General features: G+C 42.7%; 2 protein-coding genes across 2 annotated transcripts; both read right to left on the bottom strand.

The window, feature by feature from the left end:
* Positions 1–12,598: 12,598 nt before the first annotated feature.
* On the bottom strand, positions 12,599–54,993 carry LOC135485724 (sacsin-like). The gene is made up of 8 exons (XM_064768118.1): positions 54,834–54,993; positions 52,685–52,778; positions 29,056–29,163; positions 28,624–28,771; positions 27,096–28,374; positions 26,635–26,897; positions 15,038–26,145; positions 12,599–14,144 (listed from the first exon to the last, which is right to left on the bottom strand). Exons 1-8 carry the CDS (start codon positions 54,854–54,856, stop codon positions 13,869–13,871), a joined length of 13,299 nt encoding a protein of 4,432 aa, XP_064624188.1. The 5' UTR covers positions 54,857–54,993; the 3' UTR covers positions 12,599–13,868.
* An 8,103-nt stretch (positions 54,994–63,096) lies between these two features.
* LOC135485006 (uncharacterized) lies at positions 63,097–68,325 on the bottom strand. The gene is made up of 4 exons (XM_064766734.1): positions 68,248–68,325; positions 65,980–66,060; positions 65,468–65,643; positions 63,097–65,212 (listed from the first exon to the last, which is right to left on the bottom strand). The coding sequence occupies exons 2-4, from the start codon at positions 66,051–66,053 to the stop codon at positions 65,055–65,057; spliced, it is 408 nt and encodes a 135-aa protein (XP_064622804.1). The 5' UTR covers positions 66,054–66,060; positions 68,248–68,325; the 3' UTR covers positions 63,097–65,054.
* Between the last annotated feature and the right edge of the window lie 3,764 nt (positions 68,326–72,089).

The raw sequence follows: 72,089 nt of genomic DNA, 5'->3' as shown, positions 1-72,089 counted from the left end.
TGATGCAATGCTGAGAAATCCCTTTCTTCAAAGAAGGTTTCAATATCACTTAAAAGTATGGAAAATAAGATAGGAGACAAATTTTCTCCCTGTCTAACACCAATGTTACTCACAAAAAAGTCTGAAACTTTACCATTACAGCTTATACAGGATTTGATATCTTGGTACATTGCTTTGATGACCTCAAACATTTTGCCCTTTACACCACTCTTGAAAAGCTTTTGCCACAAACCAACTCTCCAAACAGTGTCAAATGCTTTCTGATAGTCTATGAAGGCCACATACAATTTCCTATGGTAAGCGAGGTAAATATCCGTGAGGTTTTTCAGGGTGAAGATGTAGTCAATCGTTGAAAAATATTTTCTAAAACCTGCTTGTGCCACTGAAATTGTATTCATTTTATCGAAAAAAAACAGTTAAACGCTCATTTATTAAGGTGGTAAAACGTTTCCCTACACAGCTCAGCAGAGTGATTCCTCTATAATTATTTGGATCTTTTTTTATCTCCCTTGTTTTTAAATATAGGTAAAATCAAACCCTTAGACCATACTTCTGGGATCAGCGAATACTTCATAACCAGATTAAACAGCTTTGTAAAGGTTGGCACCATTATAACTTCAGAGCATTTCAGGAATTCATTTGAGACCTGATCTACACCACAAGCTTTGTTGTTCTTCAAAAGTTTAATACACTTTCTTACTTCCTCCTCAGTGCAGACTCTGTTAAGAGTATCCAAGTGGGGTTCTACGTCCAAGTTTTTAAACAAAACATTGTCTTCATCATCCTCATTATACACCTCATCATTTCCTTCACCTTGGTTCAGCTCTTTAAAATGCTGGAAAAGATCAGTTATATCTGCAGTTACAAAGTCTTTTTTCTTGTCTACATTACCAAGTATTTTCCAAAATTCACTCGTATCGCTATTGTTTTCAACTATTGTTTACTAACACAAGCTTCTCTCTCCTCACACAGGCTTTAACATGCTTTTTGTAATGTTTCAGACTTGTATACATCATATTTCTATTTCTGTTGCTCTTGTCTCTACGAAAAACATTTTGACTTGCAGTAAAATCTCTCTTGAGTCCGACACAAACAGCACAGCCAGTTCGTCTCTTTCTAACCTGATGTGGTTTACTCAAGTTCTTCTTTCCTGTTTGCGGTGGGGGATTTGTAATCTTTGCAGCAGTTAACAAAATATTATTTACATTATTTGTAATTTCATTAACAGAACCAACGTCTACCTCGGTGTTACCTATTAACAACCCATCAAGTTTTTCATTCATTGACTTGTAAAATGTGCAAAGCATCAAGATTATCGACATAAACTTGTGAATTTTCAGGTTTCCACTTTCCATAAACCCTCTCAGAGCTGAACGCTACACCAGCATCTTGTTCTAAATTCTCCCTCATATTTTCGGCTTTAAAAGAAAATTCAATGCTACAATGACCGTCAGAAAATAGAGGGTTAAGCTCACTAATTTCAAATTTTGTAAACAATGGAAGCATCTCGCTATTTTCTAGGACGTAATCATCAAGAGCTACATCTTTCCATGTACACTTCCCAGTTTCAAAATCAGACCCTATCCTACCGTTTGCAATTATCAAACAAATTTAGGTTCTTACACATTTCGATGAACCTATAGCCGAAATTGTTTACACGCTGTTGACACGAGTTATAACGTTGCAAATCAATACCTAAATCTCTCAAGTTGTCATAAGAGAAAAGTATATCATTCAATATTTCAATGCCTTCTACATCATACTTGTCCCTTTCTATCAAGTCACTCAATAACCCTGTATGGGCGTTGAAGTCTCCAGCCAGTATCAAGAGAGCGTCCTCTTTTGCACTTATATTTATCCAGTCATTTTCAATGTCCAAAAAGTTTTCTAAATCTGCATATCTGGAGCCCTTTGGCGGTAAGTACACATTTCCAACATAGAAATTTTTGTCCACATTTAGAACATCTTTGTCAATTTTGATCCACATAACATGCTGGTTTTCCGTTTCTAACACCACAGCAGATTTATTGTTCCACAGATTGTCTTTTATCAAAGCAGAGAGTCCACCACCCTGACCAGTTTTCCTGATCTTATGAAAAGCTTTGAAACCTGGGAAATCGCTAATAGTAATGTCACATCTGCTCAGTTTGGATTCTTGTATAACACAGATATCGAATTTATTTATATAATCATGAAACTCATCGAATTGGGCTTTTGCATTTAACCCACACACATTTAAGCAACACAGCCGTAAACCTTTATTGTTGTCACGCGCATAACAATGTTCAAGTACATCAGTTGTGGCAACTGGTAAACTCTCATTTCCTACATTTCCCTCAGTAGAAGTTTGGCCTCCTACGTTTCCCTATTCCCGGTTTGTAATGTTCATTCCGAAATCCTCGTACTTGACATTTGTGACCCCTAGTTTGAAGAGGTCGTCACAGTTTTCAATGAAAACCTTGGACTCAACTTTCTGCCCATTTATTGTCTTCTCTCGAATACACATAATTTTACCGTCCATGGAGTAAACGTATTTGGCTAGTTTCTTTTCTTTCACGAACCGCATGAGGGATGTCCTCAGTGGCGTCAGGTCCTCAACAATCAACACGTTCTTGTAATTTTCCTTTGCTTTGAGATTTTTCTTGTTGAACATAAACGCCTGCTTCACACTCCTTCGCACGAATTTGCATATGACTGGACGAGGGGTTCTCCCTTTCTTACCAAGGCGATGGGTGACTGAGATGTCGCTTTCCACCACCAGAACATCCATGGCCAGGCCAATCTCCACGATCTTCTTACGTAGGTATTCTTCCTTTTCGCCCTCAGTCTCCTGAAGATGAAATACCCGAATGCTTTCCTTGCGTGTATATTGTTCTAGTTTGTCGTTTCCGTACTTTCCAACACGAATTGCTGCCAAGAGTTTATCACATTTCCTGTCAACAGCCTCCGCTACTGATTCCCAAATGACCGGCTTCAGCTTCTCCTCGAGCATTTTGTCAAGTGATTCGGAAATCATCTGACTCAAGGCTGGCTTCAACTCTGCCACCACTTGATTGGCGATCAACCGTGTCCCGTTTACTTCATCACCTCTGCTGCCTGATGCACTGAGCACACCACCCAATGCATCACCATGCACTGTCAGGCCTATGTCCATTTTGACATCAGGGACAGGGGCGGGGCGGGGCGATCAAAGATCAGTTCTTTTTCAGCTTTACCTTTGTCCTGTCGCTTGGGCGTACTAAATAGAAAGCTGCTACCTATACCTCTCTTCTGGTCATTCTTATTGTTATAGTTACTTCTTCCCATTTTGAACGTTTTTTCGTCAAAATTTACGAGCCAAATTATTACAGCATGCACTGTATTTTCGCGCCATTAAAATATACACAATCTAGATTCTGCACCCTAGCGGACAGAGAACAAACTACTTTCGGCCGTCTGCTTCAGTGGCGTCCGCACACGAATGAAGACACGATTTCGATTCTTCCTTTCAAATTTCCCAAATTTCTTGCAATATTTAGTAATTTTAACAGCAGTAAACCAATTCAATTGATCATTATTACCATTCAGAACATACATAGAGACTTTTTCCATAACAAAACCTTTCGCAATAGTTATTTTTGGCATTTTGTGGCACTGGCACTTGACTTGGCAGTCACAACCAAGTCCAAAGACAATTTAAACCAATTTATTTTGATGTCATAATGGCAGGCCTATAGGCTCAAAAACACACAGTGAGTGGGTACACGGAAGGGTTAATTGACTGTCAAATGGCAATGGGGGGTTTGGGGGGCTTCCCCCATTGCACTGGATAATATCAATTTCAGATTCAAATTCTTTATTTGCACAACTATCACAAGTACAGATGACATCCGTCGCCCCCCAGCCGTAAATGACACAGAAGGGCTAGTTGACTGTCCACCGGGGGGTTTGGGGGGTTTGGGGGGGCTTCCCCCCAACGCACTGGTTAAAATCTATGTCGACGGAGGGGGGTTTTGGGGTGTCCCCCCCCCCTATTGTAACAGCTGTAGTTGTTAGAGCTTGCACTTAACATATGCTCGTAGGGGGGTTCGGGGAGCTCCCCCGACATAAAGGGGGGTGCACTAAGTCTGTGACTTTACATATTATTTCTTGAAAACGGAACTATGTAACGATGTACATGATGTACAGGCGTCCACAATGCTAAACCAATTCTCGGAAAACCAAGATGGTGCAGACTGGTGATGTACTCGATATCAGCCAGCGATTAGCGCCAGAATGGTTTAAGTTACCGGTGTGTGCGTAAATCTTGTCTTCCGTTGGGTACATTGTGTCCTAAGATGAGCTATTTGTGAATAAATGGCTGTCTCGAGGTGGAAAAGCAGCATTTTTCCTTCAGATATGGGCGCCGCCATCTTGCATGCTGTCGTCAGTGACGTCGATTTTGATTGGTGGATGATGCGTGCATGGAAGGAACCATTTGAACAGGACATCTGATTGGTTGATAGCGGAGGTGGGAGGTGGCTCGGCAATTTTCGTGACGGTAATAATGCAGAGAGATTACTGATGGACTTCTCGGCGAAGAGATTACTTGGAGCTCTCCAGTTGACGTCATCTCCACAATGTTGTTATTTATTCCAAAACCACCAAGATATTCGACGTATGACACCCTCAGTGACACTTTTACTTATTATCCACACCTATGAAGCCAAAAGTTGCTAGAATTCGACGCATTTCCAAGGCTCAATTTTGAAACAAAAATCGCCTCCTATTTAGCGGCCACAACGCGCATTATAGTATAGATATCATTTGTGATACCTGTGTAGCACATTTTGTTTATCTGTAAATCCAAATATTCATATATTCAAGATGGCGCACCAAGGTGTCTCGGGGGTGGAGGTAGGGGGGTGGAGGGGTTCATATTGGCACTATCCTAGCATTTTTCCTAGGTTTTAGTCAATGGGTGGTAACTAGAGGGTTAATAGCTTTGAGATATACTGCAAACCAGCCAGGAACTTCATGTAAGCAAGATCCGTCGCAGTTTCATTGATGTCCTTTCCAAGCATGCACCGCACACATGTTTAACTGGTACAGTAGAACCTCCCTTAGTGGAGCACCTCTGCCAGGCGGACACCTCTACATTACGGACACGTCCGGCCAGTCCCGATTTTTTCTAAATCATTTCCAATAACAAAAACCTCTGTACGGCGGACACCTCTCTACTCCGAATTGCGGACAGGGCGATGGCCAATTTTTGGTCCAATTCCCTCCCAATTACGGACAGTAGGCAAATACAATTTATACAGAAAAGCATTGTTTTATGTATTGAACCGAGTGCAAGAACAGTCTTTAGATCTTGATATAGCACTACAGTTATTTGACGCTATGGTAGCTACTATACTGACCTTTGGTAGCGAGATTTGGGGCTTTGAGAACCTCAATGTGATAGAAAGATTGCACCTGTTATTCTGTAAATACATGTATATACTAAAGTTAAAGCGCTCAACACCAAACGCAATGGTATATGGAGAATTAGGTAGATTTCCATTGTATATCAATGTTAAAGTCAAGATGGTAAAATTCTGGGGGAAACTGGTCCTACAGGAACAAACTATAGCCGGGAAAATGTATAAAATTGCATACCATAGACACCAAAACGGTCAAAATATCAAATGGGTCGCGTTTGTCAAAAATATTTTGGAACTTTGTGGGCTCGGGGACATCTGGCTGACACAGATGTTCCCCAACGTTAATTATCTCGGTGAAATTGTCAGAAGACGACTGCAGGACCAGTATCTCCAAGAATGGCGCAATACTCTGATAAACTCTCCAAAATGTTTGATCTACAGAGAAATCAAGTTTGCATGGGGTTTTGAGAATTATTTGCTTTGTCTATCTCAAGCCCAGCGTATATTACTCTGTAAATTTAGATGTACCAACCATAAACTCCCTATAGAATTAGGCCGATATAATAATACCCCCCGACTAGAACGTACATGTATTAATGTAACCTCGGAGTAGTTGGAGATGAATTTCACCACGCCCTCGTATGCCCCTTCTTGTAATTCGAGTAAATTACATTCCAGCCGACTTTCACAGATATCCCGATTTATTTAAATATGTAAAACTTTGGAACTCGCCAAAGAATACATTAATAAAACTAACTAATTTTTTGTCAAAGTCTCTCCAACTACTCTAATCATATTGTAAGCAAATTCATATTCTTTTTTTGATGTTAAAAAACCTTCGCATGTATATTCGTATTTCTATTGTATATAGGTAGTTTTGTGCTCTATGCAATGTAATTTTGTTGAGCAATAAACCTTATTCTATTCTATTCTAATGGTTTCCCGCGTGCGCTAGGAGAATCAAGTAGGCCTGACAGGTGTGATATTTGCGTAATTAATCAACGTAATTACCCCATGGCATTGTGTTTTTGTATCCTAATTAAGCCGCGGCATTTGTTTACTCATCTTTTCAACTAATCACATAGGCCTATTTTGTCAACGGACACTCATAAATCCACGCGGTTTTGTCAGTGTTGCGGCGAATATGCGTGAGTAGAAAAATTTGAAAAAAATAATCATCCACAAAGGTGGCTGATGGACAGAAATTGTAGTGTTTTTTCACACATTATGACATGTCGTGGAGATTTTGCAATAAAAGGGGCACCTTTTACTAGAGAGATCATTCACTCTCTGAGTTCCAAAGTAGCTCACGTCATTCAACGCAACATCACAAGCAAATACCGATCGGTGATCCCTCTGGCCTTTAGGATTTAAAAATCCTAAAGGCTAGAGGGAGGTCGACCCGATGACTTCATTACCGGAATTCCGGGTGGGAAATACCCCAAGTATTAACATCACAATGGCGGCAACTTCAGTTCTGTTTGACCATTTCATAACAAGCAATTTCGGCATTGTGAAGTCAGACAGGAGGGCCCTGGAAGTAATCGATGAGCTAGAAGTTGCCACCCGGAATTCCGGTAATGACGTCATCGGGTCGGGCGGTGGAGATCATAATTACCTCCCTCTTATGGCAAGCGGAGTGTCCAGTAATTAAAAAAACCTAGATTTATTCAAAAAAACTTGGTTTTTTACCTAATTAACTAAGTTTATTTGGTAAAAATATAGGTTTTTTTAAAACAACCTTGTTTATTAGCTAATAAACCGAGTTTCTTTAATAAAACCAAGTTTTTTTACTTTCTTTCCTAATAAAGTAGGTTTTTTAACAGAAACTAACATTTTATGCTAAAAAACCTGGTTTATTACCTAAAAAACTTGGTTTTTTACCACATAATCGTATAAAATATAAGTTTCTGTACAGAAATGTCCATTTATTCAATAAAACAAGGTTTATTACCAAAACAACCTAGTTTATTCAAAAAAACTAAGCTTATTACTAATAAACCTAGTTTTTTTTTAAAAACCTGGTTTATTAGAAAACTTACATTTTTAAACCTCGATCCTACCTACATTGAGTTATCTGGGATGAGGTTAGAGTCTCACTAACTAGCTTACAGAGTGCAGTGCAGTGCAGCATTAGTACCACGTGGTGCCGAGGTTGCCCATTCTCGTCCCGATAACATCGCGGATTTGTGTACATGGGGCGAGGTAGAAAATACAAGTTTCTCGATAGAAAGTAGGTTTTTGCACGCCGTTTGTCCAGTTATTCAAAACAACCTACATTTTTACAATAAAACCAGGTTTTATTGCAAAAAACTAAGTTGTTTTGTATAAAACCAAGTTTTTTACGTAAAAAGGTAGGTTTATTAGCCATTTGTCCAGTTATTGTTAATAAACCAAGATTCTTTGCTATAAAACTAAGTTTATTATCACTGGATGAAAAACTTACATTTTAGGGAATAAAACCAAGTTTATTTGTTAAACTTGACATTTGTGGATAGAAACAAGGTTTATTAGGTAAAAAACTTGGTTTTATTAAAGAAACTCGGTTTATTAGCTAATAAACAAGGTTGTTTTAAAAAAACTTATATTTTTTCCAAATAAACTTAGTTTATTAGGTAAAAAACCAGGTTTTTTTGAATAAAACTAGGTTTTTTTAATTACTGGACACTCCGCTTGCCATACCCTCTAGCCTTTAGGATTTAGTGATCACCATACCGATCAGCCAACAGGTTTAAAGTTTCTACGCTAGATGTCGACACAGAGAAAACCAAGACCTGCAAGGCGGGAACTTCAAATCCACCTATTGGACGATTTGGCATAAGCTCTTTATTGCAGACACCTCTCTATTGCGGACACCTGGGCCCAGTCCAATGGGTGTCCGCAATAGAGAGGTTGTACTGCTTACTCTCACCGAATCGTAACGAATCATGATCTCTCATCTTGAGGAAATCAGGGGTTAATGTTCGCTTTTCCAGCCCAACCCCTGATTTCCTCAGGATGAGATCACTCGGAGAGCTGCCTATACCATGTCACCTTGGACGTGCAAGACCAAGGTCAGCGGAATTGTAGCTGGAAAAGATGAGGATAAGACCTTAGTGGCTCACGACATATTTCGCCAGTATCGTAAAGGTCAGATTTAGGGATCGCTCATGAACATGAATGTGTAAACGATTCTGACAGTGTTGAGGGAGGGAAGGAGCGGGAGGGCTTGTTAGGGTTTCCTTTTCAGTCGAGGTATAACATTTGTCAGATATAGTTCCTGTTTATTAGGCGGTTGTCAATGTTTAAATTAGGACTCGTGGACGGAGGATGTAGTCTAACGAAATCCTACATTGTTATGATTGTAAAACACATATCGATGTATCAGGCAATAATTTAAAGAAGATGAAAAGAAATAGTGGCGACTCAGTCTTTCTACCTTTCATGGAGCCTTTTAAATCCAAATCTCTCGCCACTCATCGCGCCATGGCCCGCCATGGTCCGCTGCAGTGACAAAGCTTGCAATCTCGTTAGGATGGGCCACGTGTCGAATCAGGTGGAACTCTGCTGCTTGTTTCTTTACCTCTGCGGTCTTATCCGGGGGCATCGCCCCGACAGTCTATACAGAAGAACGAAAACTGTTAAAAGCATTTATCATTTCCTGGGACTTTGCGACTACTCGATTCGTTAAGAAATGAAAATCGCGAATATAAACTCATTGGAAAAATCCTAAATAATTTGTCATCCGCCAAAACCTTAATAAAAAACTGGAATATATACCACTACCGAACCCATCTACATATTATTACTGCTGACGTCTGGAGAGTAATCTCCTCTGAAACCACTGAGGAAATATGACATGTTGAGGGTTATTTGGGGGGTATTTGGACGTCCCGAAGACGATCTGCTATATTTCGAAACCAAGTACATTTATTCATCGGAATATGCTGTTTTTCGTGATTTATGCAGATATTGAAAGAACCAGATGTTATAGGCCTACAATGCAGAGATAAAGCTTATTCAACCTCTATTCAACCTCTATTCCCCGGGGTCAATGCGCTCCGCCACTTCCGGAATCTACCCGGATGAAGAGGTTGAAGCTGATTGACAGATTTTACCTTTCCAGTCAAAGTATGCAGCATTGTTAACAAGATGGTGGACGACGCTGCCATTTTGCGCCGCTACCGCATGTACCTCTTCAATGCATCTTGTCTTATCCGACACGTCGACTACGTGGAATGTCACTCTACAACCAGCTCCACAAAGATGCGTAGCCAACTCAGATCCTGCGTGTGCATCCAAATAAAAAATAGACACATGTTTTTCCCCATCATTGACAAATCGTTCAACCACTGTCCCGCGACCGATTCCGGATGCGCCACCAGTCACGATGACAACTCGGTTCTTGAAGCGTGATCCTTTTGTGACTTCATCATCAAGGATGGAACATCGACACTCATTGCTTGATATATAGAGAGTCTTTCATATAAAGAGTCAGGTCACGGCAATTTTCCTCTGATCCAACAGCAGCTCTCTCGGGCAGTTAACTGGAATCCATGATGAAGCCCATTTTAATTCAGCTAAAAACTGAGCCGAGGTGCAAAACAATAATGGAACGACCAATATTCAACGAAAGATATTTACTCTGCACATGAGGTACACACATGATTCATCGGGTTACAAATACATACAATATAAATTATATTAATAAGAACGATCTAAGAATTCAGGCGGATGTGTTGATTAGCTGCTAAATGCCAAACAAACAATAATCAAACCACAATTAATTATAAGCGGCATGCACTCTCATCTGTTTGCAATTTGTTATAAAAAATCCATAATTATGTTGTAATCAATGGCAACATATACTATAAATTATTTCTTATGAGGTTACTCAAAGATTGATGTACACATCATGAACATTTGTAAGGTTTAAGTCAAATTGCGATTTCAACTTCTTGGAACGGTATACCTCACACCACTTTGCCCTTGTATTTGTGCCAAAAAAAGCTCATCGATGGGAATGAAATGAACATTTTTCTAATGTAAATAAACTAGAAACTGGGCTTCAAAATCACAGAACTGTCAAACATCCCATTAAAAAACAGTTACATTAAATTAGAAAAAAAATTATAGACATGATATGGGATTTCTAAACATGTGAACATCTAACCACAAAAAACGAGACGTTTTGCATTTTTTCATGTGTTTTTCGTTTTTACCGTGAACGCGAAATCAAACCTGCTATAAAACTAGTTTATAGTCGGTCAAAATTAATATGATATGAATATCCCATTAGATGACAACAAATGGAACCATGTGATACCCTTAGATGGTCAATTAGGCACCAACAACATATTAAACTGCTAAACCATAAAAATATGTGATGATGTGGAGTAGAAAAAAACCTTCTCGAAAATTTGCCATCACTTCTTCTCAAAACTGTCGAAAAGCAAAATGCGAAACATATCGCTTTTCATATAAATGTTATCTTAAACATTATGGCCCAAATTCATAAAAGGCGTTTAGACATGTACAACTTCTCTCTTATCAGTTTCAGGGCCTATTCATATTCTGTGAAGATTTGCATGAAGGGCCAGAATCTGTCTATTCAGTAGTTAAACGCTGTTTTAAGCTAAACGCCCTTTATGAAATTGGCCCTATATCTAAATAGTTTTATAGAGATCAGTGACTTGGAAGCAGGCGTTTGCTTTAAAACCGAGTGTTTGTAACGGCGATGTTCAGCTGATCGAAAATTGTTCCAAGTCCAGTTGTGCGGAATTGGCTTGGGTGTACCACGTGACCCAAGAGAGCTCTGTCCCAACGTGCGTCTTCCGAAACGGGCGGCGGCTTTGATGTTGAAGCCTACGTTCCCTATGTACATGTACACAAAGTCCCTGGATACGGGGTATCCAGAAACCCTGCTGCCGTAGACCGGCTGAACTTGCAAAGAGACTAACTACTGGTAGAAGAGGAAGCCGGAAGACAAGAATATTAATTAGAATACATGTAGTTTATTCGCACTTACAATCACAATCAGTTTGTAATCCTTAACGGCAGAGCACGCTCAAAGTCCTAGTTCAGAGGTGGTTGGCAACAGAGAGGAAAGAGAGAGAGAGCTGACGTGCCCAGTGCTTACCCAGACGCCAAGTCACGAGCTCAGAGTCCAGGATTACGGAAGACGAATACTGCTGTCGCCGCAATCCCCCGACTTGGAACCGCGTGACTCGGACACCTGGACTCACTGCTTATAATGTGTAATAATATTAATCAAGGCTAAGAACAATGGCGAACAGCTTGATAAGGCACGTTCGGTATACTTCAAACGAGTTGAGTTAACCCTATGAACACCGTGAAGCCTACCTTTTAAGGGCTTCACGGTACACCTAGTTGCCACACTCTTTATATGAAAGACTCTGATATATACTATAGTATTGGAATGGTGTTCAGCAGTCATGCAGCAGTCAATCAGAACCTTGTCAAGTTTGCATACTTCGTTTATCGTAGCAAGAGATTAAGTGCTGATCACTAATAACGATTTCCGCAAGTGTTTTGAGGTAGTTTTGGACATGTCTAGAATATTCTACAGTTACATTCAGGTTTGGTGAGAATTTCGTTGCAGTCTGAAATCTGTGTGTGTTCTTCAGTTTGTAAAGTTCGGGTCCAAATTAAGGGCCAACATGTCCTGCTCATTCAAGAAAAGGCCCGATCAGAAGGATGCCTCAATCAAAAACGGTGCAAATACTTACAGACATCTGGTTGACATGATGAAGCCCATGTAAAGCCATTGTGGTGCTCCCGTAGAGCCAGTGCAGGTCAACTGGAGACCCCAACCGATCACCCTACAAGCCTGTGATAACGAAACCACGTGGATGCCCGAGGTCACCTGGAACTTCTACTTAAATATCATATTGTTTCCGCTGGGAATAATTGCAGCTGTTGCCAGTGTTTTAAAGATACAGAACTGGAGGTAGTCAGTTGTCTCACTAAACCCCACGACGGTGGAGCTGAGAGTAAAGCGTAGGCAGCCAAAACAGGCGGCTATTAAATCTTTGGAAGTGGCGGCTACATCGAGCGATGTTTGACGATACAACCTCGCCAAAACTGACAGTGAGGAATCAATTTCTATTCGTTCTAATCCTAAAAGTAGACACTGAAGATGAATACTGACGGATATCTTTCCGACATCCCCCAATGATACTACGCTGTTAACACTCACAAAAACGGACGCAAACTACGGCGAAATCTTATTTCATTACATGTATTTGCATTAATATCAACCTTACACCATCAAAATTATAAATTATAACCGTTCATATGAACAAAATCAAAAACACAATACCATGCCTACATAATTCCGGTAGTGGCTAGAGGATTGGACCTCATTCGCCCAAATTTAGTTGTCAATCAGGTTATCAAGAATGGATAATGATTTAAGTGCCGTCCTGTGAACGTCGGAAATATACTAACTTATGCGGTGATGTCACATATTTATAATATTTGTGATTTGATTAGTAGTATATGAGATGACAACTACGCATATTACCAGGTATTCATAAATACTGATTACTTGATATATTACATTCATTTTCTACAAGTTCAGTGGTTACATGAGTCACACTAATCCCGTTTTTTTATCTCTATTTCTGAATTCGATACGGTCCAAATAAGCATGCTCATTATGGCTTATCAAACCTTTTGTGACATCTAAAACAGCTATTGTTTGTCCTCATGATTTTCCAGCATCTTACTAATAAAAACAGATTCAAGAAGAGAACATAACTTTTGAACCAATTATAATTTTTAAACGAAATAAAAAATATATGCATCATTCCAATAGTAATTTTAGGTTGGCAAAATCATGCCCTCTGGTCACACGATACGAGGCATGATCAAAGCATTAACACTGCGTTATGAAAAATACCTTATAGCATACCGCTAACTGGTCCATTATAACCGGCGTCAGATATAGTAAAGCCATATCCAACTTTTATCATTGTAAAAGGCTTAGTGAGTCTCTGGATCCCGCAGGTCAATTGTTCTCTAAATCTGAATTTCATGGTTTACAGTTTTTCAAGTCCTTCATGTCCACACAAACACCTTTAAAGGAGCTTATTTTAAAGGTTGTGTATATAAAAAAATCGTCATTTCATCAGTATTCTAGTATTTCTTGATATTGATAACAATGTTTTAAAAAGGGACCTAAATCAAGACATTCTGCTGGTTCTTGTGGTTTCTACAACACTGACACCAATTTCTATTTCTAGTTAGATATTCTACCAAAAGGGGTCACTTGTGTAAACTGGTGATGCTGGTGTTTGTACTGACACAGAGACCAGCAGTAAGACATACCGTCACTAGTTTATTCTTTGTATTCCACCTTACTCTATGGTTCCAGAGGATATCAGTGTAAGTGTCACATTTTACCATTAGCTTAAAAATCACCCAGTGCAACTGCCGGAAATTAGAACCTGTGAGTAAAACCAGAACATCCCATTATCATGACTATAACGCAAAGAACCGGTCGTGAATTGTCCTCAGGAGACGTTTTGTCAGCCGGTGTGCCGCTGTGTAAGTGTCCTCGCTAAGACGGACGTGAGGTATCTGGCCCTGTCTGGGATACTGCAGGTCGGTGCCGTCACCAGTGATGTCTGCTATCTGCCTGGCAAGAGATGACAGTTCAGAATCCCCAACCCGACTGGCGAGACGCTTCAAGTCGTGGCTGGCGGAATTATCACCGCCTTTGGTCAGGTAAGCTGCCTTTAAGGCTTTCTCTGCCGCCTGGAATGCAATAGAGTGGAGTTCTCAGTATCTCACAGCAGGTCTACATAATAAATGAATGTACACATTTGTATGACGATTATAAATATCGTTGAATTAAAGACAGCCCATGCTCCTAATGGCGAATACTATAGCCACCTAAAGTCTACCAATTTGATCCCCATCGCTACTGCCTATAGTACCCTTCACCGATCGAGTCATCATGAAAATGTAACAGCAATGAGAACAATATTGTTATCAATCACCCACTACCAGGTAGATCTGTGATGAACTTTGTGATGACGACGCCGAACCATAATGAATCAAACGCCACACTAGCCTAATACCATTAGGCCCCGCGTGATGGCGCTGAGGCGGCCGCTGCCGGGGAAATGTAATCAAGAGTCGCTTTGCGCCAAAATTGACACATGGGGCGTACACGAATCCCATCAATCGAGTAACACGCGAGTACCATTCTCGCGTCTGGTGTCAGTATTGAAAGACTCTGGAAGTATCGAACGGAAAAGTTTACAGACGAGTTTTTGCGGGTTCAGACATCAAAATGGCGGCGTCTGTGGAAGTGTATTTCGATTTCAACCTGAATTTATTTCGACTGAAGCCAGCGCATTACATACATGTAAGCTCTCCAGAGTGCATTACTATTGTTTACTATCAAAAAGTTGCTTTTTCTATACTTGCCGACATCTAGATTTGGGTCGTTCCTGGTCCAACTGGTCAAAAGGCGGGGAGGGAAAACCTGCCAGCGAAGGATGGCACACCCAGTGATCTTTTGCGCGTCGGTTTTTGTCGTTCGAAACTTATTTTCTCGTTGGTTTCAACATGAGAATAGGGATTCGAATACGCCCCTGGTGGAATTAAACCTAAAAGTGTATGTACGTTGTACCGGTACTTACCCTATGACATTTGAAGACGGCCCATTCGTACGCTTTATCTACAGGGGTCGAATCATTCCTTGAAGCATTCAAGTCTGCCTCAGCCTGCTGGAACCACTGCCTGGCCTCTTCTGGTCTTGGGTTTCGCAATAGTCTTGGCTGTATCGGAGATGTGTTACTGGAATAAGTAATGTGTCGTCTGCTGAACTGCTTGAAGGCGCGGTCATAGAACTCTTGGCCACCACTTCCTGACGTCTTCCCTACATCGCCAGCCTCACCTAGGAACCGAAAGAAATCGTAGTTCACAGGATCTTTCAACGATTTTGACATTTTTGAGTTGGATTCCAACCACTTTCTCTGCTGCTGAATATGCTCCTTGTGTTCCCTTGCTCGCTCGGCTGTGTATTCAAACACCTTCTTCATGTTGCTAGCCGATTTCTTGGTCTCCGTTTCATCATCGCTATCCTCTTCGTCTGAACGCTTGCTTTCTTCTTCCGCGATTCTACCCTCGACGAACTTTAGAATTTGTCGACAGATTTGTTCCTGACTCGGGTTATTATCTGGCTGCCACTTTGAGATTGTACGTATCACCCAAGCAGCTCTTTCCTTAACAGACAGGTTCTGGTAAGCGAACGCAATGTCCGTCGCCAACTGCTGTCTGACCTTGTCAAAGTCAACCTCATCCTCCTCCGCCTCCATACAGGAAGTCAGCTTCTCTCTATGGAATTTGTAGATGTCGGACGCAAAGACCACGACCTGCATCACACCGATGTCGACCTTGTACTTCTGGAAGTCGTCCCCATATCCCCCTTCACAGGAAATTACCTTGGCGTACACAAACTCTTCTGAGAATGGACCTGCTGTCTTGAAACCAACAATATCACCTTCTTTGAAGATTCCGATGTCTTGTTTCAGGATTCCATGCAGTGTCCTTTGGATCACCTCACCCGGGTTGGGAATGAGTGTCTCTTCATACCAGCTTAATGGTCGGATGTTCTCTTGATCGAGCCTGTCTGAAATATCTGGGGTGTCCCACTTGATTAACCGCCCGAGTAAATTCTTCACTACCTCACTTACTCTAGGGAAGGTGCTGCTCACTATGTCTATGAATAACGCTACAAAATGATCTTCTTTTGTGAAGTTTGCTTTCCCTCTTTCAATGTAAACTCTAGCTCCTCTATGATCGGGCAATGTCTTGATGAATATACCAAGCTTGTTTTCTACAGAGCTGTTTTTTATTGTATCACCGTCCTTCATCTTCAGAACAGTGCGCAGCCCAACAACTGAGTGAAATGAAATACTGGTCAAACCATCCAGTAGTCTGTCCCAATATTCTTCAAAGCTACCTCCTGTCTCGGCCCCTAATTCTTGGCGCAAAATTCGGTTAAGACCATCCCTGAACTCCTCACTGTTGACATGAGCAGAATGATCTAATGTGTCCTCTTCGTCGATATTCTCCACGCTCGCAAGGCAGCTCTCATCAATATCTTCCTCCACCAGGTCAGATAGCAACTTTGGTTGCAACACTTCAGGAAGTTTAGACAAGTTTGCGTACGCATCATGCAGACGGGTAGTAACTTTGAGGATGGACAGTGGCCATTGCGCTCGAGCCATACGGTTGTTTATATCCCAGCTCAATTTGTCCACTTGAACAAGCTTGGTGGATAGCTCTAGAGTATGGTTCTTGCTAAGAAGATACAGCTGAGTGTGTTTAGCCAGTCTTGTTTTACCGCCATCGGTCGACCCAAGGCGGCTGAAGAACCGTATGATGGCCTTTTCGGTTGCTTCCAGCTGCTTGGGATCCAGTTGTGTCACATTCTCTACTCCACTCGTACATTCCTCTCTTATAAGTTGGAGGACGTTCATAAAATGTTTGCAGTCCACTTCCATCTTCACGCCAATCTTAGAAAAGAACTGTGCATATTTCAGCAGTTCCTGTTCTGGAAGAACGTACAGGTACGGTTCAATGGCATCGTCGGCGAGAAGTTTCACAACAACTTGGTTTGGACGAACTAGACGCTTTCCATTATCTACCGTTATCAATGGAACCTTGGCTAGTTTGTCCAGATCGCCCTGAGCGATTTCGTTTTGTCTGTCATCAAGGTTTTTATACAGAGCCTCCATGACTATTTTAGTCATTCTCGTACTTCTATTGGAGTTACCAGCAAGGCAACTGCTCAGTTCAATAACATGTGCGACGACATCTGTTGGAGGAACTGGACACTGCATCTGAAGAGCTGAAACTGTTGCTTGGTCCAACAGTATTGGTCTCTGTCGTACTGCTGCTATGTTTAATTGTTTTTGAAACTCGCTATATGTCAGATCAGACTGCAGCCACTGCGGAAGTACCTTCCTGACAGTCCAGCAGTACTTATAATCAGTGTAGAACACACTCTTCTCAAAGGAGACGTACTCAGACTGGTCTGGTTTGTATTGATGGTGGAGGTCAGAGAATGGTATACCAATCTTCCCAATCGGGAGGAACTTGATATCTTTTACTTGAAACAAGACTTTTTTCTCGTGAGCAAGTTCTGGGAGTTTCGCACAAATCATCATCGCCTTCGTTTCTGTCTGTTCTGTAGGACGCTTTCCTTCCTCTTCAACTTGTCTCGCATATCGCACCAAGTCCTCTCCAGTAACCCGGTGGCGTAGACCGCATTCACCAAGGAACTCGATCCAGTCATCGTGATGAAATGCCTTTGGTGGAAACGATTTCTCCATCACTTGAAACAAGGAATCGAAGGGGCTGAAGAACTCTTTCGCCTGTCTAAACACTTCATCCTTGTCCTTAAGGAATGGGAGGCTTTGTAATGCTGCAAGGAGAACCTGTTTCTCTTTCTTTCCTTTTTTGTCTGGCTTGATAAATGGAAGTAGCCAGTCCTTGATATAGCGTAGGTGCTCCAGCTTTTCTTCATCATTAAGGAAGTGTTGGAAATTGACACTGACCAGTATCAACTCTGCATAAAGGTCTACCTTCGTCTTTTCAATACTCCCGATGTTCTTGTACATCGCATGAATGTCGTCATCATCTGTGAAAATGAATTGCTCTGGTCTATGGTTATCTTCACTATACCAGTTATCAAGACCCGCTTTTGGTAGGCCTTTTGGAACAAGGTATACGAAGCAGTTTCGCAGTGAGACAACATTACCACTGGCAATCGCATGAATTGGTAACGATAAGAACTGTTCAGCCTCTTCCTCTGTACAGTTGTCTTTCAACGAATGAGACAAGTACTTAACGATCGCCGATGCATTTTTCCGATCTCGCATGATGGCCGTGAGTTGATTGGCACTATTTGCATGAAGTGTCAAGCCACTTAGAGCCTTCAGAATGCCTCTTGCATCTCTGACATTAGACACAAGATTCCGTGGCATTTCCTCAGTCTTCCTATCTTTTGGGCAAGCAGACAGGTCAAGTATTGGTACACCAGCGCAACGCACAATTTCCTGCACAGTTTGATCGAAGTAAACTGCAGGAGTGGATAGGTCAACAACACTCCCAACGTCCTTCAATGGGTATAGATATGATTCAACCCTTCCACCGTTTGTCACCTGCGTTGGTATGATGCAGAACTCCTTCAGGAGTTCCAGTCTAACACCATCCATGTCACCAACATCTTCCTGGATAAACCTCCACAGGGTCTGGATCCATCTCAGTTGCTTCTGCCCAGTATTTGAGTTGGGATCCCAATTCCAGCGGTAGTTATCGAGAAGCTTGCTGTAGCCTGTTGTTAGGAAAGGTACAATGGTTTCTATGGTTAAATGCTTGACACAACAGGGGCTTGCCTGAACTCTTGCTAGCAGGATAGAACGGTAAACTGAGGCTTCAAGAAACTTGGCTGGATGCTGCGGCACCAGGGAGGAGAACCGAGGACTGAATATACCAGGCTCGGCCTGAAACTCATGCATGAATCCATCTTTAGTAGCACAAAGAGGAAGACCTTGCAGAGATCTGGACTCATCCTTTGTATGGCTGCAGCAATATCCAGTTAGCTTCACCAAGTCATCGAGTCCTTTGAAAGGAGTGTTCTTCACTTTCACTGGTAGTTTTTTCAGCTTGCAAGACTTGTCATCTTTGTACCTATACAGAAAGTTGAGGACATGCACTGGCTCTACCTCAAGAACATTTGCACCCAACAATAGCAATGCGTTATGAATGAACCGTGGAACTTCCATTGCTAGCAGGTTGAAGCCTATCCTACAGAGAATATCTCCAGTCGAAGTAGCATGTTGATGCTCAGATGAAAGTAGTTTGTCTAAAAGACGTGATGGCTTTTCGGTATTGTCAAAGAAGGCTTGACCTTGCGTGCACTGTTTTACTGAAAACCACCTTGGTTCTATTCTTTCTGATGTTGGGATCTGTACGGCGAGAAACCTCAAGTCATTTGTCTTCAGTATGGTATAGAATGCTTCACACAAGGTCTGAATGTACTTGCTGTGTGACTTATCTGGCTCAGGGAACATTCTGTAGAATGATATCAGTTGGGTAGATTCTACCATTTCTCGAGATGAAAGGAGGTTGCATACCCGAGTCACAAGTGAAATGTACGCGTGTGGTATCACCTGTTCCATCAGCATGGTATTCCAGGCTTGCTTAAACCCAATGGCTTTCCCCTCAACGTCATCCAAAAGGGCCCGTCTTTCTTGGTCGAGGGCGAAGTGTCCATTCAAATGAACAGGAAGTGGAGTATCAACTGGCATAGGCAGGAAACAGAAGAGGCGGTGATGCGAAGTTTGGTAGTTTTTGCGCCGATGAGCTGCTCCTCCCCTTGGTAACAATGCTATATCTCCAGTGGTTACTGCATCCGCGACAACTTGTGGAACGCAATCCCCTTTGAAGCCTATGCATTGACAGACAGACCATGTCTCTTTCCTACCGTTGGAGTCACTGATATGTAGAGCGTAAATGACTTCTTTATAATCGAAATCCTTTAGTTCGATTTCTTTCTTTTTCAACTGACTTGCTATCTGTTTTACATGCGAGTTGAAATGTGACAATCTCCCTTCGTCCTCACCGGACAATGAAACATTTACAGTGTAAATGTGACCTGTCTGACCTATCCTCTCCAATGAAACACATCGGACAGAATTGACAAACAGGAGGCTGTAGAATAACTCATCTTTGAATGTATTCATTAGACCTTCCATCATGTCAATCGTTATGACTTTCGTGCTTATATCTGATGATTCTGCGACTTCGGTTGTGCGGAGTGGCAAACGGAACATTGTCGATCCTTGAGGGTTGTGAAATTTATCTTCAAAGTATCCCTGGCACATGTCAGGGAAAATTTCCTTCATTTTAACAAATTTTTCACCTTGAATTTTTTTTCCAGGGTTTGTTTCGGTGGCACCTTTTACATGGCCACAGTTTGGATCAAAGAAACAAAGGGCCTTGACCATGGGCTTGTCAACTCTCTCTACGTCAGTCAGGAAGGAAGGCACATCAGTAAGATGATACACACAGTTGAAGCCGACACCGTACTGTCCTGTCTTTGTTGTGTCTCTGGACTTCGACCCCTGGCCTAATCTGCTAATACCGATCAAATCATCCTCAGTAAAAGGTCGATTGTTGAAGATACACAAAGCAGGTCCTTGCATTTCTTTCCATTTCTCATGAAAGATCTTCTTCCCATCTAGTGTACGAGTGTCCAGGATGAATCTTAGTTCAGATGCACCAGCGTCGTCCGCATTCTGAAGCAGTTCTTTCAGTATCCCCTCATCACAAGGGTAACCGTCTAAAATGTTCTTGATCCTTGTTGTCAGTTTTTCTCTTTGTCCAAACGGGTCCCCGAATCCACAACCCAGTGTCTCGAATATGTTTTCTCCGTCTGTTTTCACACCCAAAGCTTTGGCAACCTCAGGTGTGATGGCTGTATGAACATACTTCAGCTTGTGGTCCACAACTGGCTTCTCTAACCATGGGCATAGGTTCAAGCAGAGGGAACCAACAGGACGCAGCTCACACGAGGAGGGTGTTTCGCCAAAAGCCGATGGAAGCAACACTTGGCTGTCAAAATCCTCTACCACCTCTTCAATTGAGGCGCCCCGTTCTTTCATCAGATTGTGAAGACATTCTGCAATCTCTCTGACTGTGGTTACACCAGCACCAATTGAATCAATCCTGTGCAACGCTTTAACAAAGTCTATCGGTTCGAACGAGTCTCTTACATTAAGTGCAGCTAGAAAATATTTGTACGAAATCAGAAGATAAGGCACTTTGCTGAGGAACGGTGGAATCTCTGACAGGAAGTTGATGGCACAGTGTTCAGGATACATGAAATAGTCATCGACCAAGATGCACTTCGACTTTCCTAACTCCCTGGCAACCAGCGTTCTTGCATCATTTGTTTCAGCTGAGCAGCATGAGTTGATGTAACTGTATACATGCATAGTGTTATCTTTAATCCAGGTGCAAATGTTGTCTGTTTGTGATACCTCCTGAAGTTGTGTGATGACATCACACACCATTGGCTTTTTCTCCTTTAGGCCAAGTACTTCCTCAAGAAAAAGTCTAGATTTTGTGGTTTGCTGCAGCAATCCTACTCGTTGTTCATCTATGACCGGGCAAGTACTGCCAAGCAAGCTCTGGTGCTTTGGTAGGTACAGATCGACTGCAGCCACAAGACTCTGGCCAAAGTTGTCCCCTTTCCATTTTAGCCTCAGAGGGTAATTATCCGGCCGTCTGAGGACCGGTAAGAACTTGACTTGCCTGAGCGGCTTCAACTTTTCTAAGTCGTCAGCGCTTCTAGTCCCCTGTCCGTGCTTCCATGATATGTAGGCCAGTATATGATTTGTTCTCTCTACTGACCTATCGATTGGCAAGCTCTGAACGGAGTTAGCTCTTTTTATCACCCATTCCCAGGACAGATGGTCCGATTTCATCCCCATACTTTCAAGAATACCAATGTATTCCTTGTTACAGAAGTTTTCAGTGGGATACACATCGTCACCTGTGTCAAATAGGGAAGAACAACGGCCATTGGGGGAGACAAGATCACCTGGCTTTGAGTATGTCATGCCTTTTGGTTGCACAGGGATGCAACTACTCCTCTGAAACAGTTCCTTGAGGTCTGAATCTTTCTTCGTGCATTTTAAGCCCATAAGCAACATAGCATCTCGTTCATGTTGATCAAGGTCAGTGACGGATGGAAGAACTGCTTTCTCAAAGAATCCTGTGAGTGAATATGTCTTTGTTGTAAGGTCACCCAATTCCTTTCTGATATCCATGGGAAGGTCAATAGCAACCCGACCACCAGGCTGGTTATTCAGGTAAACCTGTAGCCTGTGCAATGCAACATGTTTCAGATCTGAAGAGATAAGACGTTCATCGAGGAAAACTGCATGTTGGAAGTCCACCCATGTCTTCCCATTAGTGAAGATCTTTGGGGACCATCTCCCCGTTTTTATCCTGAGACACGTGTAGAAGCTTTGGTGGAATGTCTCAAACTGTTTCTCAATGAGACTGCTTCTTGGCCAGAGGCTGTAGGGGTCAGCTTGGGTGTGTGCTTCCCTTGTCATTAGTTCGAGGGCACCAAGGTAGGCCTCTGTGATGACATCCTCCTGAAGGTGTTCATTCCACTCGTTCATTGCACTTTGTTTGTCATCATCTGTCAGTTCAACAAGATGGCGTCGGTCTGCCTTTACAGCAAAGCACCCATTGACAATGACCGGCAAACCGCTCTTGACTGATGAGGGCAGCGGGAGATGACAATAAACTGGTGCAGAATCCAGCGTCATAGGATGGAAACTGTCTCTATGAGGACAATGCTTCACCACTACACCAGCAACAGGTATTTCCGACTTACTTTTCAAAGCAAGGGTGAGGGATTGTCCGAGACCAAAACATCCGTATCGGAACCAGTGGACTGTTCGGGACTCATTCTTTAGACCAAGTGTAGAAGATGCACTCTTGAATTCAAGCTTGGTTTGCATAGTGTCTGCTAAATGCAAACCATTTGGGTACTCTTGGGGCATGCGTGGATTCATGCAGTGCGACAGCATCAACAGGTTAGAGCCCAAACCTTTCTGTGGCATCGGCAAACTCTTGAGAGTTTCAATCAGAGGAGATGGTAACGATTTCAGTGTTTTCACCATGTTCCTCTCAGCTGTGTACAGTTTAACTGCACTTTGTGGATCGTCCATGTTCTTCGGGAGATGGTGTACTTCAATCAGCTGGACATTCTGTGTGAATAGGAGCAATTCATCAGCCTTGTTAAGAAGCAACTGGAGCAGTTCCACTATGTCTTTCCGGCTGTAGGGCACATTCTTTATCTCACTTACTGTTCCAGGTTTCCGGAGTGGAAGCCTGAAAAGCGTCCCTGGATAGGTTTTCTGGTCACCGACTTTGGCCATCTGACAGCCAAATACACCATTATAGGTCACAAACTGATTGAACAGCTGTTTTCTGATCTCTGCTACTCGCTTGCTTCCAGTGCAGAGATTCACCTTCAGACCAGTGTCATTCCTCGGCATGGCCTTTCCGAGGTGGGAACGATGAGGGTCAAAGAACACAGCATATTCCTTAGTAACGAAACTTGGGACATCAGTCACATTGTACACCGCATTGAACCCAAGTCCAAACTTTCCTATTTTGTCTTTTTTGTCTTCCTTGGTTGCACCGCTCAGCTTTTGAATGTTTGCCAGGTCTTCATCTGAGAATTCAGCATTGTTGTAGATCCACAATGCTGGTCCTTGACACTGTTTCATTCCCTCATCGAGCAGTCCAGTCATCGCATCTTCGTTTTCTCGCTCATCAAACATGAACTTGATCTCCGTTGCCCCGGCATCATCGGCATTCTGAATCAGTTCTTTAGGAATGGCCAAACCATCGGGGTAGTCTTTCAAGATATTATTTAGGCGAGCGGTCAATGGCTGCTGCTTTTGGCCGTATCCCTCAAACTCAGCTGCAAATTCAAATCCCTCACAATCCCCCTCGAGAAGTCTGTTCATCATCGTTGCCACACCAAGTGCAGTGGCCGTTGCCTTGGAGATAGACCTATGGAGAAAGTGCAAGGTCTCGTCATCTTCTTGGGTCACGTGCTCCACATCTATCAATTCCCCCAACTTCCATTCTTTGTCATGGTAGGTGCAAGACGATGCTGCTAAGAGCGAAAGATGGCCGTCAGAGCATTCAATGGGGAGGACGAGGTCCTCCCGAATGCTCCCTGGAACTCCTCTGGGATGAGCTTCCACGATCTTATTGATCAAATTAACAGCTATTGATCGGTCGTGGTTCACTCTCTCTACCGAGATGTTTCTGTTGTCTTCGTGCCAGTCTTTCATCCTACGAAGGATTTCCACTGGGTTACACTCTGGCTTCACCCCCATCTTTAGGAGCCAACCATGAAATCGCAACAGTTCCCGCGGCAAAGTGTAGGCATATGGGGTCAGATTTTCATTGAACTGCTGGCTGATAGCGACAGACTCAACAGAAGTAAATCCATCCCCGTGCCAGACCCAGTCTGTGAGATTTTGCTCTAACATTTTTTCGACACTCACCCATGGTTCAAATTCCTTCAGAAGTTCGTACACTGCTTGTACCATTGCCATAATCGTTGGCTTGTCGCGGGTAGAAAAGCATCGAGACAGATTTCTAAGATGTTCTACCACCTTTTCACAAGGAGGCGTCCATACTCCAAATATAGCTTCAAGAGCCCTATCTGGAACAAAAGAGCTATCAGCAATGGCCAGAGACGACCCAATAACAGAAGTGTAAGTAGTCAAGGCAACAGAACCTGGTTTGTCAAATAGTTTCTGTTCAGGATTCCAACACAAATCGCTGGGATGGGACTTGGGTTTCTCAGTCTGTATCGGCACCCACTCCAACTCTTTAAGACGTCGACTCTTCTGGTTGGACTTCATTGATTGCTTCTCAAGAAACAGTGTGGCAATAGCACCACTTTTTCTCTTCAGTAACATCACATTGTTTCCTGGTTTTATCATTGGTCTTAGCCCCCTCTCCTTCAAACGCTGGACTTCTCTGTGCACCAAGGCAGCAGAATGGTTGAGATCTTCAACAATAACCTGACTCCTTCTCTTCAAACCTAGTGTTCTTAGTGGCTCAAGACAGGCATGGTAGTCTTTTGATGGAAACTTGTTTTCTCCAGCAAACAGCTGTTTCAGGGCGCCATCACTTGGGTCAAAGAGTTCACATGGCTTCCGGTAATGTCTCTCTTCATCTTCTAAGAATGCAAGGTCTTCCAACTGGGCAATGATGGTCTCACTGTTTTGGACGTGCACTTTGAACTCGGTGAGGACATGCAGCATCACACTTATTACATCTCCCTCACCAAATACTCTTTGCCTGATGTCATCAAGTATGAAACGCTCAATGATCATGGTATCTGACACCACATTAACACCAATGAACTTCGCCATTAAGAGTGTATCTGGTAGAGAGAGGTCGAGGAGCTTACACCTTGGTTTCACTGGGATGTTATAACTTGTCACACCATCCTCTACTTCAGCAATGCTGGCAGGGTGCTGGGGTTTCTTCCCACTACCATCTACCGTCTGAAATAGCTGCAGTTTCCTCAGGAGGGGCTTACAGTTCAAGGTCGTCTGTAGACATCTCAGTGGCTCAAGAAAGACCAAAAGTGCTCTCCTCTGGTCATTTGTGGCTCTGGTGTTAAACAGGTTGCATATGTTGGTGTTAGCTTCGTGTACTTTCATCAAGGCCATCATGACGGAAAGAGCATTCGGCTGATGAACAAAGCCTTTATCAAACACGTATGGATGGTGTCGTATGACATCAGGGATACCATGCAGAACATGAACTCCAAAGTGCGCCAAGGCTTCACTGACCTCGTCAGGAAGTGCCTCATTGTGCAAGCTGGCAGCAATGCACACAGCCCCTCCAGACAACCTCGTTAAGTGGAAATCAGACGGTGTATTGACTACTGGAAGAAGATGCAAGTGCCTGACCATGTCTAGATGATCAGGGTGATCTTCACTGATGCGGGTAAAGAAGTGCCACACTCTCTCGCACCAATGAGCCGTGAGGTGACTCGGGGCTAGCTCTTTCCCTGGCTTCAGCTTGAGAATCTTCTCTTCGCTTCCTATCCTCGGCATTATTTCAGAAAGTAGTTCCAGGATGTCGTCCGCTTGGAGCAGAGTCAACTGGGTATTATCTGAAACAAAACGAAGAAACATCTTCTTTACTCTTGTACGTCGGCTGACAATTATCTAAGGGGGTGGAGGCTAGTCGCTGTTTTGATGACAGGCAGAACGGATTGTCTCAATTACCGAGAACCTTCTTGTTTATTCCACTGGATTTGCATTATTACATAATCAGATTCTGAGAAATACATTAAAGAGCACATAAATATTGGCAGTCGCCTCATAGCCTTCAGCGGTGTCTTTTCTTAGGAGAGTTGGTGTTAATGTTCGCCATTCGGTCCAGAACACTACATGCCTGCACTGCAACCAGTCATGGAAATTGTCTCAGAGATAGGCGTGATGAAGGTCAAAGATGCAAACATTACAACATTACATTCCTCAAGACTGCTTATTACTTGTGGGTCTCCATGTGCTGTCTATTCGCCAAACAAGGAATAATTATCAATCCTGCGGTTAGAATAAGATGGGGTGCAGAACTGCGACTACACGCCAGCACCAACCTGTTATATATCTATGCGCGAGTGTTTGCTTCAGTGAGGGGTCAAGATCATCACTCAGGAATTTGTGTTGAAGATTAGGAAGCAAGGCTCTCTCCTCCTCTGTTCCGATGTATATGGCAGCCCTGCCTATATCAAACTCCGTGAACCTTTGGTTTGCCAATGGAAGAAGCTGGATATGGTCAAGGTCAACAATCGTGTCATCCGCTTCTGAGAACAGGTGCTGGAGGAGACGCAGTTTATCATCTCTTGAATAAGACTGGTACCTAGAAATGGCAGTTATACCGCTGAATAAACTTCATTGAAACATATTATAGTATGAGAGAAAGCAAGATTCATGCCACCAACTTAATTCAAGACTATGACGGATTGAAACTTGTCTTGCATTATCAATACACCAAGAAGATGAAATCAATTTGACGTAATAATGTCAACTGGGGTTACTGTGTGCCGACTGTACTTACTCTTTGCATTCCTTCAGCAGTTGGCAGAGATACATTGGAGTTGCTTCTGTGACTTGACTTTGGGGACTGTGGGACTTCACTGCTCTTATCATGTATTCAGGGACACACACTGGGTTCCTCCCGGCATCTATCAGAAAGTTGGTGAGCGCAGATCGTATCTCTGGACCGGCAGACGGCGGGCATAACACAGCATCTTTCAGGCAGACATATTTTGTAACAGTTGAGCCACTGGTTGGAAGGATAGACAGCATGTGAACCTGCCTCAGGAATGGCGGCAACAAGGTATCCTTCCATTTCTCATTCACCCGGTCGATGTTCGGGAATGCGCTGCAGATGTCATGTCGATGGACATCAGGTAATGCTGTGGCATCCTCGAGAAGATGTGCATACGCCTGTGGAAGGAGCTCTGTTATAAGACAGCGGTTCCACTGCAGATCTTTTGTCATCTTGTCAACATTCTGTCCTGTAGTCGGCCACTTGATTTCACTTCTGTTGGAACTGACAACAAAGAAAGCGTTGACATGGATTGGGAGACATGTTGGGCTAGTGTTGTCATGGAGAGGCAGAGGAAAGAAACAGAACAGCTGACTTTCTGTCGTCTGCCAAGCAGTATCGCATCCAATTGGCATGGCAACGCTTGCGAGAGGAAGGTAACTAAAGTTGGGATCTTCAAGGAGCTTTTTCAGTGTCGGTGTATCTTTCTTCCCATTGTAATAATGGCACACAACGAATCTTTGATCATCTTGCGCTGCTGACGTCTTGAATTCAACTTGATATGTCAACCTGCGTTCCCCCTTAAGTACTTCATCAGTGGCCATATCAAGATCACTGAAGAATGTTTGTCTCTTCTCCAAAGCAGTAGCCATTGATTCGTTGTGACCCATAGAAATGTCTTTCAACTCGACACTGAACCCACGCATTCCTTCAGAACTCTCATCACAAACCTCCCGGGTGAAAACCTCAATGGACTCTAAAGATTTCAAGAACAGCAGATTCATGTAGACATCGCCTTCGAGCATCCGGAACAGTTCCTTGATTTTCTCCTCGCCATACAGTGTTTCACACAACTCAGAAACTTCTTGTCGTAGAGGAAAGCGGAACACAGTACCTTTGTAAAATCCGTTTTTGGCCGCAGCTTCATTGAACCCAAATTTACCAAAGAAACTTTCGAACTCAACCGGATTGTTATACAGAACTTCTGAGAGGCTCCAGCAGATTTCTCCATCGTTGTACGGGTTCACTCTTCCAAAGTATGAGCCACTGAGGAGCACAGGGATTTCTGAAATGAAGCGAAGTCCAGTAAAGATGTTTGGACATGGCCGAAGACACTCTTTAAAGCTGATTGGTTCAAAGCTGGGGCAACTATGACTGCATGCCACAGTCGTACCAAAGTAGGTGCGAACCCCAGCTTTAATCCCAAACGTAGTTGCTATTGTAGAAACTATTTACAAATGCCCTATAGCCAAGTTTGCAAGAATTTGCGGGCGACTTTCACCAGTCATTTCGGGTACAATAAAATAAGTCTTACCTGTCATATGAAAGACAGATTTGAATCCGCGACCGAACCGTCCAACCTTTGTACGTTCCTCTCTTTTGGAGCTGTGCTGTATGTTGAGCAGGTTTTCAAAGTCTTTATCCGAGAAAACCGCATCATTGTAGGCGTAGAGTGCTGGGCCCTGCAAGGGGAAAGGGATGTGCCTTTGATCTTCGAGGAACTGTAACCTTTTGGTGAAGACTAGCTTCAGGGACAGGCCTGGCTGTACTATCTCACTGGTCAGAAAAGCTTTTCTGTAACTTTCAATGTGTTTCTGATTCAATTCCATGGAGGATCGCTTTGTCTTTATAAAAGGACCCTGAGCAGGGCCTAGCATTGTGACACAATAGTCTGCCCTATTCACTAAATCCGCCCCACACATCACCCCTGCCCTTCAAATTTCCATTTCAGTTCTCAGCGCTTTACCTGAAACTTGGCCAACTTCGGATCCAGCCCTTCTTTCGTGTATTCATGTTTATCATAGATGAACTTGGCATGACTTGCACCAGCGTCTTCAGCGTTTTGGAGAATTTCCTGAAAACAAAGTTTGTGTGACAATACAGTAACGAGAGGTGTCCGGAGTTCGCGGGGCAAACTTGGAGGCTTCCCCGCAGTGATACCTAAAACAAAAATGTTCGTTATCTCATTGACTTTAATTACTTTCATAGCGGCCGAACTGTTGGAGATTCTAAACTCCCGGGTAATACTCTTTATTTGGCTTCGGGCGGGAGATTTTGTTTACTGTCGTGTTTACCGGCTGACCTGTGTGCCTGGTCGCCTCCACAGGCCCCTGGCAGCTATTTATAGCAAATGTCTTTGTCTCCCCTTGAAGGGTTCCGCCAGGTGCCTACGAAAGCGTCTGGGTCCGCCCTATAAATACGGTCGATTTTTATTGTTATTCATTCTCGTCCCGGCTAGTCGCTCTGGAGGTTCCATATTCGGTATGTATCACATATTCTGTTCCACCAATTTCTCTCATTCATTTATCGTAGTCCTACGTGTAAAATTCTTAGATCTTAACATAAATTTGTGCAGGCCTGGTTTTTATGCGATCTTGTACTGACTATATGATTATATATATTCTTTAATTTGCAGTTTACCAAATATAATAAAGATGAGACTTATGAAACATGAAAGTTGTCGTTAACAGCGTAAACGAATATGGAACCTCCAGAGCGACTAGCCAGGACGAGAATCATGAACCATGAATCTACAATTTGATCTTGCGAACGGCAAGAAAACCAGTGGCGTGTCGCGAACCTTACCCTGAACCTGAACCATGAGCGATAAACAACAAAGAAGTCGGTACGGGCAGGTCTATAAACCGTCATTGAAAGCGAGAGAGGCGGCCAGTGCTCTAGCCTATGACGAAACCGAAACGCAGAACACAATCTATGATGGTATAAACGAAACCTCGTGGGTAACAGTTGATGAAACTGATAGCCAGCTGTCCGAATCAAAGCGCGAGGTCGAGAAATGATGCTCGAGCACGAGCTTCAAATGCAGGCCCTCGAAACCTCTGAACGCCACGAGAAGGAAAAACTTCGTCAAATCGCCCAGGAAAGAAAGCTAAAAACCCTCAAAATAGAACTCGTGGACGTGTCGGATAGTAGTACGGTAAAATCAACTAGTTCGAGTCGCACCAACGAATGGTTAGAAGATCAGAACGATCGGAGCCATGTGAAATTCGGAGCTGCCCGTGAATGTGATTTTTTTTAACCTGTGTATGACGAAAAACCCGTGTTCGCTGGCTCCTTCCCCAATTTGGGACTTCCAAAACTAACATTCAATGTTTTCAACGGCGAGCCCACTGATTGGCCTGAGTGGTATCTTGGTTTTAAGAACCTCATTGGGGACAACAATTTGTTGTCTAATTCACAAAAACTAGGTTATTTGAAGTCTTTTTTGGGGGATGAGACAAGGAGCAAGGTGCTTGGATTATTGTTGAGTGGCAACAGTTACGAAAGCGCGATCAAGGAACTGGAAACTAGGTATGGTAATCCAACTCTTATCATTGAGGCATTTATCAATAGTGGCCAAAATCTTTAAAAAATTCAGATTTGCCAGGCTATTTTACTCAAGTATGTCAACTGGTACAAGTCTTTCGCACAATGGGCTACGCGGCTGACCTTAAAGGTAAAGGTCTCTTGGTTGACCTTACGTCACGCCTACCTTACAACATGAAGGAGGCGTGGGGTAGGTACGTAGTTGACGTCGGCAAAGGCGATCCAACGGTTGAGCTCTTTCACCAGTGGTTGATAGAGAAAGAAAAGGCTATGCGATACGGTGGAGCACTTGAGCCAATCTCTCGTGAAAGTACTAGAGACGCGAAGTCGCCTGCCAGCGGTAAATTTCCTGTTGTGAAACAGGCTACGCTTATGACCCCTGCCGCACCAGTTCAAATGTAAATGTGGTCAAGCGTTGTCAGTTTTGCTCGAAGGGACACTGGCTGACCGAGTGTCAAGACTTTCAAAAGAAAACCCCAAAAGAGAAACTTCTCTGGTTTAAAAGTAACGGAAGGTGTTTTTTGTGTCACAAGAAATTTCATCTTAGTGTAGATTGCATTTCAAAGCGTAGGTGTAACGTTGATGATTGCGGCAAACGCCATTCGTCCCTATTACATAGCTCATTCTCCAAAGATGTCGAGGCCGGTGATTCTTCCCGCATAGCGACAGTAACAATGACCCGGCCTGTCTCAAGTACAGCGTATTTGCAGACTTTGCCGGTGAGGCTCCACACACCCAACGGTCGTGTTGTTGATACTTTTGCTATGCTCGATTCGGGTAGTCAGGCTACTCTTATCAGAGAATCATTCGCTAGAGGCGTAGGCCTTAATGGGCCACGCTGTACCCTCTCCATTGGAAACATAAGGGAAACTGAACCAGTCCAGAACTCCAAAAGGGTGTATTTCTGGTTGAGTGACCCAAATGCCCCAAACATGACTCCCTTGAAAGTCACCAACGCATTGACTTTCAATGCCCCATTCAACTTCCCGCAACAATCACTGCCAAGTAATGATAACGAGTGTCCAGTTTGGCCACATATTCAAGACTTGAATCTTTCCCCAGTCGACTCGGGTCAAATAACTGTATTGATTGGAGTCGACACAAAACGGGCATTTCTTCCTCTTGAGGTTCGAGAAGGTCCAGATGACCTTCCCATGGCCTTCAAAACGCCTTTGGGTTGGACGGTCATGGGGCCTGCGGTAGCTAACAATGGAAACGCGAATTGCGATTCTAGCCCTAGTGTCATTTCATTCATATCAGTAATGATGAATTGCATTCTCAGGTTGAGAAGTTCTGGCAAACAGACAGTTTTGGGTCCAAGTCGGTGTCTGAAAGACCCATATCTATGAATGATCAAAAGGCACAGGCCATGTTTTTTTTTTTTTGTTATTGATAATTTTATTCACCAAAAACACAACTGTTACATGAAGTTCTACAGAATAAGAGGGCATGCAAGTACATAATATTGTTACAATATAAAACGATAGATGGCGACCTTGTTGTTCAAAACGGTTCAGGGTACAGTAAATTCCTTTTGCGGCTACAGATAACAAGGCAAAAGTGGGTCAGCGTGCAATTACTCGACGAAATGTACAGTGTATGTTATGCTATATTTTCCAGGGCATCTATGAGAAGGCCCCATTTCATCATGAACTTATCGTGTCTGAGATAGATCTTTTCTACTCTCGACGTGAACCGTATCATTGATAATAAGTTTCTGAAGAATGGTTGCGATTGTCTGAGTTTACAGTGATACAAGAATTGTTTTGCAATTAAATTGATATGCTGGACCAGTTCCGATGAACGAGGATCTCCCAGAATTACTTCTCGGAGATTTGGTAGAAATTGTTCGCCATGATCCGAGAGCCACTCTGACAATCGCAACCATACTGACTTTGCGTGGGTACACTCAAAAAAGACATGTTCCAAAGTTTCCGTGTAAAAGCCACAGAAGCTGCACATTCTGGATTCGCTAATGCCATATTTATGCAAGAGGACATTGGTGGGCAAAATACGATGCAGTATTTTTAACTGGAAAAATCGCAATTTGGTCTCCCTCGTACAAATGAATGGAATTGAATAGATTGATGACCAATCAATGTCCTCTCCAAATAAGTTTTCCCATTTGCGTTGTGATTTATCCGGACATGTTGCATACATTTTGATCACCCTTTTATAATATATTTGAGTTGGTTTAGCACAGTTTTTGATAGCAGCAATAGTTACCGGCATAAATTCGACCAGTTTACATCCGCCTTCCTTTATACGCTTTTTCCAATTCTTTGGTATGGCATCAACCAGAGCCTTGTGCTGCAGAAAGTGTACATTACCCGTAAATTCAGGTGAGAGCTTTTCCCAAGTGAGAAAGTTACCATCGTCATCTATAATTTGATTAATAAATTGTACACCACTTTCGTGCCAGCCTTTGTAAAATATACTCCTCCCATTGATTTTGATATATTTGTTATGAAATAATGGCTGCTTTAAAATGTCCTCAATATTTGAGTTGCGATCTATTTCACTACTGACCAGAGACACCCAAGCACCGAAAACATCCTTCCAGAAGGGGTTAAGTTTGGATAAAAACGAGGAATTGTTATCATTACTATACCAGATAAAGTGTCCACCATAATCCTCTAGAGTGGACACCAGTAAAGTATTCCAGGGGGTAACCTTTTCAAGCTTAATCAGCCGTTTGATCCAAGACAATTTAAGTGATTGACAAAAGAGAGTAACATTTGGAACATTGAAACCACCATTTTCATAGCTATTAAACATTGTTGTACGTTTGATTTTGTCTCTCTTGTTTGCCCAGATGAATTCAAAAATTCGCTTTTGGAGAGCGTCAAGAATATGTCTTGGTGGGTTAGGTAGAGCCATGAAAAGGTGTACCAGTTTAGACAAAGCAAGGGATTTGACAATGACGATGCGACCAAATACTGTCAAGTTCCTAGCCGTCCAGGCATTTAAGGTAGCCTGGAAGTCTTTAAGCTTTGTGCGATAATTCGTTTCCGTGTAATCATTGCTATCCAGGTCGAATTTGATCCCCAAGCTTCTAAATGAGCCACGTGTTTGCCATTGAAGAGGCAAATCCGGACGGTAGATAACATCATCATTCAATCCTATTCGAACCACAACTGTTTTATCATAATTAAGATGCAGACCTGAGCAGTCTGCAAATGCCTCTAAAATATGGAGGACAGTGCAGAAAGTCTCCTGATCGTTTTCAAGGAATAAATCGGTGTCATCCGCATATTGACTGATGAGAAATTCAGAACTGTCAATATTGATACCTTTAACATCCGGGTGTTCGACGAGGGCAGCTGTCAGCAACTGTGTTGCCAAAATGAATAGGTAAGGGGACAAGGGGTCCCCTTGTCGCACCCCTCTTTGTACTGGGAAACTGGCTGACAGAAATCCGTTTTGAATTATCCGACTCTCACTGTTAGTATATAATATTGTTATCCACTTTTTAAAGGTATCACCAAAGTTAAAATAATCGAGGACTTTGTCAAGGAAAAAATGACTTAGAGTATCAAAAGCCTTTTGAAAATCGAGCAAAAGAATTAAACCTGCCGCGTTTCGCTTGTCTAGTTCCTGAATTATATCATACATGAGTCTTGTACATTCACTAATATATCGACCTTTCATAAAGCCTTTTTGATGCGGAGATATTAATTTGTCTAAATAAAGTTTCATTCTATTCGCCATGACTCCAGATAAAAGTTTGTAGTCCACATTCAGAAGCGAGATAGGGCGCCAGTTCTTTAGGTAATCTTTAGATTTCCCTGGTTTGGGAATGCAAGTTATCACACCTTGTCGTTGTGTTATGGAGAGTGAATTGTTGTCTAATGCCGCATCAAAAGATCTGACTAAAAATGGGTTAATGTCCGTCCAAAAAAATTTATAAAACTCAACTGTAAAACCGGATGATCCTGGACTCTTTCCGTTTTTCATATTTTTCAATACCTCTAAACATTCCGCACTAGTTACATCACCTTCGCATTGTTCCTTTTCGTCATTGTTCAGTTTGATTAAAAAGTCGCTCTCCTTTGGAAAGAATATGGCACAGGCCATGTTAGACTCCTCAATACGGCACACTCCAAGTGGCCACTACGAGGTCGGTATGCTGTGGTCAGAATACCCCGTTAAATTACTAAACAATCGCATATTGGCCGAGCGACGATTTCAAAACCTTAGTCACAAACTTGAAAAGAATAGCGCTCAGCGTGAAAAGTACACGAGTGTTATGAATGGCTACGTCAAAAGTGGGTTTGCTCGCAAGTTGACACCTGAGGAATCTAGACAAACCAGTGACCGCACCTACTATTTGCCTCATCATGGTGTAGTAAATCCTAAGAAACCCGACAAATTAAGGGTGGTTTTTGATGCTGCGGCAATTTACAAGGGCGATAGCTTAAATGACCATTTACTCGCTGGCCCAGATCTCATTAACACTTTGGTTGGTGTATTAGTGCGGTTCAGATGCGGTTCCATTGCAATTTCAGCTGATATCGAGGGTATGTTTCACCAATGTCTCGTCCCCACCGAGGATTCCCAGGCCTTGCGGTACCTGTGGAAAGCAATTTCATTGGTGCGGTTTGTGAGCTCAAACAAGCTATCGTCGCATGGAACGCAGATGATCATGTGCAGAGTACGTTGGCCAAAAATTATATTCAATGGCATTTCAACCATCCTAAGGCTTCCCACATGGGCGGAGCTTGGGAGCGCCTGGTGAGTTCTGTCAAGAAGGCATTAAAGGCAATTTTACAAGAATCATGCGTTCATGATGACACCACCCTTTGCGAGGTTGAATCAATTTTGAACTGTAGACCGTTGACTTATGTAGCATCCAGTTCTTCAGACGCTGAGCCTCTCACGCCCAACCATTTCTTGTTGAATCGCCCAAGTCGGGTATTGTCGCCTGTCGCTGACTCACTAGCAGGTGATATTTTCAGTAGGAAACGTTGGCGGCAGTCGCAATGTTTGGCTTACCATCATTGGAGGCGATGGCGTAGGGAATATCTTCCCTCGTTGACCGTCAGATCTAAATGGTTGTGTGAGGCTCGGAATTTGAAGGAAGACGATGTGGTACTCATTTTTTATGCCAATTCACCAAGAGGACAGTGGCCATTGGCCCGCGTTGTAGAGGTTTTCCCGGGTAAGGACGGCACCGCTGTCTTTTCCTGCCTCAGATCGACAACTTAGTTAAAGTAGGCCACTCTTGATTATCTGATCTCAATTCTGGGTCACAGGCCCAGATGGGTATTTATAGTAACACGATAGGTGGCGTATTTGCAGGAAGAAATCTTGACTCTCTGTCAGATATAATCAATTTCCTTAATTAAAGATGGGTCTTTAATGAAACAGTTGTTTGTAGTCTTTTCTTGTTTAGTTATGCCAACACATATGAGTCACGCGGGCCTAGTGCCCCATATCGGTGTCTGAAGTTAACAATGGAGAGAAGCCACATGCTTAATAAAGGGGGAGTTGGAGTATAAATAGGATGGGAGTGGATGGTAGTATGTAAATGGTTGCCTGTTATTACACTGTAATGAGCTCCTGGCTTTTTCGATGATTCCATCTGGATTTCTCATCAGTTAGATATCTGATTGGTCAGGAATAGATTTGTTTTTATAAACTTATGAATATACCAGGACCAAGTTACCCTTTCGTCAACGTATAAATCCTAAATCTGATTGACATTACTGAGCTTTTATTTCAAGTCACAGTTGCTGTCATGAAAAGAGAACCCAAGTTGAAATTTCTAACCAGGCTCTGATTGGCTGCTGCTATCCATGGCAATGTTTGTAAACAATGGGCACATGGCTGGATGTGTCTCGTCATGCAAGCACAGGTTCTGATATCTATATTACTCCTACCTAAACTTGTATTTCCGTTCTCCAAACTGCACAATGTAATTCTAAAATGTTTTATGATAAAGGTATCAACATTGTCACCTTTATAACGTAGTAATCCATATGAGTTTATATTAATAATCTGATCCGGTCTTCAAAAATAATCCTGTCTCTTATGTAAGTTATAATGAATGAATGAATGAGTGAATGAATGAGACTGAGAGTGATCAAACAAAAATATCCACAAGTATACATATAAACTATTCACTCCTGTTTTTGCTCCTATCTATTTTTGCTATAAGTAATATAAATTTGTCCCTTGTGTAAAACTACTGCCATTTATGTCCCATATATGGTATTCCTTTTGGGTTGGGGTAAAGATTCGGACAAGTTCCAAGATACACTCGGGCATCACTTCACGTTTGGTCCAAACAAGTGTTGGATCTGCTGCCATATCTTGCTGTTGTATTGTTGCTTTTTTCTGCAAATAGAGGGGATGATTCCAGGCCCCCCTGTCCTGAAGCATCTTCCAGTATTTTTTATAAAGGCCTTTCCTAATTGTATTATTGCCATCCCTTGGTGGCTGGCCCGCTCCCAACCATCGCTGTGGATGGGTTGTCACACAGGGTGATGAAAAACACTGCTGGCACATTTCTGCGCCAGGAACAGGAGCTATAACTGGTTGGGGTTGCAGCTGCCCAAGACCCTCTTCAATACTCTCAACAAGGTCCTCTCCATCGACCATGCCCTCAGCTTGTGGTGGTGGTGAGTCTGGTTGTCCTGGATCATCATTTATATCTGCTCCACTTGTAGGCCCATTGGTTTCATTTTTGTCCTGATCACTTATATTCCCAGAAGTTGAATTTAATATCTCCACTGTGCCGACGCACCTTCCATCATACACTTAATTACTGAGCATATAAGCTCCGCCTCCTGTCAGGCCATATTTGGATTGACTCCTTCCGGTACTTTCTTAACCAATCGTGTTTACTTCCCCTTTTCGGACTTTTCTACCTGTAAAGCCTGTGATGAATAAAGTTAGTTAGCATAAGTATATCGTCGTTGTAACATCTCTCTGCATGTCTTGCATGGACTATACTCTGGACCACGTGGACTATATATGATAAACCCGCAATAGGCCGAACATTTGGTGCATGTGACCAGGATTTTCTCAATACGAACTCGGTCTATCTATCCTCACGTTTTACTCGATATCACGCTTAAATATGGCTCCAACACCAGAGGAAGTAGCAGCAGACAAGCTTAAACGCATGGTTCACGAGAGAGGCTCGAAACGAGCGACGATGACCAGACTCATCAACAAGATGGAGGACGTGGTGAAGGAACTTAACGCCGAAGCAGCAGTAGACACAACACTAGACGTCACGAAACTGGATCAAGTATTTGCGAAACTTGCACTGGTCCCTACAAAACTGGCAGAGATTGTGGCTCTTGATAAAGATATCATCAAGGCCACCCCAACCGACACCGTAGACCACGCGGTGACGGAAGCCGAGGACTATACGTCAAACGTGGAAGAGAAACACATCATTCTGAAGAAAATCTACGACAGGTTAGCGAGCCCTAAGCAGCCCAAACCCGCGACTCTAGCCCGGACTCCAGCTCCCACAAACACGAGCACAACGCCAACGGTACCGGTAACAAAAAACGTTCATCTTCCTAAACTCCAACTTTCCACCTTCTCCGGTAACATCTTAGAGTGGACGACATTTTTCGACGGATTTACGGCAGCCATCCATAATAACAACGCACTCGGAAACGTACAGAAATTCCAATATTTACGCGCCCAGCTACAGGGGGAAGCGTCTTTGGCAATCGCAGGATTGCAACTAACCGACGCTAACTATGCGAGTGCGATTGAACTTTTGAGAGAACGATATGGACAGAACCACAAACTAAAAGCAGCCCTCATGAAAGCCCTCTGGGACCTTCCCAAACCAAGCGATGAAATTGACAACGTGAAGAGCTTTTATGATCAACTTGAAAGTCACATCCGTGGCCTACGCGCTATAGGAATGGAGGAGAGTTCCTACGGCGACCTACTAGTGCCCCTCATCATGGAGAAACTTCCACGCCGACTGAGACAACTCATCACCCGTGACCATGGAGCGAGAGACTGGCAACTACAAGAAGTCCGCGAAGCGATCAAGAGAGAAATTGACATTTCAATTCAAGGAGACGCCATTCTGGATCTGTGTAATGATTCAAACATTGGATATGCCACACCCACTGCCGCATTTAGTGTTAACGCCACCAGGAATACTAGTATGAGTGAGAAAAAACGCGCGAAATGTGTATTTTGTTCTACTGATAATCATCCCAGCGTCCATTGTAAAAGTGTTACTGATCCAAAGCGCAGATGGGAAATCGTAAAAAGGGCCGATTTGTGTTTTAACTGCCTTGGCAACCATCGGGCAAAGTTTTGCAATTCAACCACCAAATGCCACAAATGTAGGCGACGCCATCATACCGCACTGTGCGATTCATCCCGACAGGCCTCAAATAGATCCTCAAACCCTAGTTCAACCGCAAAGCCCTACAATGAACGGGAACAAGCTAAAACCGCCACAACTGTTCACCAGAAGTTGGTTAACACCAAACCCCTTATGTTGGGTCCCGCAATTCTGAAATCCGCCGTCGCAACCGCAAAATCTCCGACCCGCTCAACTAAGGTCAACATCATTCTAGATGAAGGGAGCCAGCGCTCCTTCATCACCGCAAAATGCGCCAGCAATCTCGAACTCAAACCGCAATCTCGAGAGATGATAAAAATAGCACCCTTTGGGGCCAACGCCAAAGCCGTACGTGCGTTGGATAACGTCATCGTCCAAATCGAAACCGCTTCTCGAGTAGAAAACGTTCCCATGAAAATGCTCATCGTCCCGAAGATTTCAGCACCGATTAGCACCTGCCCCCAAGCAATCTTCGCCTTACCACATCTGAAGAACCTCAAGTTTGCGGAAACCAGCTCCGGGGACTTTATGGAAATTGACATCCTGATTGGTGCGGACTACTATTGGTCAATAGTTGGAGACAAAATCGTCCGTCCCGCAGAAAACACCCTCGGACCAGTAGCGGTCTCATCGAAATTCGGATATCTCCTATCAGGCCCGACTCCCGCCAATATCGAAGGTCAACGCGATGAATACACGCCCGCACTCCTGACGACCGTTCTAAACGTCCTAGCAAGCCACACCCTTGAAGACAAAATAGCACAATCTTACTGGGACTTGGAAACCATAGGGATTAAAGACGACACTGAAGAAAAAGAAAGTGACTTTCTACTCAATTACCACGACACCTGCCTTGAACGAGACGACAACGGAAAATACGTAGCCAGACTACCATGGTTGGACAACCACCCAATTTTACCCACGAACTACCACGTCGCCAAAGCAAGGACAAGATCGATGGTACGGAAATTATCGCCTGACCTCCTGAGTAAGTACCAAGATATTATTACCACTCAACTCCAACGACATTTCATCGGCAGAGTAGCAAACGACAACATCAACATTGGCCACTACTTGCCCCACCATGCGGTTCTTAAAGATTCATCTGCCAGCACCCCAATCCGGGTAGTATATGACGGGTCCTGCAAGAAGTCAAATGATCACCCAAGCCTGAATGATTGCCTGGACCCCGGCCCAAACTGCCTCAACGAGCTCAACGCCATACTTCTCCGTTTTAGAATGCACCCCATAGGCCTTTCGAGTGATATTGAGAAAGCGTTTCTCAATATCAGGCTCAACGAAGAAGACAGATGCTTTACGAAATTTTTATGGCTCAGTGATCCCAGTGACCCCGAGAGTGATTTCCACACGTACCAGTTTGAAGCGGTCTTATTTGGAACAGTGTCATCGCCGTTCATTCTGCAAGCCGTACTGCACACCCACCTTGACGCCGCAACCTCATCCCGTATCGCAGCAGACGTCAAGAACAACATATACGTTGACAACGTGGTGACAGGTGTCGCCACTACAGACACCGCCATGGAATATTACAACACCGCAAACGCCATAATGAGTGACTGTGGCTTCAAACTCCGCGCATGGACCTCAAATGATGCTACAGTACGCGACCAAGCTCAGGCTGATGACATCAACGAAACAAAGACGAACGTCAGTGTCCTAGGCATGAAATGGGACACCGGTAGTGACCAACTATCATATGCAAAGAAAGCTGCTCCATCCCCAGATATTCTTCTGACCAAACGCGCAGTCATAAGTCACAGCTCTAGCATTTTCGACCCACTCGGATATATTGCCCCCACGCACATTAAAGCCAAGGCCTTCCTGCAAGAACTATGGCAACACGGACTACACTGGGACGAACCCCTTACAACAGAACTGTCTGAAAGGTGGCGCAAAATCACCATCGAATTGGAAGAAGCCATGAACATCACTGTCCCTCGGAAAATATTGGACAACATTGACCCGCAAAATTGTGAACTACATGCATTTAGCGATGCATCCCCAGCAGCCTACGGATGCGCCATCTACCTAAAGAGTGGAACCCAGGCATCTCTCCTCATAGCCAAAACCAGAGTCAAACCGCTAAAAGCCACTACCATTCCTCGCATGGAATTAATTGCAGCACTCACCGGCTACAGACTAGCCAAGTATACGCTAGAAGCACTCCAAGGGTTAATTCCAATCAAAAAACAAGTCATTTGGATCGATTCTCAGATCGTCCTACATTGGATTACAAGCGATAAGAAACTTCCTGTGTTTGTTCAGAATCGTGTGAATGAGCTGAGGAAATTCCCAGGTGAATTTCGCTATGTGCAATCAAAAGATAACCCCGCTGACCTCCTAACTCGAGGCATCACTGCACAGGAACTGCGCGACTCCCCACTGTGGTGGACAGGCCCCAGCTGGTTGAGTACCGGGATGTACCCACCCACGCCAACACAACTTCTTCATAATGTACTCTTACAGCAAGCCGCCACTACTGATGACGTACCAGACCAGGTACGAGACGACACTAGCGACCACGCCCCAGATGTCAGAGACCAGACCCATCACCCCGCTACAACACCGCTGCAACACCCGGGTATCGCCAAGGTCATTGACGTCACACGTTTCAGTTCGTACCGCAAGCTTCTCAAAATCACCGCACTTGTCCAGAAAATCGCCAAAGTCTGGATAACAAAGGATAAGACCAATCTCAAGACCCTGATCCAAGCCACTGCACAGGAAACTTCTGCCGCTGAGACACTGTGGATTAAAGCCATACAAACGGACTGCTATCACAATGAGATAGAAATCCTCAAAGGAAAGACCGCCACAGGACCCCTAGCTGGTCGCAGCAAAACACTTGTCAATCAACTTCGCCTATACCTCGATGAGTCAGGCCTGATTCGACTAGATGGCCGACTCAACAATGCCAGAATCAACCTCGACACCAAGTTCCCGTATCTGGTACCACGGAAGCATCCATTCACCGACCTTCTCATAGGCAGGGCCCATGCCGCCCAATTACACTCGGGAATGCGATCTACCGTGGCATGGCTCCGCCAGCGATTTTGGATTCCGAGAATCCGGGAAGCCGTCAACTCACAACTCCGACGATGCGTCACCTGCAAGCTGATTATGGGAAAGCCCTATAGCAAACCAGAAACTCCGCCCCTTCAGGCCAGCCGCATCCAGCAAGCACCCCCTTTTACTGTTTCCGGTTGCGACTTTACCGGTGCACTAAATGTCAGACCCAAGGAGGGTGGTCCCGAGGCAAAAGTCTACATTGCCCTATTCACCTGTGCCATAACAAGAGCGGTGCACCTTGAAGTTGTTCCCGATATGACGTCACAGACCTTTCTGAATGCCTTTCGACGATTCTGCGCCCGCCGCTCCACTCCTTCACAAATGATTTCTGACAATGGCACAACTTTCATCGCCGCCGCCAATGAGATTAAGCAGCTAATGCAATCACCGGACATCCAGGCCCACATGGCCGACCAACGCTGCACTTGGACCTTCAACCCCAAACGCGCGCCGTGGTGGGGAGGGTTCTTTGAGCGCATGATTGGAATGACGAAGATGGCCATCATTAAAACTCTAAGAAGAGCGCGAGTAACACTGGATGAACTGACAACCCTTGTCACCCAAGTAGAAGGCATACTAAATGACCGACCCCTCACGTACATTGGTGACATGGACATCACTGCCCCTCTGACGCCAGCACACCTTCTCCACGGGAGACAGATAACAGGACTTCCGTACGAAGCTACCGACTTGGATGAACTTGCTGATCCGAACTTTGGAGATAGTCTTAACAAACGCGCTAAACGACTGGCGGTACTGATTGATCACTTTTGGCAACAGTGGTCATCGGAATATATCCCTTCGTTAAGGGAGAGACATATTCGATCGAAGCGCGGTCATCGCGAAACCCGCGTAAAAGTTGGTGAAATCGTCCTAGTCCACAGTGATGAAACCAAAAGGGTCAATTGGAAGATCGCTAAAATTGAACGCCTGATCTATGGTCAAGATGGTATCGCACGTGCCGCACAAATAAAAACATCATCGGGAGTGACTAACCGCCCAATAGCGCGCCTTTATCCTCTTGAAGTCACTGCCGCTGAAACTGCGCCGATCGCTGCCCAGGTTCACGAGAAACACAATGAAGCCCAGCAAAACACAATGCAACAGGCACCTGTAAACAACAGGCCACCAACACGCAATGCTAGCAAGAACGCCAGAAATAAGATAATGCAATGGGCAAACGTACTTAATGGCAAAGACGATTAAATGATACGTGTTATTTAGTACGAGTGACGAAGTGGCAGTTCAGGACATGTTATTTAGGGTGTGGCACAACGAGAAAACTGATCCATAGGACAATATACATGTAATAACAATGTAATGAATATCCGTGTGAACGCGTCACAAGAATTCATATTAGTGCGTTATATAGGACTCTATAGTAGATCATACTACAAACTCATTATTGTCATTCGAACTGTCTCATGCACACCATATTCTGTGCCTTTAGCTGATTGAAATAGGACTTTAGAAATTTGACTACATATACATTGTACTTCGAATTAGTACAAGTCTGCACGTCTCATATATACTTTGTAGTTTTCGCAATCTCCACAGAGCAATTTAGAGATCCGGTTTGAATACAGGACACTTTAGAATTCAAGTTAATTGATCTTGGCATAACTACGGTGTAATCTTTCTAGTTTATGATTGTTTACTCTAGGACTTTAAAGTAAAGGTGGCTACCTTGACAGCTTGTTTTTACAAGGGATTGGTCCCTTTGATAGCGTACAAGTCATTTTGGTTTCAATGCCAGACACATTTTCCTGCCCTGGGGAGGATGTGCCGACGCACCTTCCATCATACACTTAATTACTGAGCATATAAGCTCCGCCTCCTGTCAGGCCATATTTGGATTGACTCCTTCCGGTACTTTCTTAACCAATCGTGTTTACTTCCCCTTTTCGGACTTTTCTACCTGTAAAGCCTGTGATGAATAAAGTTAGTTAGCATAAGTATATCGTCGTTGTAACATCTCTCTGCATGTCTTGCATGGACTATACTCTGGACCACGTGGACTATATATGATAAACCCGCAATAGGCCGAACATCCACATAGTCCCAATCATAGAAATTAAAGAAACCACGAATAGCCTCCCTTTGCTCATTAGTCAGAAGAAGAGAAATCAGTTGCCTTTGTTCAGCCATTTTTTACCTAATGAAGTGAAACCCGCCAATTTTCTTGGAGCAGTCCAAATTGAGGGGTGAGTACTACTTGTTAATATGGTGTATTCATCCATCTGTCCCAGATGACATCACGGTAATCATAAGACTTTTGCACCAGGACTGGTTTTCCAACTTGTCGCCTCGGTGCTTTTGCATCAAATGTTACCTTGACTGAGGTGTGGTCCCTGCCGACATTCCAATTCCAATCAATAAGTGAAAGGTTGGTCCTCATCTTGTAAGATGTTTCCCCAAACACAATCCTTTTGTCATGGAACTGAAGCAAAGCATTGTTGAATGATTCAACATAATGAGTATCCATGGCTGTAACGTAATTCTCTGGTTTCTTATAGATATCTAGTTTGCGGAGAAAATCAGAGAGAATTTTCTCTGCCACAGGGTCGGTTATCTGTTTTTTGGTTGATTCATAGTGTTCATCCTTACACCTTGATGCATGGTCACAATTGTTGTGATTTCCCTTGTAATGTTCAAGAATATTTCCAACATTTTCTTTCAACTTCTGTTCATTACGATCGCAATTTTTTATACACCAGTATACGTGTGTTTTGATAGAAGCCGCTTTATCTGCCAATTGAGGATGCCACACCTTGCCCTGGTCTTTCTTCGTACCCTTTGTGATTTTCTTTGCAGCTTTGGCTACTCCCTTGGTGGCATGCCAAATATCTTGAGCATTTCGTGTTGGCTTTCTATGTTCATTGACAAATTTGGTGACTGTAGGATCATTATCATGGCAGTGATAACGCACTGGAACTTGTTGTTCATCAAGAAAACTGTATATTTCTTTCACCCCAATTGTCTCATGTCTCTGCGTCACAGGATCATCAGCTTTTGAAAGGGTAGCAACATGAAGGGCTTTGTGGGATCGGTCACCCAAACAGACAACATCACTAAAACGGGCATTCTTGCGCCAACAATGCCTGACATCTGTCTGAATGTCTATTTCGTCAACATCATTAGCCATTGAAAGGGCGACTTCCTCCATTATTGCATATTTCTTGGATTCATCTGTCTGTTGTTGTACTATGGGAGCAAAGGAATCTATGAACGTGTTTAGTCTGTCCGTGGAGAGTACACCAATATCACTGCCTTCTACAATTTTATCATACTGAACGGGCAGGGCCCCTGATGTAAAAAACCCATGAGCCACTCTTGCATTCACCAGAAACTGACCTATCTTGATGTGGGGAGATGAAGTCCAATGAATAGCATGTTTCTCTGTTCCTTGGCATAAAAGGTTGATACATCCTACATGTCCATCCCGTCGGAAATCCTTCGTGAACAAGTTGCTCCCACAATTTATTGCATGAGACTGGACCCTGTCAATTAAATTTCTGACTGAAGTCCCTGCACATATGAACAGTGGTTCCTTCGTGTCTGTTGTGAGCTGGTAAGCTGGTGTGGTATTGGGGACAGTAGACTTATCCTCAGCAGTTTTGTTGCTCTCCTTGCTGTTGTTTTCGATGTAAAAGTCAATCACTTGGTTTAGAAATTTGTAATTCGACACCATTGAGCATTTTCCACCCCCTAACTTTGACTTCAACTTGACCATTTTGTTGAAGAAAGAAACCTTTTCATTTTCGTCTGAACAATAGAATGTTAATTGACTTTTCAAAAGATTGGTCTTTTTGGGCTTGGTTCTTTCAGAATCATTCATGGATCCCCTTTTTCGTTTCCTAGCATGAAGCTGACGATTTTCATCACGAAAGCGAACTAAATCATCTCTGTTATCATCAGTATAACTCATGTTGTCAATGTCCTTCTTCTCATTTAATGAAAGTAACAAAGATTTGGGGATACTATAACCTAACCTCCCCTTCTCGCTTTAATGGTCTTTTCCACCTAGATCATCACCAAATGTTATCTTGTACCAAGACTAAGAGTCAGTCACCCTGTAACTTTGCACCAAGATGCGCATAGCAACTAACTTCAGAAATATTACCAAGGTATTTCTCTGTTTCTAAACCATACAAAACAAAACAAAATGTAGTATGTCTTGGAACAAGTATTATTGTTGACTAAGACACAAAACTGTGAGTTTACTTTGGCCTTTCCGTCTCTAAGAAAGGATGCTCAAGTTCATGACCTAATGGCTATTTAATTCATAAAACACAACCCCACATCTTAAAACAAAACCCCACATCATATTGTATATGAAGCCCAATATAAGACAAGAAACCATGTGCCAATTTCCCGGGAGTGATGTCACCTGTAAATATGTCAGCTGCACATCAAGCAGGAACAGCCAATCAGGCCACCGCTGATAATGCCCACTATCAGACTAATGCATCACCCAGGTTGCCAGTAGCCGCTACTGTCAATTGCGCCTTTAAAATATTTAGTGTTAGTGATAGTTGGGATACTATCCTCAGTGGAAGAAGTGAGATTTTCACCGGAAGGATCTATGGCCTGACAAAAACCACGTGTCCACGAAGGTGTGCCGTTAACCCTTTTTTGTGAATTATCTGCATTCTTTTATTTTCTGAATGGAATTTCAAATGGATTTCTGATATTTAGTTTGCTGGATTTATTCAGATCCCTTTAGGATACTATAAAAGGTATGGAGGGGCCAACTGAGGCCCTTAGGGTTCACCATAATTATATTCAAAAGTTATGCCGTATTTGTTGTGAACTTGTTCAGAGTAAAAAGGAACGAAAAGATCGTAAGCCAGTGACATGCACCTTGAGAAAGTCCGACATAATTGAATTCTATGATATTGATATTACCCTTGACTCCCCTGATACCCATTTTCCCTTCATATGCAGAAAATGTGTTAACAAAATTGTAAGAGATTCGAAACGTGATGATATACTTGACTTGCCAAACTCAGCTCGACGCCGAACTGCAGTGCCACTCGCGGACAAAGATAGAACAACTCGACATTTTTTTCACCGGTTTTCTTGCTGCGCATGCGTACCAGCGCGCAGCATGTTGATTTCCGCTGGTACGCATGCGCAGCGAGAAAACCGGTGAAAAAAATGTCGAGTTGTTCTATCTTTGTCCGCGAGCGGCGCTGCAGTTCGGCGCCGAGCTGAGTTTGGCAAGTCAAGTATTGCAATGTTTGCCACCACTTTAACCAGATGACAAACCCTAAGTACAGGAGACAGGCCAAAGGTGGTTGGCTACGACAACTTCCTTTTAATAATCGTGATTCGGACATATTTGAAAATTTCTGGGACAGTGATAGGATTATGGCACCAGAAAATTCTGAATTAGATGATTCCCAGGAAATGTACACCTGTCCAATATGTAAAGATATACATTGTACATATTTTCAACCTACACTGTTGTTACAAAGTGCCACCATTGTTATTGTTCTACGTGTCTGTCGTCTCTTTTCATTAGTCAAGAAAGTGATGAGATTCAATGTCCAGTGTGCCAGGAAACTGTTTTGTTCAGGGAAGTCTCAAAACCTCCCCCACTATTTTTTTACTCAACTTCTGCGTTAGAAAATAAAGTGCAAAAACTGTGGGCAACGACGTCCATATACCAATGTGTTTGGTAAGCATTCGTGTGACACTAGTAAAGACCAAAGTGTGGACAATGAAGCCAAAAATGATGATGATGATGATGGTAATGATGATGATGATACTTTAATGGATACGTCTCTCAACACTGATCTCAACCAGTCAAAAACATTTCGTACCAGTACTCCAGCAAAGCCACCAAAGGTTGACATGTGCATTCAAACCACACCCAGTAAATTACTCGCATCTCTATCGGAACCACTTAAACCAGACGAGGATAAAGTTTTAACGAATATGGTGAAGAGGAAAATTGAAACATCTGGCGATGCATCTTACATTGAATGCAAGACAGGAGGACGGGTAGGAACCAATTTTAAATTAACTTCCCATAACATTATTATTGTCATTCACTTTTCATGTAGTTTTGTTCACTATTCTGTGTGCTTATTGCCTGTTTTACTTATAGCCAGTAAAGTTATGTGTGGTACCCAAGGCAAGAGTTTCTTCAACAGTGGCATGCGCAACAACAGTATGGAAAAGAGCTTTGGCAACAGAACATTTAAAAAGATGTATGTTCGGGTCCACAAGAGCATCAACAAGTACGCAACTAACGAAGGAACTCAAACGATGTGACAGGAAAGAGAGAGAGAAGATATGTGCAGGAGCAGGAGTAAGATCAAGGCTCAAAATCAGTCGTCAACTGTCACTCAAGATAAAAACGAGAATGCGGCTATCTTGGGTGCAGCTTGATATACAGAAGAGGTAATTACCGTAACCTCCCTTCTAAGACCTTTTTTCTTAGATTCACATTTCATATAAATTAATCGGCCAAAGTTAAAACTATTTCATATATACCTGGTTCATTTTGCAGGATGTTCACAGATGTTGGTTGTAGGTTTGAAAGGAATGAGAAAATTCGTGAAGAACGAGCAAAGGCTCTTGGCGGCTATCTTAGGGGAGAAATGATGACCTTGAAGGCCCGACCCCCCAAATCCAAGAATGCAGCTGCAGCACCAAAGATTCTAATTGATGTGCAGGCACCAATTGTCTTCATACCAGACCTTCAGAGCAATGTGATTGATCGCCTTAATGTCTTGGATGGGTAAATATCTATTATTAAGTTGATGCTACTAAATGCATAAATATTGATTACGTATACTGCATTGTTTTGTGTCCAGTAGGCTACATCTTATGGTACATTATGTTTTTACAGCATTCCAAAGGCCCTTCATTGGCATGATGATAAACTCCCAAAGGATGAGGTGTGGATCAAGCTTGGTGGGGACCATGGAGGGAATGTTCTGTTTGGAACGAATACATTTACACAAGGGCTTCAGATCGTAAACACCAATGAACCGAATTCGTCCGCCAACACAGCGATTGTCTGCATATTTGGAGCCAAGGACTATCGAGAGAACCTAGAGAGAGGTTTGAAAAACTTGGCTGAAGAGATTGAGGAGTTGAAACTAATGAGATGGAGGTAAGCCGACTACTGTGCCACTGCGAGCAGAACTTCCTTTTGTAATGTCTGTGTTTGTTTCCAAACTTTATGCAGAGCTTATCATTTATAATCTTTCTCATCATTTTTCAGAGGCAAGACCATGCGGTTATTCCAATTTGGCGATTATGACTACCTCTGCAATATCTACGGCCTATCCGGTGCTGCAGGAACGTTTCCTTGTCTTTGGTGCCTTATTTCAAAGGATGATATGGAAGTATCTAGAGAGGCGAGGGGTCGAAAGAGAAAACGTAACCTCCAGACACTGAATATGACGCACCAACGATTTCTAAATGAATGGGAAGGGAAAAAGAAGAATACGAACCGTTTCTACAATGTAATCAATTCGCCGACCTTAAACATTGAAATAAGCCACGCATGTACAAATAATCTTTAGTATTGATATATTTTCTCTTCCAACCATTCTGTGAAACTGTATCATGTGACTTCGTGATGACCCAGGTTTATTTTTTCAGATATGCCCTCCAAATCTCCATATACTCCTTGGAATTGTGAATAAGCATCATGAACTCTTGAAGACAGAGTGTCACAATATCGATTTGACTATTTCTCTCATGAACTGTCCATTGGCTGATCCCGAGAACACTTCCGTGTATGGAAAGTACCTCATCAACTTAAGAACAATCCATTCTTTACACGATGACATCACAGATCTTAGAGAGGAATTGGATAGTAAGAAGAACCTAACCCCAAAGCAGAAAACCATTATGGAAAAGAAAGTTAAATCCCTTGTAAGTATAACCGTAAAATTACCATCTGATATGTCTTCTCTCCACCCTTTCTCATGTTGTAACCCTGTCTATATCATCACCTAATACCATTTCAAGAAATGGAAAAGAAGAAGCTTAAGCGTGAGACCAGCCTTTTCCCAGGTGAAGGACCAGTGACAAAACACCTTGAGGACATACCGGAAAAACACCACATCCGTTGCAAGCAATACTTTGGTGGGACCATGGTTGGAAATCACTGCCATAAATACTTGAAGGTATGCTTGCTTTTCATAAAAAATCATGACACTCGATTCCTGATAATTTATAATAACATTGATTACAAAAGTATGAGTTCATTTTCAGGAAGATGTCTACACAGATCTGCTACAATCAACAGCAAACAGGATAAAACGACTGGTAGATTCCCCCGAGATTATTCTTCGAGGACAACAACTGAAAAACAAGTACACAGAGCTCAACAGATTATTTTCATTGGTTCACTCAAACATCTCACACAGCAACTACATCGAAGAGGATCAGATTCAGGACATAGCGGTTAGCATTGATGCTTATATGGATTTCTTCCGAACGCACTTCGAACACGTACGAATAATTCCAAAAATGCACATATTAGAAGATCATGTAGTGCCTTTCATCCGGAAATGGAGATTCGGGCTGGCCCTCCTTGACGAACAAGGGGGTGAGGCCATCCATAAGGAATTCAATAGATTGGCATCAAGAGGATGGGGAGCACAGACACCACTGGACAAACTTCTGATCATGACAAAAGAAAGACACCTTGAGACATCCATCGAGCTGAACAAGAAAGAGACAATCATCAAAATCAACAAAGTAGAATCAACTTCAATCAGGGCCTTTTTGTTTCACATCAATATTATATTATTGCTTTTATAATTCATGAACTGCATCTTGCCTTATTGATATCATTTCCTGTAATTGTATACTTGAATATTGATGCATGTATCTGCATTTTCATTCCTGAAATTTGAATTTTTGTTGTGTGCCACGCCCACCTCAACCCTTTAATTAGGGTGGCACAAGAGGGGTTAAATACCTTATGTGGCTCACACTGCCAATCAAAATGAACTTACACCTTGTCGATTGCTTTAGATGTGTTTGAATCAAGTGAAGTTGTGTTAGGACCAGTGCAGTATCTTTTCAGTAAGACCCTTATCTGGATCCTATACCTGCAAACCGAATAACTGTCCGGTGATGCGGCCCGTTTTATATGTTAGGATTACCCCCAAATTAGACGACAAACAAGTTTTCATGATGGTGAATGAGGACAGACTTAATTAATAGGCTATTGATTAAACAGTACTTCATAGCAGAAACTGTCCTAAGTAGGACACAGCATCCCCATTGTTATTCCTTATCTGTGGTCCGATTTTCTTGAAACAAACACTGACACAGACAGATTGGAATGTCAGGAATCTATATAAATATATGTAAATATGTAAATATATGTAAATATAGCCTGCTATAGCCCACTTTACAACCGGGCATCAGTTCTATTTTTGCTGTGACCCAGATCACCGAGGAGATGGAATTCTTTATGAACTAGTTTATCTGGGTCAGTCTAGGCCTCGCTGATAAAGTGGCCTATTAAACTAAGTTGTCGCTGTAAAACCAGCGGTGACGGTCGAGTTCGCGCCGTTAGGGTAAAAACGTCTTCCGGTGAGCTCACCCGTCCTGCCTCACAGATATGCATTTTGGAAAATGTTTAGTGCGTGTTATAGACGATTTAGAGGCACTTTAAATGATTTTCAAATGATTACTTATGGATCGAACTCGTACTTGCACACGACTGTTGAATACTGAATTTGTTGAATTTAAGTGAATTATTAAACTTGTGAACTATTGATCGTTATTTGAAACTTCAAGCGAATATTGTGCGTTTGTTTTTTGTAGATTGCTTGATGCAGCGTTGTCGTTGATTATTAGTACATGTAACTTGTTATCAACTCTGATTTGTACGGCAGTTACCTATGGAAATTTAGCGAGTTTGTGGTCCGGTGACCTGGCGGAGTTTAGTAGGGTTCACGCTTCTCCGTCAGTGCATGGGATCACTGACTTTTCCTTTCGTTCGGCTGAATTTATTTGTAAGCTTATTCGGGGCTATCTCGGAAATATTTCTGTAGGACTTTGATATCTTTTTAAAACCAAAACATTTCACTCTGCTGTCCTTTGGGGGCAGCAGGGGGGCCGGGTTGTTGGAGATTCTAAACTCCCGGGTAATACTCTTTATTTGGCTTCGGGCGGGAGATTTTGTTTACTGTCGTGTTTACCGGCTGACCTGTGTGCCTGGTCGCCTCCATAGGCCCCTGGCAGCTATTTATAGCTAATTTCTTTGTCCCTCTTGGAAGGGTTCCGCCAGGTGCCTACGAAAGCGTCTGGGTCCGCCCTATAAATACGGTCGATTTTTATTGTTATTCATTCTCGTCCCGGCTAGTCGCTCTGGAGGTTCCATATTCGGTATGTATCACATATTCTGTTCCACCAATTTCTCTCATTCATTTATCGTAGTCCTACATGTAAAATTCTTAGATCTTAACATAAATTTGTGCAGGCCTGGTTTTTATGCGATCTTGTACTGACTATATGATTATATATATTCTTTAATTTGCAGTTTACCAAATATAATAAAGATGAGACTTATGAAACATGAAAGTTGTCGTCAACACGAACTGAATAGCTCCTTTCATAATTTTAAGATATCTCTACTCACTTTAAGGATTTGTCCATCATCAGGATATTGACTGAGGATGTCTTGGAGAACATCAAGGCGGGTGGGAATCTTCCAAGTCAGCCTTGGCCTTGCCCTGGAAGAGGCAAAATTTCCTTTAATTATTAGTATACACTAGGTGACTAACATCGTAAAAGGAAAGCAAGACAGTATTGAAACTGCCAATCGACATTCGCCGATTCGAACATCCATTATTGACGTCAATGTCTATATATGCGTATATACGCATATATACTGGACTTGCAATATAATACTTGAACTAGGTCGCTCAATCATGGATCAATAACTCCACAGCTCTCCAACGAGATATAAATTTCAGCATTGCAGTTGTGTAGACAGATATACAAATATGAATACCAAGTTATTCATAATACGTGTAGGAACTGCACCTCGACTATAGGGCCGTTTAGACGACGCGAAAAAATCCGGATGCGTCCCGAATCCGGATTAATTTTTCGTCGTGTAAACGCAAAAAGATCCGGATCAATGTGGTTGCATCCGGACTAAAAAGGTACCATCGCCTTGGGTGGTTTTAATCCGGATTCATCCAGATTCGATCCGAATGCGGTCTTTTCGCCTGTCGTCTAAACGGCCCTTATGTGTAGGCCCTAACTGCATTTCTCTTATCCAAAGCAGGACTGCGCACACTGTTGGAAATGGCCTTGCACTTGCCGGAGCCATTGCTCTTCTGATATTAAAACAAGAACAAGAACAAGATTATTTTTATTATATCATTAAAATAATCATAACGAAGCTCCTTTGAAAAGGGTTAAAACGAAATTGATTGATAATTTTTGTTGGGCGATATAAACGCCGTTCGTAACTACTGATGGTCAAGGAAAAGGCACCATCCGTAGCTGGGCTGCCATCCGTCATTTCTCGCCCCACAGAAGAACAAGTCCGCCATCACCCTCACTAGTGCCCTTCTCGTGTAGTCTTCTCATGGACCATGTCTGTTCGCTCTCTCCCTCCTTTTCCCGCACATTTCTGCCAATCATGTCTACAATATCTACTGCAGTCATATCCAGATCGCCAAAGGCTGCAGCATTTCCTGCCAGTCTGTAAGCTTTCGCCCTCTCATTGAATCGGATTCCCGCATGGCCTGGGTTTCATTGGGGATGTTGATGACTTCCACTTTTCCTCTGATTTGCCTGAGAAAGGCGAACCAAATTTTCTTTATGCAACCTCCCTGGAGTTTGCTTAGGCTGAGGGAATCGGTCACTACGATGGTGTAGTTATCCTTTTCTGTATTTCCAGCAAGCCAGACCAGACCACTCAAATACGATTTTGCAATCCGCCCCATGCGGTTGTGTCATAGCGTATTGGTTCAAAGCAACGTTAGATCTTAAAGTGAAAATTTTAGTGGGTTTAACTGAAAGAGATAACGTCATTAAGGATACTAAACGTAACCATTACGGATAACGTGAATTTTGTGATTTTGAACAACTGGGCCCTGATGGTCGCGGTCCTTTCTCGTCGAGCATTTTGTATGAACAAGGAGTTGGTGAAGTCTCCCGCTCTGTCTCGCCAAGCCAGTGATCCTACTACGGCTTCCCTGGAATAGCTGGCCCATGATTGCATGGTCTACTCTTTGTTGCACCTTATTATACACCCTCGAATACCCATCGTGAGTCGTAGGTCTATATGCTCTGCTCCTCCTCTCACAGACGTTGTATCATCCTGACTCTCATGCGTTTGCCACGTCACCACTATTTTGGGTGAGTGATTTAGCGACCTCAAAACATTGCCGGTCACCGGAGTTTTTACTCCACTCTCGATCACGCAGGTTTTGCAACCCTCACATTAACATTCCTTCAGCGTTCGGAACTTTTCGGAAGACTTACTAAATCTGTCCAATAGTAGTGAAATAAACCTAAAATCTCAGGATTAATGTCTCTGATCGGTCAAGGCGTGGTATATTTTCCCATGCTGTATCTATCTATATATATACGCGTCCTCAGATCAAATTGTCGTAGATGCTGGAGGAGCTTCCTAAGATGGTGAGTGAATGCTGCAAAATCGAGCAGGATCGTCGTTCTGACTGTCCTGGGTTTCTGTAGGCGAGATTTCAGGAATAAATTCCAATTTGGCCATCGCAAGAACAGAAGGAATAAATGTGTAATAGACCTACCCAATCTTGGATTCAGCCATCATCCAGGCCCGCTCAAAACCAATATAACACCTGCTGTAACACGGACCTCATCACTGGCTACGCCTGCGTCTTCATAGGGCCTACACCGGATTCGACTGTCCCCTCAACGAATCTTACTCCAACTGCCGATATGTTTATCGAAGGGTTATATAAACAACGACGTGGGTTGGCCAGTTCGCGGTTTCACTTCTTGGTATTGCGAATTCTTACATGGAAATCAAATTTATGTTTCATTCCATGTAACAATTCGTCGAATCTTGGCGGGATATTCAATTGAACATTTCAATCGGAGTCTCGGAATGTGGTTATAGTCACTTTCAACTTGTCGAGTTGGTTATATCTTCTGAAGATGCCGATCACATTGATGACTTTCCTGGTTATTGATTCCCAATGTAGGCCAACTGGTATTTGGCTCTTAATCAGGTAATAAATACTGGTAATAAGATTAAATGAATGTTTAGAGTAACCAGACCAATGGTGTCATGTTGATGGCGGAAGCATACATTAATCTGCAGAAATTCACCCCCTTACGAAAGAGATCTCGGATTCACTATGGTAAAATCTGAAATCAACATGATTTCATCGTTAACCATGGGTAAATCAGAGTTCACCATGCTCACCATGGTGAATTATTTCATCGTCCCAATTCACCATGGTGAATGAGACACATGACAGATGGAATGCGAAGATCGAACACTACCGCACTCTGGGCGCAGTGGAACGAAGTCGTCCGGTCGCACGAAGGAAATACGATAAGGATGACGAATGGACTGCATGGGAGTCATTCGATGGATTTAATTACAAAGAATTGTCCGAAATCCATAAAAAATGATACGTTTTTGGCGAAAATCAATTTCATATCGTTGGGCGGGTGTGCAGACCAGATAGCCGCTGCTGGCGAATATGTGACTCGCTCTACCAAAACTAGGCGCTTGTCGCATCTGAACTTGACAGGTTGATACAGACTTGTTGTTCATTTCCCTATTGTAGACCTTTTGTGAAATCTATTACAAACTGATTTGGTCACATTTCACAAAAGGTCTACAATAGGGAAATGAACAACGTATCAACCTGTCAAGTTCAGATGCGACAAGCGCCTAGTTTTGGTAGAGCGGGTCACATACACTAAAATTTTCTAAGTCCATAATAGGTCATTATAATATGCATTTTAGGCCCAGATGGGTTGTGCAGGGCCTACATTCCTTTTGAGAAGCATGAATGGGCTAATAATGACAATTTGAGCCTACTGCACATGTCGGCATTGATACCTATTGACTATGATCACTTTCATCAAGTACTCAGAAAGTTTTAATAGCTTGAAATCCGACATGCAGAAAGTCCATCCAAGACTACGATCACTGGCCAGTGCTTTTCATGGAAAATGAATGTCGTTACAAGCTTTTTACAGGGTAAAAGTTTAACTTGGGGGGTAAAGTAACTAACACTTACATAACCGATGCCATTAACAACATTTACTTATTCACTACTTTGCACTACAACTGTTTTACAATTCCAAGTTGTCGTCAAAATTTAAGTTATCATCATCATTCTCGGAGTCTGACAATTCGTTTTCACCAAGCAACAAATCATCTGCAACATCATCACGATAATGACCATCTGGTTGAGGTGTTAAGCCAGCCACTTGAAATGACTTAGCCGCAGACTCAGGAGCTACATCATTCCATGCTCTACTTATAATGCCGAGTACATCCTGTAATGTAATTTTGCGGCAATTTCCGTCAGCCTCAGTTGCATCACATTTCCATAACTTCCAATACTTTCGCATTATAGCTTTAAATCCCCTCATAATAGTGAGATCTAACGGCTGAGCCAGCGATGTACACCTAGCAGGAATATTGTCTAACAGTATGCCTGCTTCAACCATTGGGTAACAGAAATCCTCTGCTTGATGCGGTCGGAATCTGTCCAAAAGCAGAAGGATGTCATTAAAGTCAAAATCGCCAATGTAAGGGAAAAGAACATTGTCCAACCAATGTTGCAGTGTCTCTCCATTCTCCCAACCAGACCTCGAGGATGTGACCCGTACGTTATCTGGAATGTTGTTCAAATCTCTAATCTGACGCACGAAGCCCGGCTGCCTGAAAACAACATGAGCAGGCGGTTTTTCTCCGTTGGAGCCAACTGTCAATCCAACGGTGCACCCGAGTTTGGCATTTCCTCGCGTTGTTTTCACATTTACATCTACTGTACCTCTGGTCTCAGCTGTATACATCGGAGGGAAGTCCAACTGAGCAAACGTTTCGTTAAAGTTCAAGAGCGTGTGGACATGGTTGTCAGCTACAGTTTGCCTAACGCCAGTCTGAAATTCTCTCACTCTCTGTGGTGCATCAGCCGGTACAGTGGTGGAATCTTTCGTTTTACGGCGGAAAACAATCTTTTTCCGTTTCATAAAATTTGTAACCCAACCCACTGATGCAGAAAACTGGGACCTTTCGGGGCGACGTGCTGCAATGTCCTCAAGTTCATTGTGTGGGAGTTGGCCCCACCAGTTCTGAAATTCAATCGTTGCATCATTAACAATGTCCGACCGAGAAACGGGCAGGGCAATATTCCTCCGTTCTTGAAAATGCTGGTGCACGATATTCTCAACTTCCGGCCAACAACCATCATGGTCGGTTCTGACTCGCCGGCGTTCTGCATTTTCCTCCACTTGATCCGTCATTTCATCGATGTTCTGTATCCATCTCCTGAGCGTTGTTGGGGATAGTCGATAGCGCCTAGCATACTCATTGACATTTAGAATGCGGCCATGTTCAATTGCTGTTTGGCAATCCAAGGCATGTCGCAGCCTGGCTTCAACAGTGTAACTGTTACATCGTCGAGGGAGACCAACTGCTGCAGCACCATTCTGCTGATCGGCATCATCATCATCATCATCGTCATCATTGCCAGCATCCATCATTGACTGACACATGACAAAGAGCGAAAGCATCAGCAGTAACAACAACGTTGTGTTCCTCATGATTTGAACTTTCTACAGGAATGACCAATATGATTGTTACGGTAAAGGGCCTAGGAAATTACACAACTGCAATTGCCTTTCATACCAACCATTGATTGATAAAATTGGTCACAGAAGACCAGATCAAGAAATGAACATGTAATCAAAACTCTATCATTTTCTTCATTGAAATGTGATTAGTATAGGCCCTACATGGTCGTAAATCGACAATATCCCATTCTGGGCCTCTATTAGTGACTTAGAAAATTTTAGACCAAGCACCAGTTAACTAAGTAGTCACTGTATATACTTTCAGTTCCGATTGTGTCAACGGCATTTTCCCCTCAGAAGCTTAAAACATGTCATTGATTCATTTCAGGTTAAGGGAACAAAAACAAAGATCAAAGCTAATGTTGATGCTCCCGCGACTCCCTTATAGCTGTTCCTGGTGAGTCTTTTGCACTGCATAGGGCAACAGGGTCATACTAATGCTTGTCCTTCCATATATAGTAAAATATTGATTCAAAAAGTTACGTTGAAATACTAATTTCTCTCTAAAATTTCAAAGTTTTGAAGTTAGAGTAAAATGAAACCCAAGCCCATGGGAAAGTTACCCACTATCCCATGGAGGAAAACTCCATGGGAAATACTTAGGGACATTAAGTCGTGTCCGACTCTGGCATACTGATAGGAAAATCGCCATCATTGTGCTACTTCATGCCTATGTACGCTATGCACTATGATATGTATGACTGCACAAAACTCTAGCGGAGTGTTTCGGTGACTGAAGCACTGTGCCACTTTCTGTTATGGTGGTGAACGTATCATGTGATTAAATGCGGGAATCCAATCCCCAGGTCAACAGGGGACAAATTTCGGTTTGGAGAAAAAATGCCAAAATGTTGTTTTTTTGTTTTTTTAGGCAATCCAGATGACTTCTTCTTTGGAAAGCACATTTACTATCCCGTAATCTAACAGGAAATTGTCATCAGATAGAGTGCCGTTGCTTTACTTGTTTCATATTACGTGGTGAACATAGAGTACCTAGAGAGGGCCAAAGTGGCGCTGAAGGGGTTATTGTCGTCCTGGGTGATGCACAATATCACCCAGGCTCTATCTTGCGATGCATATATAACATCACCCTGGGTGATATTGTGCATGCACAACAGATGAACCAGATGAACGGCCGCCATTTTTTTTTGGCCGTGAACATTTCTACGTCCGCCGATTCGACAACCCCTTCACCAATAGCGAAACGAATGCATAACATCACCCTGGGTGATGTTGTGCATGCACTATGTCACCCAGGGTGATGTTATGCATCACCCAGGTAGAGGCTGGGTGATATTGTGCATCACCCAGGACGACAATAACCCTTTTGGCCAAACTAACATTGGAGTTCTTCCAAAGGTAGGCAAATCTGCATACCTTTGGAGTTGGGTGAAGCATATTCGCTTGAACAGTAGCACCAGTGGGTACCAGAAGACACTCAAGAATTCGAAGTAGACTCCTGGCAAAATATAGCGAGAGTGCTAGGTCACCCCCCTAGTCAACTTGAACTTTATGTCGGTATTAGATTGTATCACTTTGAATGATTCCTTTAGGAATTTTTCCACAGGAGCAACTTGATAACTACCGTTCATTCTCAAGGCCTGCTTGAAAATGACAAAAGTGACAAAGGCATGAAGAAGAGCATAAAGGAAGAAAAAAATACTAACACCCATACAGTCGACGATAATTGCCATTGTGTAATGCGATTCAAGACTTTGAATCCGACTGGACTGTTAATCCACTGTTTGATTCCATAACTGTTTGACTCCATACACCCGAAGATGATTACGAGATGTGTTTAAAGACTTTGATTCCGACTGGAATGTTAATCCAATTTGATTTTGTCTTTATCATGCATTACTTAACCCCAATAATTTAGATGTTTGACGTTGCAATGGCTCTTGGTCCAAATTGACAGTGATACATGCAGATGCTCAGTTACGCCCAAGCCTATTTTGTGTGTTGTTTCATCACAGAATCATCACTTCATCTCGAAAGGTTTTTTGGTGTAGACAACAATAAATATTTGTCAAGTTTTTTTATGTTGTTTTGAAATATTCATGCTTGTAATTTTGTAGTAGCGGTGCGATCGAGTTATCAGGATTTTCTCTTATAATCTTCAGATAAGCAAATCATTTGTATGAGCGTCCAGTCACGAAAGAAAAAGGGTACAATTCATCAGTCTTCATATGGATAAAGTCTAGCTTATGTTCTTTACTTGGTGAGAAATGCTTCGATTTTTCAAGGATGCCTCGATCACACCAGACTTGAAAGTTGAAGTAGATGGTTGATATTCGCTATGGTTGCTTTTTTGCGTGTTCGTCAAGAAAATGTGTACTTGTCACGAAAGACATAGTCGGATTGGGACATATCGTTCACTTTATAGGTTTGACGAGGACAACGTCGACAAAGTATCCTAACTGGTGCGTCATCATATACATGCTCTGTGCCTTTAACATGTTTAAGTAATGGATATGAAATCACTCTCCTTCCGAAGCGCTAAGAGTTAACCACTCCGGACGATAACGCCATGCTAGAGTTTCCCTCTTATTTGGGGCGATTATCTTGATAATTATGAGTTATATTGCCTCTCCAAATACTCAAAGCCTTATACCCCATAACTCAATATAATCCATGCAAAATAAACTCCCCAAACCCCACAAACACGGAAACAAACTAACAACGTCAATATATTAAAGATCAGCGACGGCAGGAACTGTCCATCGTAAAAGACGCCATTAAAATAGCCTCTGAATGGTTGAAAAAAAGTCAAAAATGTTGACCCTCTCTTCTATCTGACCTCCCACCATCCGAGATGAAGCATCATTTATCTAATTCAAGAGGGGCTACCTCCTGATGTAACTGCCCGGTGACAAAATGCCCATGGTCCCTCAAAGGTAGGTTGTCCAGCAGCTCCTCCCAATTGTTACCGAGGTATATCCTCACTCTTTGGACAAGAAACCTGGATCCGAAAGAGTAGAGGGGAAAAGCCTGCCCTGGCAGTTATCTCAACACTACAGTTGCCCCGACCGGGTTAAATGAAGAATCGAACTCCCATGCTGGTATACTCTTGACAGTTGGGCTGTAACCACAACAAGAAAACATAACTATATTTGACCAATCTTCCAGGCAACTGCAAAACTGATACTCTCTTGCAAGGCCAGACCCTCCCCCTCCTGCTCCAACTGGGCATCATTGTCCCAGCAGGAAACAAGAGATAACGCATCGATTGCCCTCCTCCCAAAATACGCAACTACGACAAAGATATGAAATTCAAAACATTTATTGCCTCTCACAGACCCCGACAAATATCGTATTGTACTACATTTGTAACTACCACCTGTACAGTCCTACCAGAAAGTAAATGTCGACAGGATTTCTTTAATATCACGGAGATAGAGTAAGATAATTGAATGCGGTTTTCAGCAGAGAATGATATATCTTGTTGGTCATGTATCTGTTGTAGTTGGACCCAGATAATCCTGTCTCTTCATTATGTGACAGATTTTAAAACATGTCTAAAAGGTAACTTTTTATTTTATTTTACTTTCGTTCTTTTTCACAATGTTGCATCATAATTCACCCATACAAAGGTTTTTTTTGCTTTCATTACTAGAAAATTCTTGCTAAATTCTTTCATTTTGAAGATTAGTTTTAGCTCGCTACAGGTGATTGTTTTTTCAGACAGCTAGTGACCTTTGAGAACACCCCTCATAGTCAGCAATGCAGTCGGTCAGGGTCATTATGGCCAACTCAGCTCAAACATGAAGGATTTGGGAGAGACCTTTCGCAATCCCGTTCCGAGAACTGCGCAACCGAGAATTATTCTCGTTCCCGTTCCGGGCACACCAAGTCACGAATCTACTTTCGCAGTCCGGCGCCCGAGAAACGCAGTTTTATATAATTCCGCTAGATGGCAGCGCCATAGACGCAAACATGGCAACGGGAGGAACGGCGCGAATTTTGATGGACCTGACCATACAATTCGACGACGAAGATTTATTGGATTTTGTAATGGAGAATGAGCTACTTCACCAAAAACAGCCGACGTTTGACCTCAACTGTAGCCGATTTGATCTTGACTCACTGAACGAGGCGCAATGCTTGGATAAATTTAGATTTGGAAAGGATGAGATAAGAGATATTGTGCTCGACTTTCGACCGGTGACAATTTGCGGAAACCGGTCTGTAGTACGGGCAGAGGATGCTCTCTGCATGACACTCAGGCGCTTTTCATACCCTAACCGTCTTGACTCATATGGAAGAATTGTTTGGCCGACCCACCTCAGTGCTATCACTTGCCATAAACGAGACGGTCGACTTCATTAACAGAAGGCATGGTCATCTTTTAAATCGGGTTGATCAGCCGTGGATGGATGCCAACCATCTTCGCTCCTACGCTGACGCGATTCATGGCCATGGTGCCCCTCTAGAGAACTGCTTCGGCTTCATAGACGGGACTGTAAGGCCGATATGCCGACCAATTCGTCTTCAAAGAGTGGTATTCAATGGGCACAAGAGGGTACACGCGATTAAATTTCAATCATTGACGCTTCCTAATGGACTAATCGCGAATCTGTGGGGGCCGGCTGAAGGACGCAGACATGACTCCGGCATTTTGAGGGAAAGTGGTCTTCTTCGCCAGCTCGACCAGTTGCCCCGAACGGCAACAGGAGACAACTTCTACATATAGGGAGATCCACCTTACCCAAACCGCCCTTGGTTAATTTCCCCGTTCAGAGAAGGAGCAGCTGGTCTCACTCAGCAACAAGAAGACTTCAATTCCGCAATGTCTGGTGTGCGCACTTCGGTGGAATGGACATTTGGAAAAATTCTGAAATATTGGGCCTTTGTTGACTTTAAAAAGAATTTAAAGGTCTTCCTTCAGCCTGTTGCTAAGTATTACTTAGTGGCAGGGCTTCTGACCAATTTTCACACTTGCCTATACGGATCACAGACCGGCTCCTATTTTGAAATGGAGGCTCCATCACTTCAGGATTACATTGGGAACTAATGACGATTTACTAGGGGACGCTTTGTAAAGGACCAATAAGAGCCACATCATCAACTCTCAGACTCTTCATGTGGGATTGGCTTTCTATAGACTATTTTTTGGGAAATTAGAAGTTCAGACTCAAGTTGAAACATAAACTATATTTTTATTTCAACAATGAAAATTCAAAAATTCAAAAAAACTATATGACAAATCTCAAACTACTGACCTGTTGGTCGTGTTGGCAGTGAAATGATCAAAGTTCACCCAAATGAGTTGTTCAGAAATGAACACTTTCTAAACCTGAAGAAAATACATCTGACGAAAATAACACTTCAGGATGAAAGTTCATCCAAAATGAAACGGCCAGGGGCCATTGTGCTCACCGTAAGTATTTTTAGTAGACAGTTGCAGAAAGTGCTACAGTATGTAGGCCTCTCATAATTTATACATGCATCTGTGACCAGTTCAGAGCCGGCCCTGGCCAAGTGGTGAATCCGAGACTTGTGGTTCCAAGCTTGTAGAGTCTAGGTGAAAATGATAGTGAAGAAACGTGCCACTCCATGACAATGGTGAATATATTTTTAACTTTGACCTCAGTGACCCTGACAGGTAGGTCAAATAACAAACCAGGGTGATATGTGATGTAGACACATCCACCTGACCATAACAATTTCATCACTCGTTACACTACAGCAATCGGCAAAAAACGATTTCCAAGATGGCCGCCTAATTAAATCTATGGCACCAAATAAATCAAAAAATGAAGAAAATGTAAGATAGAACTCAGAAAAGAAAAAAGGAAAAGATGAAAAATAAAAATATTTTTGGCTGTCCTTGACCGGGGTTTGAACTCACGACCTTTGGATTGCCACAATACGAGGAAAAACCAACAAAACATGCAATTTCGGCCATATTTGAATTCCGATCTGGCTGAAACTTGGCATACAAATAGTGGCTTCTTAGATGCATCATTACACAAAATTAAAACTCTTTACATTGAACAACGACAAAACGTACCAAGAACGGTAAAGTTTTCAACTTTGACCTCTGTGAACTTGAAAGGTGGGTCAAATCAAAAACCCGTAAGATATGTGATGTATCCTTGCTGGGAGTACCTACCATGTAACATTTATCAAAAACAAATCAGTAATAAGCGAGAAATCACACTTTTTGAGTTTTGAGTTTGGGCCCCCTGGTGGCCAAGTCAATAACCAGACCGAACCAAAATTCAGTGTAAAAGGTCAACTGACCTAGGGGGTCATTCGTTCAAAGTTTCAAGTTCATAACTGTTGCGGTTGAGAAACGTGCCATAGTTACACTCAAACGGCAAATTTACGCCATTTGACCTCTGCGACCTTAAAAAGTAGGTCAAATCCGAAAAATCGTGCAACATCTGAGGTAACCTTGCTAGGGGTCCCTGCCATAAAAATTTCATCAAAAACAATTTGCTAATAAGCAGGCTATTGCACTTCTTACTTTTTCTGTTTTGGCCCCCTGGTGGCAAAGTCAAGAATTAGATCAGGCTGAAATTCAGCACCAGAGGTTATCTGATATAGGGGGTTATATGTACCAAGTTTCAAGCTAGCTTTGGTAGTTGAGAAACGTGCCATAGTTACACTCAAACGGCCAATTCACGCCATTTGACCTCTGCGACCTTGAAAAGTAGATCAAATTAAAAACCCGTAAGATATATGATGTATCCTTGCTATGAGTACCTACCACAAAAGTTTTATCGAAAACAAGTCACTAATAAGCGAGATATCACACTTTTTAGATATCCACATTTGGCCCACTGGTGGCCAAGTAGAGAATCAGATCGGACAGAAATTTAGTGTCACGGGTCATCTGACCTAGGGGGTCATGTGTACAAAGTTATAAGTTCATAGGCCTAGCGGTTAAAAAACGTGCCACTGTTTTTGAACTAGGATACGACGGACGACGACGACGACGACGGACGACGGACACTGCGGTATCGTATAGACTCCCCTACGGTGAGCCAAAAAGTCATATGAATTTTCAACAGCTGCTAGACTGGTAACTTGCTGTAGTTATACGTTAATAAAGTTATTGTAATTGTAATTGTAATTGGTAACAGTCATTCTGCCTACAGGGTGGTTAAGAAAAAGTGTCCTTTGAACAATAGGTAGACAACGATAACACTACTTTTTCATACTCTCAAGCATGGTCTTCATCATCGAAACAGTCTCTCTTTCTCCTCTCTTTCCATTTGCAGTTCCTGCTTTCTGACCTCTAACTCTTCCTTTCTAAGCTCAATTTCTGCTTTTTTGTACTCGACATACTCAGACATGGATTGTGTTCTCCTGACCTTTTTCGATGGGGTAGAGTCATCTGAAATAAAAACCCGTGAGATATTACAGGAAGATAGCCTATATCGGATTGAAATATTATATGGCACAGATTATGTTCAATGCGTCAAACATACCATCCAGGCGGGGGGGGGGGGGAGGGGTGTCTTGGTGTAAAACCATATAAAGATGATAACGAGTACTCAGGCAAAAACAACAACTTGCTATACATTACAATACCTGTACAGGACAAGAATCTGAATAACTTGGGGGCCTTTATTGAGACCAAAATGCTTACCTTTTTTTGCCATGCCTTCCATGGCATGTTTCCTTATGGCCTCCCCCTGTTTTATGATGTCTTTGTCATCGGAACCCTTTGTCTCAGAGGCTTTTTTGATGTGCGATTCATCCTTCATCTGAGATATCTCAGTCAAAAGGCTGTCTCTCTCTGTGTATTCTTCAGCTGTTCCTGATCTGCAAGAAAAGACAGAGTAACATGTACCATCAAGGCCCTTTGATTTTAGAGTTTAGCCTACTACACCCACCATTTTTAAAATGGCACATAGGAAACAAATCAATTTAGATATCATTGAGCACAGGAATTGAGTATTTTATCAAAGATTCCCCATTTCTACAGTGGATGCATCTGCCCTGCAATAGGCTACATCTCATTCGTTTCTGTACATGTAGATACAAGGTGTTCAGTTGTGATACTCTCAGGCACACATTGATGCATCACTATTAGATGCAAACCCTTGGAAACTGGTGTGGTTGCATGTTCAAGTTCACTTAAAATTTTACATGTCTTACCTTCTCAGTGCCGCCATTTGCTCTGATTTAAAAGCTTTCAACAATTTCTCCACCCTCGGGTTGTACGGAAGCATCTTCGGACTGAAAACAATTATCAAAACCACATTAGGGCTTAATGTTTTATGATTTCTTCAGGAGACAATATTTCAGGTGTTCAGGTCCATGTTTGTACATACCCTGATGGTGCCTCCTTGTGTTGGTCATCTGCCCTTTCAGATGGATCTGATATAGGGCTGGGTAATTATAATTTCTGAAGGGAAAGAAACCCATAATGCAAATAAATATCAAAATTTATGCCACACACCACACTCACCCCAAATCACGGTGAAAGTCTGAAAAAATCCACAAATTTCTTGAAATGTAGGGGGCTGAAGCCCCCACCCCGGCCCAGCTGCTACACCCATGCCTACTTTAGTCTTTACTCGATGTGCTCCGATCCCTCACCCTGATACTCGCTGATTTTTAGGTTCACCTACTGGTACAATTTGTTTACATATCTGGAGGTTCTATTTGGTTCGCTTGCATGTTCTCCAGAATTAAGGAATTGAACCCGAGGCGGAGGACCTTGGTTGAGTTACCAAGGCACTCGAGGGTGGAGCTAAAACGAACGAAATTTTAGCTCCACCCGAGGGTTCAATTTCTATTCTAAAATACCTCAAACTTAAAAAGATAGGCCACGAAAATAACTTGAATATGTGCGAATTTGGCAAATTCCATCCATTGCCTGCCCGGAGGCGAAATTTTTTTTGCACGTTATTTTCCACACGTGCTTTTTCCTTCGACCAATCAGCGCTTTGTTTATGTTCTAATTTCATCCTCTGACCGAATCGATGATGTCATTTCTTCGGGAATTGCCCTCGGCAGTCTTCGGCGGTTCGCGGTGACATAAATAGCCTCAGACACGTGCATTTGTTTTGATCGACTAAGGGGAATTCTACTAAGGGATGGGATGGGCAGATTTCAATGGACTGTGACTTAAACAAAGTCTGAGGCCAACCTCGTGTACAAGACCAAGCTTTGCTAACAAGACCACAGTTGTTGTGGGTTGTTGCCTAAATCATCAGCAACTCTCTTGAAGTGAAACCTCACCAATAAGAGGAGCAACAGTGACCTTTTTACTAAGCATTCACTGAAATCAAATGTGTGAATCAAACATAACACTGACTAATTGGTAATCAATTGTAATTTTTATTACTTAACAGACTGCCATTGTATTTGCTGTTATCCTGAGCAGCCCTGAGCTAGGTTACATGTAAAATAAAACCAGAATTGTTACAAAAATACAAAGTAAACCCATTTGTGAACAAGGTACTCATACTGCCATTAACAGATGAAGACGCAGAAAACCTGTAGCAGAATTACTGGCAGAATTACAGCTTAGCTGAATGGGTCTTCCCCAGTGCTTCATTATTTTGCACACACCTGACTAAATTATGCGGAGCTTTGCGCCTAGGAAGCACTTGGGAAGACAGCGGCGTGACAACCGGTTTCCTTTTTTTAGGCTTCACATTTTCTTTACCATCAAGTTTACAGGGCCTACCACTCCCTAGGTGGGTGTTTTGTGCCACCCATAACTTTCCTTCTCGCAAGGGCGGTGGGTTGGACACCAACTTGTATTCAATTTTCCTGTGTGTGTTTCGTATGTTTGGATAGGTTCTTTGAATCCGATACGTGCTTAGGCTTGTCTCTTCAAATGACTTCAACCATGCCTTTGCTTCCTTTTCTGTTGACAGCTCCAAGCGAAATTTTGCTTTGAAAGATCCATCTTGTGTGCTCTCAAAACTGCAGACAGAGTGCCTGTAGCCATTTGTAGAATACCCTGTGAGAACAAAAATTCAATACCGGTAGTACTGAGGCAGCACTTCTGTGCATCCCCATAGACCTAACTATGTGAGTCAGACTCCTATAGGGCCTACTATACATGCACATTTAACAAGACGCATCATAAGTCACCTTTAGACCTATGTCTATGTCCACATTGTAAGACTTGATGCTTGCTTTCTGCACTGGTGATTAAGTGCCCTGCCCAAGGAGACCAGCAACAAAGTTTGTGTTGTCTAGTATTACTTTTCCTACATACGATGTACGCAGATGGATAATGTACAAATCACTCTATCGAATATCACTGCGTATCGCTGTACGAAAAGTAGAAGTCAAAAAAGTGCCAGTTTCTCCAAATATTCTTCAACTTCCCACGGTTTAACCATGATGTATTGCATCTAAAAACCTAAAACTATCAACTATCCACTTAAACATGCCTTAACCTACCTCTAAAACTGATGGGTTCGCCACTAATTGTTTTGGGCAGTGGTCACAGGTGACGATTACGTTGTCTGTCTAATTGATGCACAATGCCGGAGGATAAAATTAGAAAAATAACAAAGCGCTGATTGGTCGAAGGAAAAAGCACGTGTGGAAAATAGCGTGCAAAAAAAAATCGCTGCCCGGAGGCGAAATTTTTTTCTGCAGGATACTTCTGCCACAGTGTACATCTGACAGCCAATCACAATTGGCGCGATCTTTGACGTCACACTGTTTATTTATGCATGATAATGCAAATACAATGGACGATACCGAGTCGCATGCCGAGTGCCACTTCAACTGTGAATGTGACAATAGTTCATTGTCTGACCCCAATTATGCTCAACTCAAGGTTTGTGTCGTAGTGTTTAGGAATGAATTGCACAGATTCATTGTAAAATTGATGATATTATGCGTACAAAAGAGACATCAGCTGATCTGATCGCTACATTGCAGTGCATGCATTGATTTGTGAAATTTTAAGGGGTAGTGACACTGACAGTGTTGCCAATGTTGATAATTATTAAAGGGACAGTGTATCCGATGTCTCGCGATTTGTGAAATTTTAAGGGGCAGTGACACTGACAGTGTTGCCAATGTTGATAATTATTAAAGGGACAGTGTATCCGATGTCTGCTGTTTGTTGAAGGTATCAGGCCTATTTTGGTAGTTTGAACATTGTTGAAAGGGCCATTGTATAAAACACATTTTGACAAGCAAACAAAATAAATTGAATGGTGGCGCCACCTATGCATATACAGCAGAACTAGGTTGACAGATAAACATTCAACCTCGGCTATTTTGCCGAGCACAGTGCGCCTTTAACAGACAAGTCCAATAAATACAGTCCACTCGACATTGACGACAATGAAAATACATGTTAAGATACTGCAAATAAATATATTTTAGCTAATATACTCCTCTAACCATTTGCTAACTTCTTCTTTCCAAGATTATCAGAACACGTGGCATTGTTGACATTATTGCGCCATGTGGAAAGATGATGTCAACAAAGACACGTGCTTGCCTTGAATTCTGATTGGCTGTCAGATGTACACTATGGCAGAAGTATCCTGCAGAAAAAAATTCGCTGCCCGGAGCGCCGGTAGCGCCGTTGTTTACATTATGTTACGGCAGCGCGCATAGGAAGTCCGCATCGGCTTGCTCAAGTGATGCTAAAATCCGCGCAAATGGGCTATTTGGAGCGTTTTTCTCAGCAAATATATGTAGTGCTCATTAAAAGACTTAGGGTGGTTGATGCTTCCTTGGCTGATTTGTGTTCGAAGCAGTGTTTTGAGAGCCTCAAACTTCTGAAGTGAGCTGTGTGCATGATTTCCACATTTTAGTGCAATCCGAGGGAACTTGGTTGCGTGTCCAAAACACTCCACTCTCAGAACGAGGCTTATGCATTTTCCATTTAAAAGTTGACTTTACGGTACCAAGGTATTTTAGAATACAACAACACAACGCGACTCATCATGCATGCATGCATGCATCCGCCCATTGAAACATTACTTAAGTGGGCCGACACGGCAGAGCGGCATACTTTTTGCACCTTGGGAGCCCAATTTACCACATTTTCATTGCTTGATTTAGATTAGCACTCTACCGTTACTGCCGTGCATCTCTACAAAACTACCTACCGCAATAGTGTCCCACAAATTAGCCATTTTGTTGTTCAATATTCGATCCAATGTCCTCGTTTGGCAATGCGAGATCCAGCGCCTGATTCTCGGAAACCTCAATCGGGATCGGAAAAACCCACCCATAGACTGATGACGTCACACGCATAAATGGCTCATTCTCGGTGAATTTCTCGGCGGCCCGGGATAGCGAAAGGTTATGGGCGAGATCTAAAAACTAACATACACATCCTAAGCAAAAATGTGCATTTGTCATGACTATAGAACACACTCTATGGAATTGCAAGTGCCAAACAAAGATGGTCATAAAGCACAGTTCATGGGCTCATTTGAATTTTTGAAAAGGCCACATGAAATAAAAAAAGTGATTTTTGGACCTTTTTTAAATGTTTGTTACATAATGAAGGGATGGAATTAGGTGCATCCAAATACAACAGATATATGACCAAATAAATATACCATACTCTGCTGAAAACCGCATTCAAATATCTTATTTTATCTCTGTAATATTTTTAAAAAAACGGTGGACATTTACTTTCTGGTAGGACTGTACATGCCTAAGATCTCCAAATTAACATTCAACTATCCTTGTATGTGCTACCTAACCCGTACGCCAACGTTACCTCCCAGCCTATTTCATCTTTGACGGATAGGCCCCCTATCATCTTACATGAAGCTACATGTATTACTCAGACTTTGTACTACTCGTGGTAACGGAACCTGACATATATAGAAATATACTGAGGCCTCAAGGACCCTAATATGCAATAAGTCCCAAGGCCAGCCATCCACGCCCTAAAATTAAAACATTAGTTACATAAAGCCTAAATACCTCAGGAAACGTTGGTGCTTTTTGTATTGTAAAAACGAAACCATGGATCACGTAATCAGTAATCGCGCCTGCGGAACTTTAGCGAATTCGCTAGTAGAGAGGGACAGCGAAGACATAGCGAAATATTGCGAAGGCCTTTGTGAAACGCTCGCTTCGCTAAGTTAGCGATTGCGCATGGGTCTCGCAAACGCTTCGCTTCGCAAATACTTAGCGAGACTTTTGTGAATAAGGCCCCAGACATTCAACCGTGCTATTGTAGTGACTTACATCAGTTCCTCAACAGCACTTGTTACTAACAATCATGATCGTACTTCTATTTCTTTCAGTACGCGTCAAATCACGGCGTGTCAAATAGCCGACTTCGGACACGTAGGAACTGTTTTTCTGACGTCGCAAATCGCTTCCTCGGCGATCATGAGATTGAGTAGGAAATGTTACGTCTTTTGCTGGCTCTGTTAGCTAAATGCTGCTCAGTGAGCCCGTTTTTAAAGTACTTTAAATTTGCCTGGCGCTAAAACCCTAGTTGTGACGTCACATGTGTAGACGAAGTCCGTGACGCGTACACATGTAATCGCGGAGCATTTTGCTTTATTCTTGGTCACGCAACACTGACAGTCAAAACTTGTATCGACGTCAACAACCACATTGATATCCAGATTAATAATTAATTTACAAATTAATGTCAAAGCATTGTATCTGTTGTGCAATGTACATTGCATATCAATAATGACTGTAATATCATAAGTACGACACTTCGGAACTTCGGTCTCTAACGCACATCTTCTTCAAAGAAAACAACACGTTGCACTAGGGAGTTTTCACATAGCCCGCAAAACGTCCACGTGTACGCCTATCCCATTATTCGACGACTTCGTTCTCAGGTGGTCAAACAATGAGATAGGCGTTCACGTTGGCCATTCGGGGGATTGCGAAAACTCCCTGTTGCAAACATCGTGCCAACCCGACTATGCATGATTTGCAGTTGATCAGCGCAACACAGTGTTTTCTTTGAAGGAGCTCGAGATGCGCTAGAGGTCATGTCCGTCAGTTACGCGCAATCCGTTCAGTCGTCATATCCAGGCCGAAGTTCCGAAGTGTCATTGCATTCGGTTTGATATAAATTTCATTTTGTCACTGTTTGTCCGAATAAATGATCACTCTGATAACTGAACGAACACATGACTTTCTTGCAGATATTTGTGAAATAAAATTGTCACCCGGTGTATTTATTGACAAAATAATGTCAACGTCCGACAGTGCACACCATAAAACAGTGCTCTGTAGGTCGATCTGGATCGGTCTAGACTCGGCGACTGCCGTGTAAACGTACATGA

This window comes from Lineus longissimus, chromosome 3 (assembly GCF_910592395.1).
Source record: "Lineus longissimus chromosome 3, tnLinLong1.2, whole genome shotgun sequence".
In the NCBI taxonomy this organism is placed as follows: Eukaryota; Metazoa; Nemertea; class Pilidiophora; order Heteronemertea; family Lineidae; genus Lineus; species Lineus longissimus.
Note: the sequence above shows the minus strand (reverse complement) of the source record. Positions and strands in the feature narration are given on the sequence as shown.

Bases quoted from the DNA above. Each gene is read 5' to 3' on its own strand.
- LOC135485724 (XM_064768118.1), bottom strand. From the start codon at position 54,856: ATGATGGCTGAATCCAAGATTGG. The intron at 26,898-27,095 runs GTAAGTACAGTC...TGCCATTTCTAG, and splicing joins CTGCTGAAGGAATGCAAAGA to GTACCAGTCTTATTCAAGAG. The intron at 26,146-26,634 runs GTTGGTGCTGGC...GTTTTGTTTCAG, and splicing joins CGCGCATAGATATATAACAG to ATAATACCCAGTTGACTCTG.
- LOC135485006 (XM_064766734.1), bottom strand. From the start codon at position 66,053: ATGCTTCCGTACAACCCGAGGGTGGAGAAATTGTTGAAAGCTTTTAAA. The intron at 65,644-65,979 runs GTAAGACATGTA...CTTTTCTTGCAG, and splicing joins CAAATGGCGGCACTGAGAAG to ATCAGGAACAGCTGAAGAAT. The intron at 65,213-65,467 runs GTAAGCATTTTG...TTTTTATTTCAG, and splicing joins GGAAGGCATGGCAAAAAAAG to ATGACTCTACCCCATCGAAA.